General features: G+C 36.1%; 6 protein-coding genes across 6 annotated transcripts in view; 3 read left to right on the top strand and 3 right to left on the bottom strand.

Annotated features, from left to right (window-relative positions):
* The window catches only part of LOC133334920 (mucin-2-like), a 15262-nt gene extending 1516 nt beyond the window's left edge, over window positions 1-13746 (top strand). Inside the window, exons 1-7 of the mRNA XM_061543234.1 lie at window positions 1-842; window positions 1809-1932; window positions 1991-2223; window positions 2442-3331; window positions 8237-10574; window positions 11541-12822; window positions 12895-13746. The exon at window positions 1-842 is cut by the window's left edge and continues 1516 nt beyond it. Coding sequence (XP_061399218.1) covers window positions 1-842; window positions 1809-1932; window positions 1991-2223; window positions 2442-3331; window positions 8237-10574; window positions 11541-12822; window positions 12895-13742 — 6557 coding nt within the window. The 3' untranslated portion in view covers window positions 13743-13746. The remainder of the gene's footprint in view (window positions 843-1808; window positions 1933-1990; window positions 2224-2441; window positions 3332-8236; window positions 10575-11540; window positions 12823-12894) is intronic.
* A 5796-nt stretch (window positions 13747-19542) lies between these two features.
* On the bottom strand, window positions 19543-44845 carry LOC133334913 (probable ATP-dependent RNA helicase spindle-E). The gene is made up of 18 exons (XM_061543227.1): window positions 44684-44845; window positions 44356-44619; window positions 30382-30531; window positions 30073-30312; window positions 29880-29996; window positions 29601-29821; window positions 29388-29542; window positions 29160-29326; window positions 24774-25104; window positions 24430-24566; window positions 23782-24365; window positions 23474-23624; window positions 23154-23378; window positions 22738-23079; window positions 20202-20771; window positions 20019-20140; window positions 19742-19960; window positions 19543-19681 (listed from the first exon to the last, which is right to left on the bottom strand). The coding sequence occupies exons 1-18, from the start codon at window positions 44843-44845 to the stop codon at window positions 19543-19545; spliced, it is 4296 nt and encodes a 1431-aa protein (XP_061399211.1).
* Window positions 40953-41648, top strand: LOC133334918 (chromobox protein homolog 3). Its single transcript, XM_061543232.1, has one exon. The coding sequence runs from the start codon at window positions 40964-40966 to the stop codon at window positions 41642-41644; it is 681 nt and encodes a 226-aa protein (XP_061399216.1). The 5' UTR covers window positions 40953-40963; the 3' UTR covers window positions 41645-41648.
* Window positions 42541-43509, bottom strand: LOC133334917 (mitochondrial GTPase 1). Its single transcript, XM_061543231.1, has one exon. It carries the CDS (start codon window positions 43478-43480, stop codon window positions 42542-42544), a length of 939 nt encoding a protein of 312 aa, XP_061399215.1. The 5' UTR covers window positions 43481-43509; the 3' UTR covers window position 42541.
* Window positions 44846-48877: 4032 nt separating the features above from the next.
* LOC133334919 (cyclin-dependent kinase 8) lies at window positions 48878-50382 on the top strand. The gene has a single exon (XM_061543233.1). The coding sequence runs from the start codon at window positions 48880-48882 to the stop codon at window positions 50380-50382; it is 1503 nt and encodes a 500-aa protein (XP_061399217.1). The 5' UTR covers window positions 48878-48879.
* Window positions 50383-59289: 8907 nt separating this feature from the next.
* Window positions 59290-60112, bottom strand: LOC133334914 (protein CREG1). The gene is made up of 3 exons (XM_061543228.1): window positions 59627-60112; window positions 59482-59563; window positions 59290-59402 (listed from the first exon to the last, which is right to left on the bottom strand). The coding sequence occupies exons 1-3, from the start codon at window positions 60110-60112 to the stop codon at window positions 59290-59292; spliced, it is 681 nt and encodes a 226-aa protein (XP_061399212.1).
* Window positions 60113-60948: the final 836 nt, after the last annotated feature.

Genomic DNA, 60948 nt, shown 5'->3' on the forward strand with positions numbered 1-60948 from the left:
ATATAATGCAATATCGTCCCGCACCAGGAGCCATAAATAATGTGGTCATTTCGCCTGGACAAAATTCTGCCTCCTTTGTTTTGGGTAGTCAACAGCAAGTGGGCGCCAATTCATTTGGCAGCGTTGAAAAGGAACCACTATTCTCCAAGGAACATCCCGTCCAATATGGTACCGTTATCAATGAGGACATTAGCACCTTGAATCGCCAGCCACCTCCCAGCCCACCAACACCTTATCAGGAAATGCCCAAACCCGTTCCCACTTCGAATTTCCATCAAAATGGTAACTATGGCACGGATGCAGTGAGACCTGATATTCCCAGACCTTCGGGTAATAATGTGTACCAAGAAGCCCCACCAGCTGCTCCCTCACCATATCAACAGTTGCCATTGATTGGTTCAAATATTCGAAATAAAAATCCCGCTCAAAAACCCCAGCCACCTCAACAGCAACAACAACAATCTCCAGTAGCCATGCAAGGAGCCGGCGTTGGATCTGTCCAATCGGTTGACCCTCAAGAGAATGCTGATCCCAATTCGATCACCTTGGGTTCAAATCAAAATACCAAAGAATTATTAGTATCCACAAATATTCGTTTCCCCGCCAATGAAGAACAATCGGCTGAGGTACCCTCGCTACCCGTTTCGAATGGACCACCAGCTGGACCCCAAGTTAATGGTCACGCCCAACCCTTGAGTCTGCAACAAATACAAAATAGCAATACTGTTGTTTTCCCCAAATCCGAAGAGACCGTTAGTGGTACGGTGGTAAGTGCTGATCCCGCAGCTGTACAAATTCAAAAACATGAAGTTCTAACTATGAGTCAACATCAACAGAAATTGGTAAGATCTTTTAAAATTTTCAGGAGGTTTAAAGGAGGGTGTACGGTGTACATGGATATTTTTAAAGAAGTAAAATAGTCGGATAGTTCGTTCAGGTCGAACTTTTTAAACCCTGAACAATGAAGTGCATATTTTAAATACCAAAAATTCTTAGAGGCCGTTAGGGATCTTCATTGTAAATTCTCTATTAGAAGGATTTTGATCCTTAGAAAAAACGAAGTACCAGATTCAAAAGACTTACGTTGGAAAATTCCGCTAGGTCCTTCATACAACATTTGTTATTTAATTCGCCAAGAACCCGAAATGCCAAATTACAGCCACTCTCTCCTTGCAGAATTTTATTGTCATGGCCAGGGCAGCGGTCATATGCTGTTTCTATGCGCTCGTAAAATATGTCTTTGGTCAGCTCATCTTGGTCTTCCGTCGGAGCATGATGACCGCTTTTATACGGATTATAGGAATCCGCTCATCTACTGATCATCTGATTTACTTACGCCTGACCCTTTCTATCACATTTCCTGTAAAGCAATAATATCGGCTTTATACGTCTTGAGTACATCGGCCAAAACTAAAACTGCGCCTGTTCTACACAACGTACGCACATTATAAGAGCAGATCGTGGTCCTTTATAAGTGTGCAGGGGTCGTAAAAATTAGGGGACGGACGCCTTAACCTTTTATGGGTAAACTCGCGGCACATATCAGCTCACTATTTCAACGGTTGATGCAAGTAGGTACCCCAAGTTACACCACAGGGAGGTCAGTGTCCGCAATTGAGATAAAATATGGACCAAAATACATGTAAAAGCCAATCAGAGCCGTTGCTTGGTATTTATCATCCCCTTCGTCGCCCCCGAAACTTAAATGCCTCAACGAAAATCCCACTATATAAAAATATCCATATACACCGATAAAAATTTGATCTTCCATATTATTTGTCAATAATAAATGTCCTTTCTCTTCACAGAATTTCCCGACATCGAATGAACCCAATACTCCCGCCACCCACATGGTACCGCCTCCACGATTCCCACCACCACTACCCAACAGCATTAACGAACATGAATTGCAAAAACCAAACCGCCCCCATGGTGCATGGCTTGAGACCAGCTGAATCGTTGAATGTGGAGAGACATGTTATGTCGCCAGTTTTGGAAAAATTGCCCGCTTTCGAAGAAGAGGATTTGGTTATCAACGATCCACCACAGCCCATTGCTCCCAGCAAAGAGTCGTCTCTGGTCAATGATGCTAAATTGGAACCTGTCGTCACCCTACAAATGCTGCAATCCCAAAAGAAGGCTGTCTCTTTGCCAAATGACGATACCGGTGCCGGTGAAATTCAGGTACCCAGTTTAGATGAAGCGGAAGAGGAAATTAACCAAGTGAACTGAATAATCGCAATGGCCTAAGGTACCTTGGCAGGTGATAAGAAATCCGGTGATTGCACCCAAAATCATTAATGGAGCCTAGATACCTTCCCATATCCGATTGAAAAACCTGATCCCTCTTACAGTGAACTGAATAAGCGGCGGTACAGTGAATCATTAATGAATGGTACACACCCACTGAACCCACACCCCACATCAAACAAATGCAACAGGAACAGCATCACTATCAAATGCAACAACAACAGCAATACCAGCAGCAGATGCAACAACAACAAAAACTTCAGGAACAGCAAATGTATTCGAATGTGAATTTGGCCACACCGGTCATTAAGGAAATTCGTCAATTCGATGATGAGGCTGCCGATAGGGGACATGATGTCGACTTGCGGGGTCAGAATTATGAAAAGAATTTCATGGCACCCTTCTATCCCAGCGTTAGTTTGGACTCAGTGACCAGTACACCATCGAATGGTTGGAATATTTTACAATCGACCACCAAGGAACCTTTGTACAGCAAAAATAACATCGATCGTTCGGATGTGAACTCAGGTGATTCCAATAACAATAAGGAAGAAGGACAGGAGGATGAGGCCGCTGAGAGCACTACTTTGAAATCTTTTGAAATGGATAAATTCCAACCGGAGTTACAGGGAGGTTTCAAGCCCATCTATCCACCTGGTTACAAATTGGCCAATGAAGATGAGGAGCAGGAACAATTGCAGAAACATGAAAGCAATAATATGCCCTTGGCATTGGCCAGTCGCATGGAATTGCCACTGCATTTACAGCAAGCCGTTCCGTCGTCCTCCTCCTCTTCGACCTCTTCGACCTCATCAACCACCTCCACCACAACTGTTAAACCTTTGTTAGATGAAAATAAAGAAGTCGACAGTAGTAGTACCAGTACCACCAAGGCCCCCGAAACCACCACCAAACGTATTAAATCGAAATTCGAAACCAGTTTGGCAGCATTGCTGTTCGGTGACGATGACACCGATGACGAAGTGAATGCCCAAGCCGAGGTGCCACGAGAAGAACCGCAGGCCCGCAAAGAACCAACCAAAGCCATGATGAGTGGACCAAGAAGTATACCACGCATGGGGCCACGTAGTTTGAAAATTTAAATTACTAATAAGAAAAAACCCACGGAATAAAAAAACTGAAATTAATTAAAGAATTTTCTAGGCATTATTCACAAATTCTAATCTTATTATTATTTTGTAGCTATAATTTATTATTATTTATTAAATAGGTATTTAAAAAAAGAACAATATATTTATAATATTTAATATTTAAATACCTTGCTTTAGGAAAAGAAAAAAACAAACATACAACAAAAAACACAAAATATTTCAATACCGTAAACTTCTCAACATATACGTACATTTCTATCCGTTACATACAGATATTCATATTATACACTCTCATAGTAAGGACCATGTTTTTACCTTCACCCACCACCAATTGCCCAAAGTTACAACTCTTGCAAGTCTAATTTGAAATTTGTTATATCAAATGATCACCTCGGTTTCTTATTAGACTTGCGATTTGTTGAACTTAATTTAATCTCAGAGATAACTATCACTATCTTCTCGATTTCTATGTCTATCATATTCATTTTAATAATCAAATTGATTCATATAAAATATTATTTGTTATTTATAGCAGCAAAATATAAATAATTTGTATAATTATGTTTAATAAAATAAAGGAAACATTTTTTAAATAATATATAGTTTTCAGAAAAAATAATTATTTTTAAAACATTTTTTCTAATATTACTTTATAAAATGTATTTATTATTTTGCGAATCAATAATCCATTACGAGTATATTTTTAAATAAAATTGAATAAAATTAAAAACAGTGCTTTTTTATTTAATGTTCACATTCTTCACAAGGTTGATATATTAGTCGATATTATTCCTGCTAATTTGGATACTGGTGAAATTCAAGTACCCAGTTTAGATGAGGCGGAAAAGGAAATAATCAGGCTGCGGAATCTAATAATCGTAATGGTCTTTATGTGGTCTACCCCTTGACAGGTGATAACGTTTCGGATGATTTGAAAAATAAATTACCCGCCGTGGCACATGTTGAACCGCCAACGGGTAGTGAATTTCAAAATGCAACCTTCTCCGTATCCGCAATGAACCACAGGAATAAAAAACCTGTTTCTTTGGAAAATTTCGCGAATTAATAATCCATTACCATTATATTTTTATACCCTGTACCACAGTGTGGTATTATATTATTGGTATTATATCTTTGTTCATAAGTTTGTAATATTGGAATATGCATAAAATCGCTTTCTAAGTCGATTTATGCATGTCCTTCCGTCCGTCTGTCTGCCCATGTTAAATTGTAAGCAAACTACAGGTTGCATTTATATGAAATTTTACATAGGTCACTTATTTGGTCCGAGGACGAATCCTATTGAAATTGGGAAAAATCGGTTCAGATTGAGATATAGCTCCCATATATATTTTTGTACGATTTAATGTAAATGGTGCAACAAAGTCCCTATATATATTTCGATTTTCGCGAAATTTGGCATGGCGTACTAAATTAGGATGATGTGTGTTAAGTTTCGTGAAAATCGGTTCAGATTTAGATATAGCCCCCACATATATTTTCTTCCGATTTAATGTAAATGGTGTACCAAAGTCCCTATATATCATTCGATTTGGACGAAATTTGGCATAGCGTACTGAGTAAAGTCTAGAATGATGTGAGTTAAGTTTTCTGAAAATCGGTTCAGATTTAGATATAGCTCGCATATATAATTTCGTCCGATTTAATGTAAATGGTGTACCAAAGTCCATATATATTTTTCGATTTGATGATAGATGATAGATGCCAAGCAACGGCTCTGATTGGCTTTAACATGGTGAAGCCCAGGCTTATCTTGGTGCCTCTTTCATCTCTATTGTGGACACTGACCTTGACGCGGTGTCACCTAGGTTAGCTACTTTCAATAAATAATCCGTATAAAAGTGAAGTTATTTTACATCAGTCTTATTTGCGCCCATGCTCTAACCGAAGACAAAGATGAACAGACCAAAGACATTTTTTACGAGCGCCTTGAAACTGCATATGACCGCTGGTCTAGCCATGACAATTCTGCTAGGAGATATTAATGCAAAAATCGTAAGAAAAAATATTTTTGGACCTACCGTCAGAAAAACCGCCGACAACGAGATGCTTGAATATGGTGCTGCTAACTACCATCAGCACCATATTCAAGCATCTCGATTTACACAAGGACACCTCGATTTCTCCCGATCAAACAACGAGAAATCAAATTGATCATGTTTTGATAGACGAAAGGTATTCATCCAGTGTTTTAGACGTTCGATCGATACTTGGAGCGAATATCGATTCGGACCATTACCTTGTGGTAGTCAAGGTTCGCACTCGTCTTAATGTAGCAGCAAAGGTGCACAACACGAAAATTCGACGTCGAAATGCTGCAAACACAACAGATAGCAGAAGCCCACTCCTCTCAAATTACCCAACTGCTTTGCGAAAGCACTCCTTGTACCGATAATAATATAGAAGCATAATGGTAAAGAATTGCCCACTCCCTACAAAGTGCAGCAAAAGCAATACCAAAAACCACCATCAAGAAGCCCATGGTACAATCAGGAGTGTCGTAATGCTACTGATCTGAAAAATGCAGAATGCGTAGAGGGCGATGGAGAAGTATCAGAAGAAAAAGAGAGGAGAAACGTATTAAAAAAAAACAAGAAAGAACAAGAAAAACATGAGCGGGAACAAATCGAGATGCACAGGAGTCAGAATGAAGTCCCGAAATTTTACCAACGATTAAAACACCAAACCGAAGGCTTTGGTTCAGGCACATCCTCCTGTAGAGAGAGAGAGATGAAGATGGAAACCTGGTAACAGATACGGAAAGCGTGTTGAGGATCTGGAAGGAGCATTTTGAAAAGCTTCTGGTATCAAATAGTGGCAATGAAGAAGATACCCCAGAACCAATAAGAGATGACTATAAAGTGTATACCACCTAGCCAAGATGAGGTCAAAATGACAATAAATCGGCTGAAGACCTGCCAAATCCACCATTGATCAGATTTTCACTCTGCGCCAAATCCTAGAAAAGACCCACGTAAACCACATCGACACATTCCACCTATTCGTCGACTATAAATCCGCATTCGACAGCCATATCCGTTCAGATGTGTTTAAAGTCATGCCTGCGTTTGGGATTCCTGTGAAGTTTTCAAAACATTTCAACTCGAAGAGAAGATTAATTGAATTTACATTTCTACTACAACATGCAGGAGGGTATGATGTAATTTTAATAATTGTATTTTTGTGGGTCGATATGAGGAAGAAGAAGTAGAAAAAATATTTAAAGCAATGGTCAGATGTTATATATTTTGACTTCCTATATTTGAAAGCGCAGTGGAAGCTCAAAAAATAATAATATTATTTAAAAATCCACCCCCATCCACCTCTCAAGATATTTTTTTTAAAAAAATCGACGCCCAAACTGGGACCTCTAAACATATTCTTTAATAAAAATACACGCCTAAACTGGGACTTCTAAACATATTCTTTAAAAAATCCACACCTAAACTGGGACCTCTCAACATATTCTTTAAAAATCCACGCTTAAACTGGGACCTCTTAAAATACTCTTTCAAAAATCCACGCCTTTGGTAGTCCTTGAAAAAAATGTTCTTTCAAGAATCCACGTCTAAACTGGACCTCTTAAAATACTCTTTCAAAAATCCACGCCTTTGGTAGTCCTTGAAAAAAATGTTCTTTAAAAAATCCACGTCTCTGATAGTCCTTGAAAAAATGTTCTTTAAAAATCCACGTCTCTGATAGTCCTTGAAAAAATATACTTAAAAAACCACGCCTTAACTAGGACCTCATAAAATATTTTTTTTTAAAACTCTACGCCTTAACCAAGACCTCTTAAAATGTTCTTTAAAAATCCACGTCTCTGATAGTCCTTGAAAAAATATCCTTTAAAAACTCCAGGCCTTAACCACGACCTCTTAAAATATTCTTAAAAAATCCACGCCTAAACTGGGACCTCTTAAAATATTTAAAAAACCATCTAAAATCTCAACATATTGTTAACAAAAATCCACGCCTTAACTATGACCTCTTAAAATATTCTTTAAAAACTCCACGCCTTAACTAGGACCTCTTAAAATATTCTTTTAAAACACCACGCCTTAACTAGGACCTCTTAAAATATGCTTTAAAACCTTCACGCCTTAACTAGGACCTCTTAAAATATTCTTTATAAACTTCACGCCTTAACTAGGACCTCTAAAACTATTTGTAAAATATACATGACCAAAACAGGGCCCTCAAAAAATTTTCTCTAAAAAAACACGACTTAACAGAGACCTCTAAAAATATGTTTTAAAAAGTTTGGCCGGGTAAGTAATGTCGGTATGTCTTATTATATCTAACGAAATACAAAATTAAAGACTCAGGTTGAAAAAGGACCAGAATATCGAAACTGGGCGGGACCTTTTATTGAGGCTATTCAAAAAATGTAACTTAACTATTCATAGAAAACTTCTTCAATCCATAAAATACCTCTTCTTTCCATGGAAGATCTCTTCTATCCATAGAAGACCTCTTCTAATATCCGTAGAAGACCTCTTGTATCTGTAACAATAATTCTACCAATAAAACGTATCTTATATACATAGAGGATCTCTTCCATACCTATAAGACTTCTTCTATCCGTATAATATCTCTGCTATCCCTAGAAGACCTCTTCCATCATCGAAAATATTTTCTATTAATAGAAGACCTCTTTTATTAATGAAATGCCTTTTATATTTATAGAAGACCTGCTCCTACTTCAGGAAGTCTTTTTTTATCGATATAATCTCTTCTTTATATTACATTTTACATTTATATATTTTGATCTGCATTTCTAACCTCTAAAAATTGCCTGTCTGTCATTCCAGATAATTCCCCACCAACAACATCATGATTAAATTTAAAATAAGGCTTCTAATAGCCTTTGTCGCCATATGCGTTGGCTGCAGCGCCGCTGTACTCTCATCAGCCCAACTGCCCGTCGAAGCACGAGGTGGCGATGGTGATAGTTTCGAAGAAGATGATGACCCCGTTATTTCGACCAGCTATGTACTGCCAAATCAAATTTTCAATGATGGAAAACCCTATTACGCTGCCAAAGATCCCATTTCCGGTCAATTAGATTTCAATGTTAAAAAGCCAGCTGGTATTGAGACTTCAGCAAATGAAGTCGTTGATCCGAATGAGAAGACAGTCATAACTTCTTCATCGCCGAATATTCATGATTTTCTTAATCTCCCGGTTAAATATTCATCATCGAAATTTGTCTATCCTCTGGTTTCAAGTTCTTATGCGAATTTGAAATATCAGGGAAGTAATAAAAATTATATCACCAATAAGAAGCCGACGCAAGTGGTGCAGGCGACGCTGGCACCAAATTATCATACGGCCAATTATTTTACATTGCCCACAACTAAATTGACACCGGTGCCACCAACACAGCCCAGCAGTTCGACAAGTAGTAGTACAACAACGACAACAACAAGTACTACAAGTACCACTAAGAAGCCCACCACAACTTCTACGTCGACTTCAACATCAACAACCTCTACTTCGACCAGTACCACAACTTCCACAACATCGACATCTACATCGACCACCACCACCACAAAAGCTCCAGTTCCAACCCAAACCACATTGGCCACATCATCTGCCAAATATACCACATCGAGTAAGCGACCAACCACAACAACTACCCCGGTACCCAAGACCACCACAACCCGTAAGAAGTTTGTGCCCACCAAGAAATATAGCCCTTCGACGACAGGATCTACAAGCACCACCGCCATGCGTTTCCCCGATCAACAGCAATTCAATGTGACAACGAAACCCACCAAACCAACAACAACTGCCGTGCTCACCACACGCCATCCCACACCATCTGCTGCCATTTTCCCCACTGAAGCCACAGAAAGCAAGGACTGGTATCCCGCTCCACCCAGCACAAGTACCACCGGCCAACCTGTTGTTTTCACCGAAGATCCTACATCACCACCCGCATTCAGTCCTCTGCCTACTAGCACCCGCATACCCGAACTCGATCCCGCTGATGTTTATCACACTTTGGATCAAAAGAATGTGGAAAATAAATTCGAACAAAAACCTAGCATGACTTTGGCCGATATTTTCAATAGCTTGGCTGAGGAAGAATCCGCCGTGGCTGCCGTAAGCAATCCTTCGCATCAGGGACTGGATGCCCAAGGCAATTTAATGGAACCCTTAGACCCTTCGAAACCATCACCATTTGCCATGCAACAAAATTCGGCACGTAGACCTCAGGCTCCACCCACAAAGCCAACCTTCAGTGCCACCAGTAACGCCCCATCCTCGCTCAATGGTCAGGTGATTTCCGGCAATCAAGAGAACTTCAACAACGAATATGTTTCGTATCAAGTTCAACAACCCAATATAATGCAATATCGTCCCGCACCAGGAGCCATAAATAATGTGGTCATTTCGCCTGGACAAAATTCTGCCTCCTTTGTTTTGGGTAGTCAACAGCAAGTGGGCGCCAATTCATTTGGCAGCGTTGAAAAGGAACCACTATTCTCCAAGGAACATCCCGTCCAATATGGTACCGTTATCAATGAGGACATTAGCACCTTGAATCGCCAGCCACCTCCCAGCCCACCAACACCTTATCAGGAAATGCCCAAACCCGTTCCCACTTCGAATTTCCATCAAAATGGTAACTATGGCACGGATGCAGTGAGACCTGATATTCCCAGACCTTCGGGTAATAATGTGTACCAAGAAGCCCCACCAGCTGCTCCCTCACCATATCAACAGTTGCCATTGATTGGTTCAAATATTCGAAATAAAAATCCCGCTCAAAAACCCCAGCCACCTCAACAGCAACAACAACAATCTCCAGTAGCCATGCAAGGAGCCGGCGTTGGATCTGTCCAATCGGTTGACCCTCAAGAGAATGCTGATCCCAATTCGATCACCTTGGGTTCAAATCAAAATACCAAAGAATTATTAGTATCCACAAATATTCGTTTCCCCGCCAATGAAGAACAATCGGCTGAGGTACCCTCGCTACCCGTTTCGAATGGACCACCAGCTGGACCCCAAGTTAATGGTCACGCCCAACCCTTGAGTCTGCAACAAATACAAAATAGCAATACTGTTGTTTTCCCCAAATCCGAAGAGACCGTTAGTGGTACGGTGGTAAGTGCTGATCCCGCAGCTGTACAAATTCAAAAACATGAAGTTCTAACTATGAGTCAACATCAACAGAAATTGGTAAGATCTTTTAAAATTTTCAGGAGGTTTAAAGGAGGGTGTACGGTGTACATGGATATTTTTAAAGAAGTAAAATAGTCGGATAGTTCGTTCAGGTCGAACTTTTTAAACCCTGAACAATGAAGTGCATATTTTAAATACCAAAAATTCTTAGAGGCCGTTAGGGATCTTCATTGTAAATTCTCTATTAGAAGGATTTTGATCCTTAGAAAAAACGAAGTACCAGATTCAAAAGACTTACGTTGGAAAATTCCGCTAGGTCCTTCATACAACATTTGTTATTTAATTCGCCAAGAACCCGAAATGCCAAATTACAGCCACTCTCTCCTTGCAGAATTTTATTGTCATGGCCAGGGCAGCGGTCATATGCTGTTTCTATGCGCTCGTAAAATATGTCTTTGGTCAGCTCATCTTGGTCTTCCGTCGGAGCATGATGACCGCTTTTATACGGATTATAGGAATCCGCTCATCTACTGATCATCTGATTTACTTACGCCTGACCCTTTCTATCACATTTCCTGTAAAGCAATAATATCGGCTTTATACGTCTTGAGTACATCGGCCAAAACTAAAACTGCGCCTGTTCTACACAACGTACGCACATTATAAGAGCAGATCGTGGTCCTTTATAAGTGTGCAGGGGTCGTAAAAATTAGGGGACGGACGCCTTAACCTTTTATGGGTAAACTCGCGGCACATATCAGCTCACTATTTCAACGGTTGATGCAAGTAGGTACCCCAAGTTACACCACAGGGAGGTCAGTGTCCGCAATTGAGATAAAATATGGACCAAAATACATGTAAAAGCCAATCAGAGCCGTTGCTTGGTATTTATCATCCCCTTCGTCGCCCCCGAAACTTAAATGCCTCAACGAAAATCCCACTATATAAAAATATCCATATACACCGATAAAAATTTGATCTTCCATATTATTTGTCAATAATAAATGTCCTTTCTCTTCACAGAATTTCCCGACATCGAATGAACCCAATACTCCCGCCACCCACATGGTACCGCCTCCACGATTCCCACCACCACTACCCAACAGCATTAACGAACATGAATTGCAAAAACCAAACCGCCCCCATGGTGGTCCACAATATCCCTTCAATGAATATACCCGAAAACCCATACCCGGTATTACTCGCCCCAACCCCGACCGTCATTTACCAAATATTTTACCACAATTCCGACCAAGCTCGAAGGTATCCACTGGCCATCCCCAACAGACTAATTTCAATCAGGAACCCGGAAATATTTTAGTAGGTGGACCTCAACCTCCTCACCTGAAGCGGGGTCCCAATGTAGGAAATCCACAATTTTCACATCGCCGCCAGCCTTTGGGTGGTCAACCTAACCGTTATCCCTTGAATCGTAATGTGGATTATCCCTCAGTTGGACCACCACCACCCCAATTAGCTCCGCATGAAATTGCCAACAGACGTATTTATCGTGTCTCACCTTACGGCGGACAAGGTATGCAATATTTGGAACGTCCTGGTGCATACCCACCACTACGTAGACCCCATATGCCACCACATGGCTTGAGACCAGCTGAATCGTTGAATGTGGAGAGACATGTTATGTCGCCAGTTTTGGAAAAATTGCCCGCTTTCGAAGAAGAGGATTTGGTTATCAACGATCCACCACAGCCCATTGCTCCCAGCAAAGAGTCGTCTCTGGTCAATGATGCTAAATTGGAACCTGTCGTCACCCTACAAATGCTGCAATCCCAAAAGAAGGCTGTCTCTTTGCCAAATGACGATACCGGTGCCGGTGAAATTCAGGTACCCAGTTTAGATGAAGCGGAAGAGGAAATTAACCAAGCTGCCGAATCGAATAATCGCAATGGCCTGTATGTGGTCTACCCCTTGGCAGGTGATAAGAAATCCGGTGATAAAGTTTCGGATGATTTGAAAAATAAACTGCCCGCCGTGGTTCATGTAGAACCTCCCACAGGTAGTGAATACCAAAATACACCCTTCTCCGTGGTCCGTGATGAACCGCAGGAACCAATTCTGAAAAATAAGAAACCCGTTTCCCTGCAACAACAACAAAAGGCTCAAGCTGCCAAAGATACCTTCCCATATCCGATTGAAAAACCTGATCCCTCTTACAGTGAACTGAATAAGCCGGCTAAGGTACCCGGTGTACTGATTGCACCCAAAATCATTAATGGAGCCTATGGTACGGGTACTGTGGCACCCATTGCCATTGCCTACACACCCACTGAACCCACACCCCACATCAAACAAATGCAACAGGAACAGCATCACTATCAAATGCAACAACAACAGCAATACCAGCAGCAGATGCAACAACAACAAAAACTTCAGGAACAGCAAATGTATTCGAATGTGAATTTGGCCACACCGGTCATTAAGGAAATTCGTCAATTCGATGATGAGGCTGCCGATAGGGGACATGATGTCGACTTGCGGGGTCAGAATTATGAAAAGAATTTCATGGCACCCTTCTATCCCAGCGTTAGTTTGGACTCAGTGACCAGTACACCATCGAATGGTTGGAATATTTTACAATCGACCACCAAGGAACCTTTGTACAGCAAAAATAACATCGATCGTTCGGATGTGAACTCAGGTGATTCCAATAACAATAAGGAAGAAGGACAGGAGGATGAGGCCGCTGAGAGCACTACTTTGAAATCTTTTGAAATGGATAAATTCCAACCGGAGTTACAGGGAGGTTTCAAGCCCATCTATCCACCTGGTTACAAATTGGCCAATGAAGATGAGGAGCAGGAACAATTGCAGAAACATGAAAGCAATAATATGCCCTTGGCATTGGCCAGTCGCATGGAATTGCCACTGCATTTACAGCAAGCCGTTCCGTCGTCCTCCTCCTCTTCGACCTCATCAACCACCTCCACCACAACTGTTAAACCTTTGTTAGATGAAAATAAAGAAGTCGACAGTAGTAGTACCAGTACCACCAAGGCCCCCGAAACCACCACCAAACGTATTAAATCGAAATTCGAAACCAGTTTGGCAGCATTGCTGTTCGGTGACGATGACACCGATGACGAAGTGAATGCCCAAGCCGAGGTGCCACGAGAAGAACCGCAGGCCCGCAAAGAACCAACCAAAGCCATGATGAGTGGACCAAGAAGTATACCACGCATGGGGCCACGTAGTTTGAAAATTTAAATTACTAATAAGAAAAAACCCACGGAATAAAAAAACTGAAATTAATTAAAGAATTTTCTAGGCATTATTCACAAATTCTAATCTTATTATTATTTTGTAGCTATAATTTATTATTATTTATTAAATAGGTATTTAAAAAAAGAACAATATATTTATAATATTTAATATTTAAATACCTTGCTTTAGGAAAAGAAAAAAACAAACATACAACAAAAAACACAAAATATTTCAATACCGTAAACTTCTCAACATATACGTACATTTCTATCCGTTACATACAGATATTCATATTATACACTCTCATAGTAAGGACCATGTTTTTACCTTCACCCACCACCAATTGCCCAAAGTTACAACTCTTGCAAGTCTAATTTGAAATTTGTTATATCAAATGATCACCTCGGTTTCTTATTAGACTTGCGATTTGTTGAACTTAATTTAATCTCAGAGATAACTATCACTATCTTCTCGATTTCTATGTCTATCATATTCATTTTAATAATCAAATTGATTCATATAAAATATTATTTGTTATTTATAGCAGCAAAATATAAATAATTTGTATAATTATGTTTAATAAAATAAAGGAAACATTTTTTAAATAATATATAGTTTTCAGAAAAAATAATTATTTTTAAAACATTTTTTCTAATATTACTTTATAAAATGTATTTATTATTTTGCGAATCAATAATCCATTACGAGTATATTTTTAAATAAAATTGAATAAAATTAAAAACAGTGCTTTTTTATTTAATGTTCACATTCTTCACAAGGTTGATATATTAGTCGATATTATTCCTGCTAATTTGGATACTGGTGAAATTCAAGTACCCAGTTTAGATGAGGCGGAAAAGGAAATAATCAGGCTGCGGAATCTAATAATCGTAATGGTCTTTATGTGGTCTACCCCTTGACAGGTGATAACGTTTCGGATGATTTGAAAAATAAATTACCCGCCGTGGCACATGTTGAACCGCCAACGGGTAGTGAATTTCAAAATGCAACCTTCTCCGTATCCGCAATGAACCACAGGAATAAAAAACCTGTTTCTTTGGAAAATTTCGCGAATTAATAATCCATTACCATTATATTTTTATACCCTGTACCACAGTGTGGTATTATATTATTGGTATTATATCTTTGTTCATAAGTTTGTAATATTGGAATATGCATAAAATCGCTTTCTAAGTCGATTTATGCATGTCCTTCCGTCCGTCTGTCTGCCCATGTTAAATTGTAAGCAAACTACAGGTTGCATTTATATGAAATTTGACATAGGTCACTTATTTGGTCCGAGGACGAATCCTATTGAAATTGGGAAAAATCGGTTCAGATTGAGATATAGCTCCCATATATATTTTTGTACGATTTAATGTAAATGGTGCAACAAAGTCCCTATATATATTTCGATTTTCACGAAATTTGGCATGGCGTACTAAATTAGGATGATGTGTGTTAAGTTTCGTGAAAATCGGTTCAGATTTAGATATAGCTCCCACATATATTTTCTTCCGATTTAATGTAAATGGTGTACCAAAGTCCCTATATATCATTCGATTTGGACGAAATTTGGCATAGCGTACTGAGTAAAGTCTAGAATGATGTGAGTTAAGTTTTCTGAAAATCGGTTCAGATTTAGATATAGCTCCCATATATAATTTCGTCCGATTTAATGTAAATGGTGTACCAAAGTCCATATATATTTTTCGATTTGATGATAGATGATAGATGCCAAGCAACGGCTCTGATTGGCTTTAACATGGTGAAGCCCAGGCTTATCTTGGTGCCTCTTTCATCTCTATTGTGGACACTGACCTTGACGCGGTGTCACCTAGGTTAGCTACTTTCAATAAATAATCCGTATAAAAGTGAAGTTATTTTACATCAGTCTTATTTGCGCCCATGCTCTAACCGAAGACAAAGATGAACAGACCAAAGACATTTTTTACGAGCGCCTTGAAACTGCATATGACCGCTGGTCTAGCCATGACAATTCTGCTAGGAGATATTAATGCAAAAATCGTAAGAAAAAATATTTTTGGACCTACCGTCAGAAAAACCGCCGACAACGAGATGCTTGAATATGGTGCTGCTAACTACCATCAGCACCATATTCAAGCATCTCGATTTACACAAGGACACCTCGATTTCTCCCGATCAAACAACGAGAAATCAAATTGATCATGTTTTGATAGACGAAAGGTATTCATCCAGTGTTTTAGACGTTCGATCGATACTTGGAGCGAATATCGATTCGGACCATTACCTTGTGGTAGTCAAGGTTCGCACTCGTCTTAATGTAGCAGCAAAGGTGCACAACACGAAAATTCGACGTCGAAATGCTGCAAACACAACAGATAGCAGAAGCCCACTCCTCTCAAATTACCCAACTGCTTTGCGAAAGCACTCCTTGTACCGATAATAATATAGAAGCATAATGGTAAAGAATTGCCCACTCCCTACAAAGTGCAGCAAAAGCAATACCAAAAACCACCATCAAGAAGCCCATGGTACAATCAGGAGTGTCGTAATGCTACTGATCTGAAAAATGCAGAATGCGTAGAGGGCGATGGAGAAGTATCAGAAGAGAAAGAGAGGAGAAACGTATTAAAAAAAAAACAAGAAAGAACAAGAAAAACATGAGCGGGAACAAATCGAGATGCACAGGAGTCAGAATGAAGTCCCGAAATTTTACCAACGATTAAAACACCAAACCGAAGGCTTTGGTTCAGGCACATCCTCCTGTAGAGAGAGAGAGATGAAGATGGAAACCTGGTAACAGATACGGAAAGCGTGTTGAGGATCTGGAAGGAGCATTTTGAAAAGCTTCTGGTATCAAATAGTGGCAATGAAGAAGATACTCCAGAACCAATAAGAGATGACTATAAAGTGTATACCACCTAGCCAAGATGAGGTCAAAATGACAATAAATCGGCTGAAGACCTGCCAAATCCACCATTGATCAGATTTTCACTCTGCGCCAAATCCTAGAAAAGACCCACGTAAACCACATCGACACATTCCACCTATTCGTCGACTATAAATCCGCATTCGACAGCCATATCCGTTCAGATGTGTTTAAAGTCATGCCTGCGTTTGGGATTCCTGCAAAATTAATACGGCTATGAAGGATAACTTTAACTGGCACAAAGTCGGAAAGGACCTATCGGAAAAGCTCATACGAGTTGCAAATGTGAACAGAAATGGAACTCTGTACACCAAACAACACATGTTACTCGCCTAAGCCGATGACATCGATATAATGGGTCGAACATTGCGAGCGGTAACAGCCATCTTTGAACGAAATGGGAAGGAGTCTCCCAAAGTTGAACCGACAGCAAATGCCAAGAAGACCAAGCTGTAGAACTTGAAAACTACAGCTTCGAGGTAATGAATGATTTTATATACCTCGGTACCTCCGGAGGAGAATAGTGTTGGCCAACATATGCTACTATAATCTGAGTAAGCAACTTCAAAAGCAAGGCCATTTATCGCCAGACCAAACTCACATTCTACAAGACGCTGGTATTACCCGTGCATGGGTACTTGCGCGAGAAGATGAGACAGTTCTTGGAGTGTTTGAAAGGTATATTAAAGGACAAGTGATGGTTCACGCAGAAGGGAAAGGCCACGAATCCGATGGAAAGATCAAGTAGAAGACAACGTCTCGGAACATGGTCTTTCAAATTGGATGAGATACGCACAAGACTGACGCGCTTGCAAATCTTTTTTATGCTCGGCTTATGGAACAATCGTTCTGTCAAAAGCCAGCTTAATAAGTAAGTATAACACGTAAAACTAAAGGACTATATATCACCAGTCCAGTCCGGTCTGGTTTTCTATACAGACGGATCCAAGATGGAAGAAGGTACGGGGGCTGGCGTCTACTGTGAAAGGCTAAGCCTTGAGCTTACCTACGAACTGGATAGCAACTGTAGTGTTTTCCAAGCTGAAATCTTCGCGATTTAGAAGGCAGCGGAATTGATAAAAAAACCAAGATGCAGAGATCGTTGAACCGGTGACTATAGTCAAGCGGCTCTTAGAGCCATCAAATCCTGTTACATCAAATCTGAGGCCGTCCTCATGTGTAGAACAGTTTTGGAAGATCTTACTTACAGCTACCTAGTGTGTTGCGTACCAGGACACCGTGACATCATGGGTAATGACAGAGCAGACGAATTAGGTAGACGAGGATCCCAATCTACAGATCTATCAATTGATGGCTCAATCAAACCACCCATATGTTATCTTTATCGAAACATTTGAGGCGTTCTTCGACGAAAGAGCCTATGAACATTGGCACAACGAACCTAGATGCAATGTGTCAAGTTCGATTTATCTCATCCTTACCTTCTCACACTTGCTCGTAAGCTTCTCATTTTCTCTCTTCTATCCTCTCATCTACTCATGCGTACAAAAAGTACTACATGGTACTATATTTGGTACAAATTTAATTCGGAGGTACAAATCAAGCAGGAACCCTGAAATTTGAAATTAACATTACCATCGGAATTTAGGATTGGGATATGTACGTAGTTTTGGAAAATTTTTACTTAAGTGTACGAAAAGTACTAAATCGTACCATAATTGGTACAATTTGGGTGAACCCCAACAATGAAATTTGGAGTCACGATCATTGTAGGGGTCAGGATTCAGTTTAACAAATTAATACTTACGGGTACTAAATGGTACTATATTTGGTACAATTTGAATGTTAGGTGAACCAATAGAGCTAGAATCATGAATTTTGGAGTCAGGATCACTGTTGGGGTGTAAGATTGAAATATGTAGGAAGTTTTAGAATTTGTACTAATGTGTACTAAATTTGGTACAATTTAAATTGAGGGTGAACTGATAGAGTTTGAATCCTGAAACTTTGATTTAAGATCACTGTGGGAGTGTTGATTTGGGTTAAGTAGGAAGTTAGGAAGTTTTCGTACTACTGTGTACTAAATTTGGTACAATTTGAATTGTGGATATCGGTTCATCCATTGGAATCCTAAAACTTGGAATTAGGATGACTGTGGGGGTGTTGGTTTGGGTTAAGAAGGTTTTGGAAATTCATACTACTGTGTACTAAATTTGGTGAAATGTTAATTGTGGGTGAACCAATAGAGTTGGAATCCTGAAATTTGAATTTGGAATCACTGTGGGAGTGTAGGATGGTGATATGCAGGAAGTCAGATGGTTGAGGAGGGTACTTATGGAAATAGTGTGTGCTAAATGGAAAATTTGGATTTGGGTGAACCTTTAGAGCTCGAATCATAAAATTTGGTACTGAATAATGGTACTCAAATATAATTTATGGCCGATATTAATGTGTGGATTGTTTTTTCAGACATATGCAGATTTCTGTGAAAATAAAATAATATGTTAATATATGTTTAAATATTTCCTACATTCGCTAACGAAGTTGCGGACGTATGCTAGTAATTAATAAATTGTTCATGATGATAATTTTAATGCTCCTTCACGATTTTGGAAAACCCTATATCTTACTCTAATGTAAATTCTAATATTACATTTTAAAATAAAAGTGAATGTGTACCCACCTTTGGTATTCGTGTCTTTGCTTACCCAATGGTTATGGTTAGCATTGGGTAGATTCTTAAAAATATAGGTCTGGGGGGAACATATTAAAATAATTGCTTTAACGAAGTGGAAAATACAATTTGCTACCAAACAGCTACCGTTTTTATGTTTTTAAGTTCGATAAATAATATTTATATTCAAAATTATATTCTTCTCTAAATAATATTCATTTTTTGCTTTATTTCGAAGTTTGTCAATTAGCTTATTAATTTGTTATGGGACTGAAATGAATGTGCTGCTCACGATCACGATGCATTTGTGATAACAAATGTATGCGTAATTGTACAATATTGTCCAAGGGTACACTGCACAGGCGACAGGAGGTGGGTTCGATTGTACCATCACTAAAAAAAATAAATATTTAAAATATTTTAACTGTGAAATCATCAATTTGAAATACTTACAATTGCCTCAAACGATGTAGTTCCTGGCAATGCATAGTTAAGGTATGAATGTGTTCAAATTTCTCATCATATAGACGTAAATAAGAGTGAGTGGGGAAAATAGAACGATTTGGTGTCTCGGAGGTGGGGGTAATAATTTCATTAGCATCAAATGTCTCCCATTTATTGTCATTGACATCAATGTGTAATTCAATATATTTACGCTGCTTACTTAAGAGTCTATAATGAAGAAGATTTTAATTAGGAATGATTTACAAAAGAGTTCAAAGCTGTAAACCTTAAAATGAGATTTCTAATAGTTGTTGAGATTCCTTGCATTTCTTTGGGATGTTTACCAAGTTCAACTTGTTCGGGTTCTATGTAAAGTATCTTATCCATCATTGATCGTATTTGATTTATCTAAAAGCAAAAAACGAGAAGGTATTAAAAATAATTTCTTCGACATTTGATTACCACTTACCAATTCAATATCATCCGGTAGTATGTCAACATCTAAATTAAGAACAATATCATGCTCAGCATATAAGGGTTCATAGGTATTTTCATCATGACCCAAACCGGCCAATAGAGCAACATATTTCGTACGCATTTTATTACATTTAATTTGCATTGCGGGACAAAATAACATTGTCATTAGGGCGCCAAAACCATGAATATTTGGCATTCGGGTTGTACTTCTGGCTAGTAGGGAATCTCCCTTCGACGTTTCATTAATATCTGAGGCCACAATTAAACGTTCATACATATCGAACGGATCACTATCGATATTATCATAATTTACCGATTCACGATCTATTTGTACCGATTTCCATGTACCAATACGTATAGCTGAATAAATATTTATTTCAAGTGGACTAAATGGTCCACGGAGACGTATAACATTTCGACATAGCTCTCTTGGTGGTGGTTCAGTGTCCATATCAATCTCTGGACGTATGGAACGTAAATATTCTTCATTCTGACGTGAGTGGTCATTTTCGAGGAAACGATTGGCCACCGATTGTTTACGCATACGCAAATCATGATCAGACTGTAAAAAAGACATGAAAAATATATATATATATGAATGGAAAATAAAATCCATGCAGAAAGTACGAACTATTTTTAAATATATTTTTCAAATTTCGCACTCGAATTAACAAGTATTTTGCATGCACCTCGGACCTTTTAAAATGTTTTAGACTTACAGATCGGACCGAAAATAAAAAAACTTGTTTAATTTGCCCGTGCAGAACATTTTCCCAATGTACCTATATTGGGAATTTTGTGTGAATGACCCGAAATGCCAAAACACGGACATTTATGTTGTAAAGTAAACCTAGGGAATCAAAATACGTAAAAGGGAGCGGGACGTTTTTTCCCAATTAATGACAAATGTAACCATATCGGTTAAAAAAGCATTAATTTGTTTGAAAATTGGGCAGTATATTGGTGTTACAGAGCTATGTAATATTTCCGATCCGAGGAGCGAATATCGATTCGGACCATTACCTTGTGGCAGCCAAGGTTCACACCCGGCTTAATGTACCAGCAAAGGTGCGATCTAACACAACACGGAAACTCGTCGTCGAAAAGCTGAAAACACCACAGACAGCCAAAGACTACTCCGCTCAACTTACCCACCTGCTTGACGAAAGCACTCCTTGTCCCGATAATAATATAGAAGCACAATGGCAAAGAATTGCCCACTACCCACAAATTGCAGCAAAAGCAACACTTGGGTACCAAAAACCATCAAGGAACCCATGATACGATCAGGAGTGTCGTAATGTCTGTGATGTGAAAAACACAGCGTATAGGGCAATCCTGCAGACACTACATCAGAACAACGAGAGCGTGAGCAAATCGAGATGTACAGGAGTCAGAATACAGTCCGGAAATTTTACCAACGAATAAAACGCCAAACCGAAGGTAGGCACATCCTCCTGTAGAGATGAAGAAGGAAACCTGGTGACAGATACAGACAGCGTCCTGAAGATCTGGAAGGATCATTTTGAAAATATTCTGGTATCAGATAGAAGTGGTGAAAAGGATACTTCAGAACCAATGATAGATGACGGTATAGAGTGTATACCATCTAACTAATATGAGGACAGAGTAGCAATTAATCGGCTGAAGAACAATAAAGCAGCAGGTGCTGATGGATTACAAGCGGAACTATTTGAGACCGGTGGTCAGATACTGGTCAGGAGCATGCACCAGCTGATACAACAGTACAATTTGGCTAGAGGAATGCATGCCTAGTGACTTGAACCTTAGCATCCTGTGTCCCGTGTACAAACAAAAAATGAGACCATACGATCCTTCCCATCGCAAATAAAGTGTTATCCAGCGTGCTGTGTGAACGAATGAAGCCAATAGTCAATGATATTATTGGACCAATGTGGCTTCAGACCTGGCAAATCCACCATAGACCAGATTTTCACACTGCGCCAAATTCTTGAAAAAGACCCACGAAAAACACATCGACACATTTCACCTATTCGTCGATAATAATGCCGCCGTTCAGAGGTTTATAAAGTCATGACTGCATTTGGCATTCCTGCAAAATTAAAACGGCTATGCAGGATAACTTTAAGAGACACAAGGTTAGCAGTCAAAGTCGGAAAGGCCGCTCAGAGCCCTTGAATAGCAAACGAGGATTCAGACAAGGTGGCATTTTCTCGTGCGATCTTTTTAAAGTCCTGCTGGAAAAGTTCATACGGAGGAGAATATTTTTGGCCAACAGGTGCTACTAATGATTAAAAATTGCGGGTCCATAGATCTTTTTCTAAAAATAAAAATTAAAAAAAAGTTTGGTACATAAATCTACGGACAATAAAATCACACGTATAGTTCGATCGTAAAAATATTCATTTAACCCCCCTCGCTTAAAGTTCGTTTTGCAAATATGTCTTGCAAATCCGCATTGTAGTGTCTGGTGGAACATTTTTCGATTCCCCTAACAATCACATATTATTTTTTATAACTCCAAGTTGCTAGCGTTTTAACCTTACCTTTGACATAAAACTTTCATCAGCACTGCGAGCCAAACCCTTTTCCACCAGAATATGATTAATTGTACTGCCATCTTTTTTCAGGAGCACGTTTGAAATGCCATCGACAACGGAGAATATTTCAATTTCTATAATTCCTGAATCAGCATGGGATTGCATATATTCCATTGCTTCATCGGTCCATTTGCCACTGGATGATTTTAATGTTGACGGTTCTACCAAAGCCAAGCGACACTCAAATAAACGTGGTGGTATATCGGCTAAATATTTACACGTCTCCGACAAGTAGCGTAAATCTTTAAAATCAACCATTGATACATTACCATAATCGATGAAGAAAACCTGAAAATGATAAAATAAATTTAATTTGTTTATAAAAAAAATTATATTCCCTAATGATAATATTATTTCTTTACCTTAACCTCCACTTGGTGCCTATTTTGAATGATAACTTTTAACACCTTAGCCCGATGATATTTACCCTCAAACGGTGCGGCCAATATCATGCCCTTTGCCACAGCCCCGGGATGGGGAAATCGACAATTTTCATGTTTATTGGCCTCATCGAGCATATCTTGTATTTCATTGATTCTTTCAGTTTCCGATAAGGGTTGGAAATAGAATTTACTACATGTTTCAATCTATAAGATTGAACAAATATTAAATAGATTTTTAATTAAAATTCGTATTTGTGGTTATTGTTTTTCAATAGATTTTGTTAATAGTAGTAGCTTACATGAGTTATGAGACCGCTAATATTTCTTTGGAATACCGATGGCAATACTACCAGTTCAGCATTGACCAATAGACGTTTTGTTGGTCGCCAAGCACCATCATACATAGAACCCAAACCATGATCTTCAGCGTATTTAACACCGGCACGAGGTCTGGAAATTGAATTTGAAGAATTTTTTAAAAATACAGTCCTTTTGAAAATGATGTTATGTTCGTGCAGGCCGAACATGTTATACTCTCCAAGGAAATTAATACATCCCCACATTATATGGTGGAGAGTATAATAACATAAAATGAGACCAAACTTACTCCATAACATCAATGGCATTGGGTAAATTTAAAGAACGCATTTTTATCGCCTTATAAACTTCGGCACACACAGACCCTGGAGTTTTTATCTTATCACTGCTATCATCTGCATCGGGATCATCTTTAAATATAACCAATACACGTTCACAATTTGCCTGAAAACTAACTTCAATATTCTTCGGATTGATATCGGCCGGTTTGAATAATTCCTTAATCGATCGGGCATACAATTGGCCAATGTGGCGTGTATCGAAATTTGTAAAATATACCGTACGTTTTGGATTTTGTCCGCATAATATATGGAAGTCAGCACGTTCTTTATCGGGATGTTGTAGCTTGGTGTAGACAAAATAATTTGGATAAAATGCTCCGGCAATAATGATTTTCAATATAATGGATTTTTCCCAATCGCCATCGTTATGTTGCCGATTATTTCGTGGAATTTTTATGCCAAGCGGCTTTAAACGTTGTTTCAATTCCTCAACAAGTAAATGCATTTCACGTATCGAACGTAAGTTGATATATTTACGATTTGCCCAGGCATGTTGTCCCTCATCATCTTCAGGGTCGAATGTAAGCCATTCCTATGGAAGATGGATGAGAATGTATTTAACTAACGTGACTTAAAATAAAACGGGGAATATTTACTTTGTAAGCATATACTATTGCAATTAGATCCGAACCCGAACCATCTGCCCATTTTAGTTTTTGTATGTAGGCTTTAAGTTCACCAATATGTCTATATTGTCCAGACTTAAAAATTGAACGAACACTTAGGCCAGCAGCTGAAAAGGATTTTGGATTTGTAATTTATTTTCTTTATATCTATTTTAAAATGTAATTTTATGTTTGATAATATAAATAAGGATTTCCTCGCACCACATCGAAGGAGGATATTAACAGGAACCTCGAAAATTATTTTTTTTAAGTATTAACTGGTTGAATGCATTTATCTGAAATATTTAAATACATATTTGAAAATGTTGTCTTACCCATTATGATTGACTCCTCCAAACAATTAAACATATAGCCAAATACAATAAGTCGTGATAGTCGAACATCTAATGGTAAATGAGCCATAAGACGTCCGATAAACGTCAGATCACCATCATCCGCAACATATTCGCCATCCATATATTTATATAAAGCACCAATTTCCTTCAGAGTTACGATGGTATTTTTAATGTCATTTAAATTCGGAGGATTCATGGCCAAGCTGAGAACGGTTGGTGGTGAACCCATATTTAGTAATTTTGCTTTTAGACACACCGTCTCCAAGGGACAACGCAACATTTCCGGTACACTAAATTCTTCCAAATAGTTCTAAGTTAAAAAAGGGAAACGAAGAACATTTAATTAATTAAGAGGATAACCAGAATACTGACACATCTCCTAGTGGGTATGATGCAAAATCGAATTAACCCATTTCGCAAAATCGAGTCCTAAACAATTTTAAAAATCTAATTACAATGGAATTTCTTTCCCCATAACATAAGAGTTACGGATAGACAAATGTCCGATGTCCGAGAATAGATGGTAAACTCCATCAGCATCTGCTACTTGATTGTTCTTCAGCCGATTAATTGCCACTCTGACCTCATCTTGGCTAGGTGGTACACACTCTATACCATCATCTCTTATTGGTTCTGAGGTATCTTCTTCACCGTTACTATTTTCAACTCAGTAGCATTACAACACTCCTCCTGATTGTATCATGGATTTCATAAAGCTGGTCTTTTGTACCCAAGTGTTACTTTTGCTGCAGTTTGTAGGGAGTGGGAAATTCTTTGTCATTGTGCTTCTATATTATTATCGGGAAAAGGAGTGCTTTCGTCAAGCAGGTGGATAAGTTGATCGGTGTAGGCTTCGGCTATCTGTTGTGTTTGCAGCTCTTCGACGTCAAGATTCCGAGTTATATTAGATTGCACTTTTGACACTACATTAAGACAGATGCGAACCTTGACTGCCTCAAGGTAATGGTCCGAATCGATATTCACTTCTCGGATCGAACGTCTAGAACACTGGATGAATGCATTCCGTCTATCACAACATGATCAATTTGATTTCTGCTGCTAACTACCATGATTTTTGCTACCACGAAGTCAATCAACCTCATGCTGTTGTCTGATGTTTCTTTATGGATGCTGAATTTTCCGACGACGGGCCAAAAATAGTTTCCCGTCCGATTTTTGCATTAAATTCTCCTATCAGAATTTTAATGTCATGGCCAGGGCATCGGTCATATACTGTTTCTAGGCGCTCGTAAAATATGTCTTTGGTCTGCTCATCTTTGTCTTCGGTCGGAGCATGAGTGCAAATAAGACTTATGTAGAAGAACTGCGCTTTTATACGGATTATTGCAATTCGCTCATCTACTGGAGTGAGACGAGGTCTTTTATTCTCCTATTAACCATAAATCCGCAGCTATAATACAAGGCGTAATAATCAGATTTACTTACACCAATCCCTTTTTATCTTGTTAGGCAATTATATCGGCTTTGTACTTCTTGAGTACATTTGCCAAAGCGAAAACTGTGCATGCTCTGTACAACGTGCGCATATTCCAAGTGCAGATTCGCAGATCGTGGTCTTTTATACGTTTGCGGGGGTTGTCAATATTGACGTCTCAACCCATTTTCATCTAGTTCTTATGGCTGAACTCGCGGCACATATCAGCTCACTATTTCAATGGTTGATGGAAATAGTTACCTCAAGTGACACCACGGGAGTCCAGTGTCCACAATTGAGATGAAAGACCAAGATAAGACCATGCCATGTTAGAGCCAATCAGAGCCGTTGATTGGTATCTATTATCTGAGTCATCCCTTAAGGCCTTATATAATTATTTATTTGGGGAACCAATTCTGCCTCGGTTATCATAGATACTCGCCCAAAACCCGATGACTGTCCAAGACTATTTTTGTCTATTACTTTTTTATTCCTATCCTTCGCTAGTTCATTTATCAGAAAAACTGTGAATTCTTTCAATACATACATAATATCTCTCGATTACGTGATGACAATAGACCACAGTGATCTTCTGATTATTAATGACATACATTATAAACATAAATAAATATCCGATAATTAAAAAACAAGAATCTGTTTTAAAAAGTACTGTTTCTAGAATGAAGACAAATGTCGAACCTTGACAAATTTGAATTTAATTCGCATATGCAAGTTCGCATCAGGGCGAAATAAATCCAAGTTATCAACATACGACCTTTGTAAAGCCACATTGCCCAATATGCCTGATGAGTAGACCTCGGATTTTTGCATATTTTTTATGCTTTATCCGATTGGACTCAAATTTTGTATTTAGGCGTTTCATGCTTTAATTGATCGATATTTGGGGTCATGTCAAAAATATGCAAAAAATATGCAAAAAATATGCAAAATATATGCAAAAAATATGCAAAATATATGCAAAAAATATGCAAAATATGCAAAATATGCAAAAAATATGCAAAATATGCAAAATATGCAAAAAATATGCAAAATATGCAAAATATGCAAAAAATATGCACGGTATGCTAGGTCGATATGCGATAAATATATGCAAAAAATATACAAAATATGCATTGTCGATATGCAAAATATGCAAAAATATGCAAAATATGCAAAAATATGCAAAATATGCAAAAATATGCAAAATATGCAAAAATATGCAAAATATATGCAAAATATGCAAAATATATGCAAAATATGCAAAATATGAAAAAATATGCAAAATATGCAAAAATATGCAAAATATATGCAAAAATATGCAAAATATGCAAACATATGCAAAATATGCAAAATATGCAAAAATATGCAAAATATGCAAAATATATGCAAAATATGCAAAAATATGCAAAATATGCAAAATATGCAAAATATGCAAACATATGCAAAAATATGCAAAATATATGCAAAATATGCAAAATATATGCAAAATATGCAAAAATATGCAAAATATATGCAAAATATGCAAAATATGCAAAAATATGCAAAATATGCAAAAATATGCAAAATATGCAAAAATATGCAAAATATGCAAAATATATGCAAAATATGCAAAATATATGCACGGTATGCTAGGTCGCAATATTAAAGATAGAACTTTGAAATTTTGCACATATATTATTATTACTCCTAGGATGTTTGGTATTGGAAATGGGATATATCGGTCCACGTTTTAGTATATCGCCATATAACGGTTATATATGTTTGCATGTTTTATACATATTTTTAGCAAATTTTTCATAATGCCCCAAAAATCTAACAGTTGAACCATGAAACGCATACATACAGAATTAGATTTCTATAGGTTAAAAATAAAGAAAGCACACAAATTCGAAAACTACCCTGAATTTTTTTTTTTTTTTTTTTTTTTGATTAAAATGATTGCATATGTGAAATATGTTGCTCATATTTGCACATATTTTGCATATTTTTGCCTATATTTTTCATATTTTTTGCATATTTCTCGCATATCGACCTAGCATACCGTGCATATTTTTTTGTATATTTTGCATATGTTTGCATATTTTGCATATGTTTGCATATTTTGCATATTTTTGCATATATTTTGCATATTTTTGCATATTTTGCATATTTTTGCATATTTTGCATATTTTTTGCATATTTTGCATATTTTTGCATATTTTGCATATGTTTGCATATTTTGCATATTTTTGCATATTTTGCATATGTTTGCATATTTTGCATATGTTTGCATATTTTGCATATGTTTGCATATTTTGCATATATTTTGCATATTTTTGCATATTTTGCATATTTTGCATATTTTTTGCATATTTTGCATTTTTTGCATATATTTTGCATATTTTGCATATTTTTTGCATATTTTTTGCATATTTTGCATATATTTTGCATATTTTGCATATTTTTTGCATATTTTTTGCATATTTTGCATATTTTTTGCATATCTCGTGCATATGCAAAATATGCAAATATGCAAAAAATTAGAAAATATGAACCCTTCAAATAATTCTAAATCCTTTGAAACGAATTTGTGTCCAATCAGAATTTCGATATCTTCATTATTAAAAAATATGCAAATATGCAAAATCCGAGGTCTACTGATGAGCCCTTTAAACAACGGCGAAGCGTTGCATAATGGTGGGTACGTAGGTTCTTCTGCAAAACATAGATCATTAAGCTCGAATCGAAAGAATATAAATAACTCAATTAAAATTTAATTCAAATGATCACTGGCCTTACAAGGCAAAATTCAAATAACAAAATAAACCCCCATTTGTTATTGGGAAGTTCGATTATATCTTAAAAATTGTTTATACTATTAGTCCAAAAAAATATGAAGATATGGTCTCAGGAAATACGTAATATATAATGTTCAGCTATAAGTGTATTACCTGATAAAATGTTCGTGGAACCAAACGATATACCCTGCCATTCATTACACGTCCAGCCCGACCAGCACGCTGTCGACAATTGGCTTTAGAAGCCCAATTTAATTGTAAAGTGGTAAAATTTGTGGCACTATCGGTGACCAAAATCTTTGTTAGACAAAAATCAATAACTGCAACAAAATGAATAAAAATAAAATTTAAAGTTTATTATTAAATAAAACATCATCCCACCATATTTAACATCAGGAACTGTTATGGAACTTTCAGCAATATTAGTGGCCAAAATTACTTTACGATAACCCGGCGGTGGTCGGTGAAATACTCGAACTTGTTCCTCGGGTGAGACCACAGAATGTAAACGTATACAGCATAGTTTTACTTTATCTCTATAGAAATGAAATCAACATATTAATAATTTTTAATAAATAAATTGTATATAATTACCTTTCCGCCTGACATAGTAATTGAATTTTTCTTAACATTTGCTCAATTTCATTTATACCGGGTAGAAATATTAAAATTGATGTTTTACTTGTCCTATCATTGATATCCGGATTTAGAGATGCTTCTTGTTTTTCAATATTATCAATTATGACAATCAACTTTAAGGCCAAATGCAACATTTCCGTTGATATACCAGGTTCTGCCAAAGCCACTTGGACTTTCTAAAAGAAATTAAATTTATATACATAAAAATATAACCTAAATTGAATTTGTACTTACATGATTATTTAAATCATCCAAATCGTTCAAATAAAATTCCTTCACTTGGAACAGGCGTCGCAAATCGGCCCGCACTACAGGGGCTGGATTGTTTCGTATTTTAAAATAATTGGAGAACTAAATGAAAGTTATTTATTTTTTGATATATTCTCCGTTACACGGTAATGGTAAATTAATTTTAAAGACCCCCTACCTCCGATGTATCCATTGTGGCCGACATTAATATAACTTTAACATGTCGTGAATTTGTCAACAAAAGCCTTCTCAAAACAATCAGTAAAAAATCCATTTCTTGATCACGTTCGTGGACCTCATCGACAATAATATGTGTGTAGGGGTTGAGGGTCTTCTCTCCTATTAGCTTTTGTAATAGAACACCCGTTGTACAATATAGCAAGCGTGTATAATCGCTAACGTTGGAATGAAGACCAACCTTTAATAAAGAATTTTAAAAAATCGTGAAAATTTCAACAATATTGAATATTAGTATTATATAATAAACCTTATAGCCAACCACTGTTCCTTCCTGCCAGTTGCGTTCATTACACACCCGCTTGGCTATCGATATTGCTGCTATACGCCTTGGTTGAGTACACACAATTTTACAATATTGCCGACGTCGATAGGCATCGTCCAGTATGTATTGGGGTACCTTTAATTCATATAATATTATATTTTTGATAATTGTCGGAATTTTGAATGGAAATTATTTTTACATTCAATAGAAACTATTAATTGATATAGTGTAGAAGATCAATATGGTGTAAAAGACTATCCAGTGGATTGTTAATTTGAACCACCTTCGTACACGACTAGGAGTTATTTAACTTCCGAATGCACATGAGATTCATCTTGACCTATAGGCGTGGATTTTTAAATAATATTTTTTCACCAACCATCTGACCTATAGGCGTGGATTTTTAAATAATATTTTTTCACCAACCATCTGACCTATAGGCGTGGATTTTTAAATAATATTTTTTCACCAACCATCTGACCTATAGGCGTGGATTTTTAAATAATATTTTTTCACCAATCATCTGACCTATAGGCGTGGATTTTTAAATAATATTTTTTCACCAATCATCTGACCTATAGGCGTGGATTTTTAAATAATATTTTTTCACCAACCATCTGACCTATAGGCGTGGATTTTTAAATCCTATTTTTTCACCAACCATCTGACCTATAGGCGTGGATTTTTAAATCCTATTTTTTCACCAACCATCTGACCTATAGGCGTGGATTTTTAAATCCTATTTTTTCACCAACCATCTGACCTATAGGCGTGGATTTTTAAATAATATTTTTTCACCAACCATCTGACCTATAGGCGTGGATTTTTAAATCCTATTTTTTCACCAACCATCTGACCTATAGGCGTGGATTTTTAAATAATATTTTTTCACCAACCATCTGACCTATAGGCGTGGATTTTTAAATCCTATTTTTTCACCAACCATCTGACCTATAGGCGTGGATTTTTAAATAATATTTTTTCACCAACCATCTGACCTATAGGCGTGGATTTTTAAATCCTATTTTTTCACCAACCATCTGACCTATAGGCGTGGATTTTTAAATCCTATTTTTTCACCAACCATCTGACCTATAGGCGTGGATTTTTAAATCCTATTTTTTCACCAACCATCTGACCTATAGGCGTGGATTTTTAAATCCTATTTTTTCACCAACCATCTGACCTATAGGCGTGGATTTTTAAATCCTATTTTTTCACCAACCATCTGACCTATAGGCGTGGATTTTTAAATCCTATTTTTTCACCAACCATCTGACCTATAGGCGTGGATTTTTAAATCCTATTTTTTCACCAACCATCTGACCTATAGGCGTGGATTTTTAAATCCTATTTTTTCACCAACCATCTGACCTATAGGCGTGGATTTTTAAATCCTATTTTTTCACCAACCATCTGACCTATAGGCGTGGATTTTTAAATCCTATTTTTTCACCAACCATCTGACCTATAGGCGTGGATTTTTAAATCCTATTTTTTCACCAACCATCTGACCTATAGGCGTGGATTTTTAAATCCTATTTTTTCACCAACCATCTGACCTATAGGCGTGGATTTTTAAATCCTATTTTTTCACCAACCATCTGACCTATAGGCGTGGATTTTTAAATCCTATTTTTTCACCAACCATCTGACCTATAGGCGTGGATTTTTAAATCCTATTTTTTCACCAACCATCTGACCTATAGGCGTGGATTTTTAAATCCTATTTTTTCACCAACCATCTGACCTATAGGCGTGGATTTTTAAATCCTATTTTTTCACCAACCATCTGACCTATAGGCGTGGATTTTTAAATCCTATTTTCTCACCAACCATCTGTCCTATAGGCGTGGATTTTTAAATCCTATTTTTTCACCAACCATCTGTCCTATAGGCGTGGATTTTTAAATCCTATTTTTTCACCAACCATCTGACCTATAGGCGTGGATTTTTAAATCCTATTTTTTCACCAACCATCTGACCTATAGGCGTGGATTTTTAAATCCTATTTTTTCACCAACCATCTGACCTATAGGCGTGGATTTTTAAATCCTATTTTTTCACCAACCATCTGACCTATAGGCGTGGATTTTTAATTTTTAAATAATATTTTTTAAATAATAATTTTGGAGAGACCATCTGACCTATAGGCGTGGATTTTTAAATAATATTTTTGGAGAGACCATCTGACCTATGGGCGCGGATTTTTAAATAATATTTTTGGAGAGACCATCTGACCTATGGGCGTGGATTTTTAAACACTATTTTTGGAGAGACCATCTGACCTATGGGCGTGGATTTTTAAACACTATTTTTGGAGAGACCATTTGACCTATAGGCATAACCGCCTCCAAAAGGTTCGAATCCTCTTTTAAAATGTTCAGAATCATAAACGAATTATCTAACCTGATTTTTTTTAATGTTCATGTCCATTTTGATGTATATTAATAATAATTTGCATATATGAATTTCGAAATAATCAGATTTTCCACACGCAAACTTTCTATGTGTAACATCGAACAAAAAAGAAAACATTTCTAAATTCTTATTATCGATAACGCGGCCATCGATAGATTATCATCTCAAATGTAAACAATAATAAACTCAGAATTTGAAAATAAACAAAAAAAAAAATATCCCGCAATGGAAGCGGCACTTTACAAAGATTGTCACGATCTAATAGAAGAATTCATTAACAATGATTCCGTCGAATTTTCCAGCTTTTGTTCCGTGTGGAAAAAACAAATGTTCCAACATATCTATGCTGTGCAAACATCTGTATTGGAAGTTATACAAACAACGAAGACCATCTTTCACATGGCCTAAATCCTATTTTTTCACCAAGCATCTGACCTATAGGCGTGGATTTTTAAATAATATTTTTTCACCAACCATCTGACCTATAGGCGTGGATTTTTAAATCCTATTTTTTCACCAACCATCTGACCTATAGGCGTGGATTTTTAAATCCTATTTTTTCACCAACCATCTGACCTATAGGCGTGGATTTTTAAATCCTATTTTTTCACCAACCATCTGACCTATAGGCGTGGATTTTTAAATCCTATTTTTTAACCAACCATCTGACCTATAGGCGTGGATTTTTAAATCCTATTTTTTCACCAACCATCTGACCTATAGGCGTGGATTTTTAAATCCTATTTTTTCACCAACCATCTGACCTATAGGCGTGGATTTTTAAATCCTATTTTTTCACCAACCATCTGACCTATAGGCGTGGATTTTTAAATCCTATTTTTTCACCAACCATCTGACCTATAGGCGTGGATTTTTAAATCCTATTTTTTCACCAACCATCTCTGATTTTTAAATCCTATTTTTTCACCAACCATCTGACCTATAGGCGTGGATTTTTAAATCCTATTTTTTCACCAACCATCTGACCTATAGGCGTGGATTTTTAAATCCTATTTTTTCACCAACCATCTGACCTATAGGCGTGGATTTTTAAATCCTATTTTTTAAATCCTATTTTTTCACCAACCATCTGACCTATAGGCGTGGATTTTTAAATCCTATTTTTTCACCAACCATCTGACCTATAGGCGTGGATTTTTAAATCCTATTTTTTCACCAACCATCTGACCTATAGGCGTGGATTTTTAAATCCTATTTTTTCACCAACCATCTGACCTATAGGCGTGGATTTTTAAATCCTATTTTTTCACCAACCATCTGACCTATAGGCGTGGATTTTTAAATCCTATTTTTTCACCAACCATCTGACCTATAGGCGTGGATTTTTAATTTTTAAATAATATTTTTTAAATAATAATTTTGGAGAGACCATCTGACCTATAGGCGTGGATTTTTAAATAATATTTTTGGAGAGACCATCTGACCTATGGGCGCGGATTTTTAAATAATATTTTTGGAGAGACCATCTGACCTATGGGCGTGGATTTTTAAACACTATTTTTGGAGAGACCATCTGACCTATGGGCGTGGATTTTTAAACACTATTTTTGGAGAGACCATTTGACCTATAGGCATAACCGCCTCCAAAAGGTTCGAATCCTCTTTTAAAATGTTCAGAATCATAAACGAATTATCTAACCTGATTTTTTTTAATGTTCATGTCCATTTTGATGTATATTAATAATAATTTGCATATATGAATTTCGAAATAATCAGATTTTCCACACGCAAACTTTCTATGTGTAACATCGAACAAAAAAGAAAACATTTCTAAATTCTTATTATCGATAACGCGGCCATCGATAGATTATCATCTCAAATGTAAACAATAATAAACTCAGAATTTGAAAATAAACAAAAAAAAAATATCCCGCAATGGAAGCGGCACTTTACAAAGTTGTCACGATCTAATAGAAGAATTCATTAACAATGATTCCGTCGAATTTTCCAGCTTTTGTTCCGTGTGGAAAAAACAAATGTTTATCTATGCTGTGCAAACATCTGTATTGGAAGTTATACAAACAACGAAGACCATCTTTCACATGGCCTAAATCCTATTTTTTCACCAAGCATCTGACCTATAGGCGTGGATTTTTAAATAATATTTTTTCACCAACCATCTGACCTATAGGCGTGGATTTTTAAATCCTATTTTTTCACCAACCATCTGACCTATAGGCGTGGATTTTTAAATCCTATTTTTTCACCAACCATCTGACCTATAGGCGTGGATTTTTAAATCCTATTTTTTCACCAACCATCTGACCTATAGGCGTGGATTTTTAAATCCTATTTTTTCACCAACCATCTGACCTATAGGCGTGGATTTTTAAATCCTATTTTTTCACCAACCATCTGACCTATAGGCGTGGATTTTTAAATCCTATTTTTTCACCAACCATCTGACCTATAGGCGTGGATTTTTAAATCCTATTTTTTCACCAACCATCTGACCTATAGGCGTGGATTTTTAAATCCTATTTTTTTGACCTATAGGCGTGGATTTTTAACGATCCTATTTTTTCACCAACCATCTGACCTATAGGCGTGGATTTTTAAATCCTATTTTTTCACCAACCATCTGACCTATAGGCGTGGATTTTTAAATCCTATTTTTTCACCAACCATCTGACCTATAGGCGTGGATTTTTAATTTTTAAATAATATTTTTTAAATAATAATTTTGGAGAGACCATCTGACCTATAGGCGTGGATTTTTAAATAATATTTTTGGAGAGACCATCTGACCTATGGGCGCGGATTTTTAAATAATATTTTTGGAGAGACCATCTGACCTATGGGCGTGGATTTTTAAACACTATTTTTGGAGAGACCATCTGACCTATGGGCGTGGATTTTTAAACACTATTTTTGGAGAGACCATTTGACCTATAGGCATAACCGCCTCCAAAAGGTTCGAATCCTCTTTTAAAATGTTCAGAATCATAAACGAATTATCTAACCTGATTTTTTTTTAATGTTCATGTCCATTTTGATGTATATTAATAATAATTTGCATATATGAATTTCGAAATAATCAGATTTTCCACACGCAAACTTTCTATGTGTAACATCGAACAAAAAAGAAAACATTTCTAAATTCTTATTATCGATAACGCGGCCATCGATAGATTATCATCTCAAATGTAAACAATAATAAACTCAGAATTTGAAAATAAACAAAAAAAAAATATCCCGCAATGGAAGCGGCACTTTACAAAGATTGTCACGATCTAATAGAAGAATTCATTAACAATGATTCCGTCGAATTTTCCAGCTTTTGTTCCGTGTGGAAAAAACAAATGTTCCAACATATCTATGCTGTGCAAACATCTGTATTGGAAGTTATACAAACAACGAAGACCATCTTTCACATGGCCTAAATCCTATTTTTTCACCAAGCATCTGACCTATAGGCGTGGATTTTTAAATAATATTTTTTCACCAACCATCTGACCTATAGGCGTGGATTTTTAAATCCTATTTTTTCACCAACCATCTGACCTATAGGCGTGGATTTTTAAATCCTATTTTTTCACCAACCATCTGACCTATAGGCGTGGATTTTTAAATCCTATTTTTTCACCAACCATCTGACCTATAGGCGTGGATTTTTAAATCCTATTTTTTCACCAACCATCTGACCTATAGGTGTGGATTTTTAAATCCTATTTTTTCACCAACCATCTGACCTATAGGCGTGGATTTTTAAATCCTATTTTTTCACCAACCATCTGACCTATAGGCGTGGATTTTTAAATCCTATTTTTTCACCAACCATCTGACCTATAGGCGTGGATTTTTAAATCCTATTTTTTCACCAACCATCTGACCTATAGGCGTGGATTTTTAAATCCTATTTTTTCACCAACCATCTGACCTATAGGCGTGGATTTTTAAATCCTATTTTTTCACCAACCATCTGACCTATAGGCGTGGATTTTTAAATCCTATTTTTTCACCAACCATCTGACCTATAGGCGTGGATTTTTAAATCCTATTTTTTCACCAACCATCTGACCTATAGGCGTGGATTTTTAAATCCTATTTTTTCACCAACCATCTGACCTATAGGCGTGGATTTTTAAATCCTATTTTTTCACCAACCATCTGACCTATAGGCGTGGATTTTTAAATCCTATTTTTTCACCAACCATCTGACCTATAGGCGTGGATTTTTAAATCCTATTTTTTCACCAACCATCTGACCTATAGGCGTGGATTTTTAAATCCTATTTTTTCACCAACCATCTGTCCTATAGGCGTGGATTTTTAAATCCTATTTTTTCACCAACCATCTGACCTATAGGCGTGGATTTTTAAATCCTATTTTTTCACCAACCATCTGTCCTATAGGCGTGGATTTTTAAATCCTATTTTTTCACCAACCATCTGACCTATAGGCGTGGATTTTTAAATCCTATTTTTTCACCAACCATCTGACCTATAGGCGTGGATTTTTAAATCCTATTTTTTCACCAACCATCTGACCTATAGGCGTGGATTTTTAATTTTTAAATAATATTTTTTAAATAATAATTTTGGAGAGACCATCTGACCTATAGGCGTGGATTTTTAAATAATATTTTTGGAGAGACCATCTGACCTATGGGCGCGGATTTTTAAATAATATTTTTGGAGAGACCATCTGACCTATGGGCGTGGATTTTTAAACACTATTTTTGGAGAGACCATCTGACCTATGGGCGTGGATTTTTAAACACTATTTTTGGAGAGACCATTTGACCTATAGGCATAACCGCCTCCAAAAGGTTCGAATCCTCTTTTAAAATGTTCAGAATCATAAACGAATTATCTAACCTGATTTTTTTTTTAATGTTCATGTCCATTTTGATGTATATTAATAATAATTTGCATATATGAATTTCGAAATAATCAGATTTTCCACACGCAAACTTTCTATGTGTAACATCGAACAAAAAAGAAAACATTTCTAAATTCTTATTATCGATAACGCGGCCATCGATAGATTATCATCTCAAATGTAAACAATAATAAACTCAGAATTTGAAAATAAACAAAAAAAAAAAAAAATATCCCGCAATGGAAGCGGCACTTTACAAAGATTGTCACGATCTAATAGAAGAATTCATTAACAATGATTCCGTCGAATTTTCCAGCTTTTGTTCCGTGTGGAAAAAACAAATGTTCCAACATATCTATGCTGTGCAAACATCTGTATTGGAAGTTATACAAACAACGAAGACCATCTTTCACATGGCCAAAAGGTCAATTTGTGCCAAAGATGAATTTGGTAAATATCTATCGAGTACTGAGGGTAATGAACGGCGAAATCTGCTGCGACGAATTGGTGGCATGTACCTAATGTATGCCATCTATTTTAAGCAGCCAACGAAGGAATATGTCAAAATTACTGTCAGCTTGGAGACATGGCGTGATACTGTAACATTCATGGAATCGTTGAGCGGTGACCCAAAAATGGATCATGTCCGTTACGTATTTTGGCGTTTGTACAAAGCCGGGGCATTTCGTTTCACAGCTATGGATTATTGTGTTGGGCCGGAATTGGTTGATTATGATAAAATAACCGTGGAGCAGAACGAAGCAGAAAAACACACCGAAGTTATAAGGGTAACAGCCAAAGATAAATTGCTGTTGGTTCCCGAAATACAAGATGACCTTAAAGAAATGACTGCCCAAGAGGATGAATATAATGCACTGAAAAAGTCAATTGGAAAGTCAAAAACTGCCACATTACCTCCTACTAACATCTTTAAGAATATGAATTATGTTTTCAATAATATTAAAAATATATTGGATGGAACAACTGAAGGGATTTCAGAAACTAACGACAACACCATAAGCAAAAGGCGTAGAGATTTAAAACGTAAAGCTGCCGCTATTGTAAATTCTCATGATGACGATTTGACAAATGAATCGGCATCATCATCCTCTGCAGTCGAAGATGAAGATGATGGCGACTATGAAGAAAATGATGAATTAAATCAATTTCAAAATCCCAATGACACAGATGATGAAATGATTGATGCCCATGATTCTAGTGTTGCTAGTACATCGAAAGTATTACTTGAAGATTCTAAATTGGTAATTAAAAAGGAATCAAAATAATAAAGTTTTGAAAATAACACTGTCTACGTATGGTTTTTCTATAGGAAAGATACCTCGATTAAGGTGGACTTACATATTGTAAATTAATTGGAAAAACTTATTTGGAAAATGTTTTCCATTGTTTATTCCTTTCACTATATGGTAGGGGGTATGTTTAATATATCAACCCGCATGCAACACTCCGAAGCATCGATTTTATTGATGTCCGTTTGTATTTTGAAATCACTCCTAGGGTGTTTTGTATTGAAGATAGTATATCGGTGAATTTCGCATTTTGGTATAACTTACATACAAGGTTAACCCTTTGCGGCATATTTCAACCGCATTTGGTATTGGAGTGTTAAAACAATTTTCCAATTTTTTTTTTCATCATAGTTTGATGTTTTAATACTGCCCTATATATTCCTGGTCTTGAGCGCATCTTCCAAAAAGATATGACTGTAGATTGGCATTCTGAGCTCTAAAAGGCCTAAAAACGTATGCTCAGAAAATTGTAAATAAAGATTCATGTTTTTAAAAAAGCCCCATGTTAAGGTGCCGCCCCATTTTTTGTATTTTTTATGATTATAGCCGACTTTACAGCAATTTGGAAATATATAGCTCCATATTTGGAAATATCACCCGATTTAAAAGTCCAAACGCATGTTAGGCATTTACAAAAAATGTGGTGCTAATTTGGCATTCCGAGTTCTCGAAGTGGGAAAATTATATTTACCTTTGCAGCAAAATGTTTTGACATTGCCCCATTTTAGGTGTTTTCGTGGTAATACTATGAACATTTTTCAACCGAAATGTTGTATTCGACATCCCGAGATCTACTTCGCAGAAAAGTAAAATATTTTTTTATAACAAACAAATAAAAACGTCGTTAAGTTCGGCCGTGCCAAATCTGAAACCAATTGGGGTTTTCAGGGGAAAACCAAATCAAATTACTGACACTCAGATTGAGCTAATACCTTGAACATATTCTGTTCGGTTGAAAAATGTGCCCAACACTCTCAAAATACCGAATATTCGGGAGTACACCATTTGAAGTCCCAAAATACCAAATTACAGACAATTCCGATGAAAACCCTGCCTATCATACAAAAGATACCGAATATTGGGGGCTACCCCAAAACTTTAGTCTATATTAATAATTTCTACTAGGGAGGTTGGCTATACATTGAGAATCCATAATACCAAATTACAACCAACTCCGGTGAAAGGACTTGGCTTTGAAATGAAACCACCAAATATTGGGTGTACCTTTATATGAGTGCAACCCCGAAACTTGTCAGTATTAATAATTTTTAGTAGAGGTTGAATGTACAGAGATAACTCCATATACCAAATTAAAGCAAATTCCGATGTATACCGTGACTGTCACCCCCGAAGTAACGAATATATGGGGGATACTGCAATATGGAAGCTATCCCGAAGCTGGGGTCAACAATATTAAAAAAGCGATTCTTTATACAATAATAACACAAAATACCAAATTACATCTCATACCGTTGACAACTGTGCCCAATGTTCCCAAAATACCTAATATTTGAGGCTATACCAAAACGTGGACCGATAAACCCAATTTGCAATACCAAACGTCTTAGAAATACTAGCAAAGTTTGTGCTAAATTTTAGAGCTCTATCTTAATTATTGCGATATCTATCCTAATTTCAATGTCTGTATAAATCAACATAGAATTTTATTCTGATCAAGAATATCGATACTTTATGGGGTTTTTAGACGATTATTGGGAGGTGTATCAAACGGAATGAATAATTAAGTATACAATCCACCTTGTGGTAGAGGGTATGAAAAGTTGAACTCACTGTGTGACCCGTCTGCCTAAACATGTCATCGATGCTTACATATGAAACCGATAACACAATGCGTAAACAATTATCGATAACATAACTAGCTAAATAAAAAATTACCAAAAGGTACACAAAACATTTCACGGAATAACAACATAAAGAAACAATTCCAATTTAAAGAAATATCAATCAGATAAATAAAACCTGCTCCAACATGGTTAAAAATCAAGCAAAGGAAACCGGATTCGTGGTGGAGAAAATTATGGATAAACGAATAACGCCTGAAGGTAAAGTTGAGTACTTTATTAAATGGCGCGGCTATCCTAACTCGGACAATACTTGGGAGCCGGAGGAAAATTGCGATTGCCCCTCAATAATACAAAAATTCGAGGAGTCGAGGGCCAAGTCCAAAAAACGTGGAGAAAAGAAACCTAAAGTTGAGGAAATACAAAAACTTCGAGGCTATGATCGTGGCCTACCCATTGAACAGATTGTCGGTGCAACAGATGCCAATGGACAAATATCCTATTTGGTTAAATGGCAATTTTGTGAAGAATTTGATTTGGTATCCGGCGAGGAGTTGAAACAAAAAAATCCGGAATTTATTATTGATTTTTATGAGAAGAGGTCTATATATCAGAGAAACATCAACGATCGTCTATTGGGTGTACCAGATGAATTGAGAATCTTAAATGCTGATGGTGGTGGCCATCATATGACGACAAGTGTGTCAAACAATTCGGCAGCTAAATTAAACAGCAATGATGTCCCTATGACGGAGGATTTAAACGAAAGTGGTGGCAGTTTAGATAGCAATGCTGTTTCTTATTCGATTCCGGTACCAGGTGTTGGTAACATTGCCATTGATGTACCAATGTTGGATCAAGATGTATAAATAAAAAAATATGCATTCGCTTGTAATTAAATTTAAGATGTAAGATTTTAAATTCTATTGAAGCATGAAATTCCAAAAATTTTTTGTATTCGCTTTGAGAAATAAATTTATGGCCGGATAATAATTTTTTGGAAATTGTGATTTTTTTAAATCTAGTAATCCAATTTAGGTAGATAGGCTTGCTTACTCGAAAGTAAATAAACTCATTTCCAGGTATTGTAAAGAATTTTTATTCCAACGAAACTAATAATCTGACCAGAGTGACTGCCGAATTCATTCCAACTTTGTGTATATTTTCGACAGAACATTGACATGAATTCTAACGAAAGATATATAAGAACATTGGTTTAACATTTCCTCGTAAATACATACGCTGGTTTCCAAATTTCTTGCTTTGTTACATACACAAATATATATACGATTTTAGACGATATGCAGGCATAATTCAGTGCATTATGCCAACATTCATAAAGCCTACCTTAAATATATAAGCAATAGTGTTCGTCCTTGGGCCAAATAAATGAGCTGTACCAAATTTCATCTATCGGATGATAAATGCGACCTGTACTTTGTTAACATTATAACATGACATGAAATTGAACAGAAAGATATATAAGGAACCATTTGGTTTTCTTTTGCCTGTTACAAACATATGCACAAAGACAAAGTGTGGTGAAGGGTAAAAACAACTAAATAATTAGCAGTTGTACATCCAATAACCTAACCTTATGCCAGATGTTGGAAAGTATTTTAACCATAGTCATACCTAAAATCATTCTGAAACATCTAATGGTTATTCTAAAAAAACATATGCCAAATTTATTTGTTAATAATTTTTTTTGTTTCATAAATCTTTAAACAATAACAACAAATCACAGTAACATGTTTCGCTTCCCCTCACATCTGTCTATCCAAATTGAGTAGACCCAAGGCTTTGGTACGAAATAGCTTTATAAAATGTCTAGCCGAATGTAGTATATCTGGCATTATGATTATTTGGCCATCGGTTCTTTTAATCTTCCTTTGAACACCTAATTTATTGGCACATGCTACCAATACCTCAGATATACTATCACTTGGCTGTTCCAAACCCATCAGGGGTACATATTCAAAACATTCATTTTTATTCAACCAATAGAGTAGATAGTCAGCTATTAAGTCTTCGCCCACCAAATGATCTGGTAAACAACCAACCAATGCCAATTTCATACCCATTTCATCGCTGCTTATTTTGGGTTCCAATATACCAGGTGTATCGATCATATACATTAAGGGATCTTCGCTTATTTTAATTTTCTCCATAACAGAACGAGTGACACCAGCTATAGCCCCGACTTGTGATACGGCTTTCTTCTTTAGGTGGCGATTACGTAGAACATTTATCAGAGAACTTTTTCCCACATTTGGTACACCAATAATCATGACACAATAATCACGCTCACCCTCACGGTTGTAACGTTTTGAATTTCCAATTAAATCGCTGGCCAGTGGTAGTAATTTACGTATACCCGAACATTGTTGATCTTTACAATTTGTAAAGATTACGTGATCAATACGTTCTCTATCCCGCAGAGCATCTCGAATGTAACGCTGTTCCTTTGGTGTGATAAGGTCCTTTTTATTTAGTACAAGTACGTGTGGCTTCACCCCACCAGCAATTGTCTGTTGAAATTCAGGATTCCGACCAGAGAATGGTATTCGAGCATCGTGTACCTCCAATATACAATCAACTGATTTGAGTTTTTGTTGCATTTGTTTCAGTCCTTTGCCCATATGGCCGGGAAACCAACGAATGGCTTGTTTTGTAATTAATTTATAACTTTCGCGAAAACTCATGGTTTTATTTAATAAATGGGGATTTTTATTAAAATTATATAGAAATTATAAGAGATGTGTGTATAAACACCGGTCCGGTCCCTATTGAATAATTGTTATTGTTTTTATTGAAATCATATGTTTCATGTGATACCTTGGTGTGTGTGTGTCCGTTTCGATAAGTGTTATCGAATGGGAGACAAACCGCGATGAGGACACTTGATGCTATGTGGGAACTGATTCCGAAGTTTATGTTTATTCTGCAGGTTTTATTTGGTTGAACATGGACTATGGACACCAACGTAGAACAAGTTTAGGCATACTACACACATATTATTATATAATTCCCAAATTTTTAACATTTTCGTATTTTACGAACATTGCCATTCTAGACAGAGAAGGCCTGTGAGATATCAAATCCACAGAAGAACTGTGGGCCATGATCCATGGTTCATGCTGTGGACGATCTTCTACTTTTAAAAAAATAATGTAAAATTCAACCTATATAAGGAGTTATAGTTATTTTTATAGATCTTAAAAGTTATTATTACCATAAAGGAATTTCTAATCCGAATTACAAATTACATTCCGGGATCTTGGATTATTTTTCGGTACCAAATCTCTCCACTACAAATTATAAATATCGGTCCACTTTCTATTTACGGTATTTTGGGTGGTTTAAGGGCGTTTTTAAACCAAATTTGCTGTTTCATTTGATGTCATTTCTTCACTAAAAATTATAAATATAGGCCCATTTTTTCGGGTAGCCCCCATATAAGACACCTTCAATTTTCGGTATTTTGGGTTTCTTGAGCCCGTTTTTAACCAAATTCGCTGTTTCATTTGAAACCGCAACAAATATAAAATGAAAAGCCAACACTTAACAAATATCCTACCTGTGTAGTTTTTCCACATCCCGTATCACCTTCAATTATTACCACTGGATTTTTACGTATTGTATCCAAAATTTCATCTTTGGCATCATGTATGGGCAACGAAGAATCTCTTTCCAGATTAAATTCAAAATTATCATAGACACCATCGTCAATATTCAAATAGGGATTACTATTGATTTCATTGCCGTAATCATCAGAGAATGTATCACTACTGTGCTCGGGTAATTGGAGTTTTGGTCGTTTCTTTTGATCTTCAGATTCCAACTGAAATAAGGATAGGACAGACATTTTGTTAAAAGTTGAAATTGTTAAAATGATTGGGACTTACTTTTGGTACTTTAATTTTGTAATAACTTTTATCATCGGATTCCCGTTTTATTTTTCTTGATGTCGATGCAACGGGTTCCAGTTTAGGTTTAGGTACCGAAGCTGGGGCACTAACACGTTTAAAATCTTTGGAAATATTAAAGAAATTTTCAATTTCATCCATTTCGACTAGGGAAGGAATGTGTTAACAAAAAATATAAACAAATATTTCATTTTGTTGTCGATTACAGTCCTGGAATCGATAGTTCAATTTTGAGTTGGATGAGATATCGGTTTCCCCAAGGAGGTTTTACACAGAAGAATGTTTTGTATGAAAGAAAACATATCTTTGGACGAGAAGGAGAGGGTGTGAATAGGGAATTATAGTACTGGTCCCATTCTAAAAATCGGCAAACATTTTCAAATTTTTAAATATTTGACATCCATTGAGAACATGAATTTATTGGCAATTGGATTGGAAGACATGTCCAATATCCCCAAATTACGGAATAATAAGGGGTACAGTAATGTGGGACTTTCAGAATATCGAAAATGGTCGGGAACTTTGGATATGTCCAAACAAGTCTTGTAAATTTTCTGCGAAATAGTTTTTCACCCATTAAGAACCCATTGGGTGATGGAAAATGGGTTTTGGAAAATTGTTCAATATATAGTAGATTCTTCAAGGTTCTGGAGCAGAACATTTTTTTTATTATCTTTCATGTGAAACTTTCTATATTTGCACATCCAATGAAACTTGAAAATCTGCGATGGCAATCCTAAAATATGATCCCGTTATATTGAAACTCACATAACGGGTTAATATTGATAAAAAATGCAAATATTGTTATCGATAACATAGATTACTTGTTTGCAGATCAGTCGTTTGATGCGAAATTTGAAGTGTATTTGAATAGAAAATCCCTTTGTTGAATGATAGTGCCCAAAATATATTTAATAAAAAGTCAATTTTTGCAGAAAAAAGTTTAAATAAAATAATAACTCGAAAATGCATCGCTTGCCCCTGCAATTGACAATACCCACAGTGATGTGGCAGCGCAATTTACCCGAGTGTGTTCTATTCGAAAAAACATTAAATGTGAAAAATGTCCAGTAAGTTGGATATTGAAAATTTTACAATTTTTTGGGTTTTGTATTTAAATATTCATATTGTTCTTTGTTTTATAGAGAAACTCAAACATTTATAAACATACTGGATGAAGAGGCGAATTTTAATGAACGACAACGTTATGGAATATCGGAGGATATGTTTTGGAAAGCTAAAAAATGCTTACTGACATCAGATCCAGTCGCCTTTGCTGAGGTAATTTTTTTTACTTCTTGGGAAATGTTTTTGGGTCAACAAATTTGATGATATTTTTGTCACATTCTAGGGAATGTTTATGATAAATTCCATAATTTTGCGTGCTCCCAAAGACAGTGTCGTTTTGGCAAATGCTCTGAAAATACGAGGTCAATTGTTCTACCATGAATGCAGTTTAGAGGTATGTAATATTAGTTATATTTTAAATTGTTTAAACTAACAGTTAGTGGGAAAGCTAAAAAATAGAGTGCGTGTGTATTAAGTGTAATATATATTTGAAATATGAGCCGAAAAACAAATACTAAAATTCTTATAAGAAGCTTGATTGTTTTCGGACATGGTTTTACATAGATTTTATTAAAGGTTCTAGTTATGGTTATAAAGTCATAACTAAACCATTAAGGAAAGTTCAAAAGTCGTACGGGCCAACTATATTATACCCTTCACCACTTTGGGTACGTACAAGAGATGCTAATATATACAATATCATGTACATAGAACAGACATAGCATCTTTTGAGGACCATTGAGATGGAATCGGTCAATTAAATTTTGTGTTTATCGAAAAAAATTTAATTAATTGCATTCGCTATACAAATATTGGAAATTTCGTGCACCATTTACATACACTCCCGCGAATCTATATATGGGAGCTATATCTAATTCTGAACCGATTTTAACAAAACTTCGCATACATCAGTCTGACCCTAATTCAGTACGCTGTGCGTAATTTTGTCTCAATCAGACTAATATTGTGATTTTAATGCATCATTCACATAAAATCGGAAGTATCTATATATGTGGGAGCTTTATCTAACTCCTCACCGATTTCAACAAAACCAATTTTTCCCAATTTCAAAAGGGTTCATCCTTGGGCCAAATAAGTGACTTGTGCCAAATTTCACCCAAATCGGATCATAAATGTTTGCAATTTAACATCAACACATGGACCGACGGACAGACGGACATGCATAAATCAACTCAGAATATGATTCTATGCATATTCTTAAAAGGAACCATGGGTCTATTTACATTTGCCTGTTACAAACATATGTACATAATACCCTGTTGTGAAGGGTATAAACATTTTTGGGATTTCTTCAGATGTTGGATTCTAAAGTTCCGTTAAGACCAACGACGTAGCCAGAGGCCCGGGCCCCTGTGCTTTTGCAAATATTAACAAATAGAAAAGTCGTGAAATTCGACCTGGTTGAACTTATAATATCCTTCACAATGAACTGGACATTTAAAGCATTGGTAATTTATCGGTATCGTGGGATGTGCCATGGTAAATTAATGTATATAATTCTTGGTGGGAACATGTGCCACCCAATAAGAACACATGATATGAACTTACATCCAATTAGGTTTAAAAAACACAAAAAAAATCCGCAAAAAATTACCAATTTTGGTAGGAAGATGTTCCACCGTATCAAAACCAACTTACCAAATTGCAGGCATCTCAGTTGAAAAACGTGTCAAAAATTCCCAAAATACGGAGAATTTGGCGGTACTGTCATAATGGGCTATAACAAGACGAGGACAGATATATCCCGTTTTCAATACCAAACATCCTATGATTAGTAACAATCTATATGCGAATATTCAAAGCTCTATCATGATTTCAACACTATAGAGATTTTGTTACCCTCCACCATAAGGTGGAGTGTATATTATATACAAATGTTGACCCTTTGTGGGAGAGGCACTAGAAACATATTTGGATCAGCAAAGTATTGAGCAAATCGGTCCATGACAAACATATTTTTTTTTTGTATAAATACGATATTTATAATGAGGACATATACCCCTTGATATGACTTTGGACCATATCCGTTTCGGCAATTGAAAGTCAATTTGAAAATCTCCTCCGTTTATCTGTCTATGTGCCTGGACGTTTGATATCCTTTGATATGACAGTTTTATATCACATATTACTTTGGACCATATCCGTTTCGGGCAATTGAAAGATGCACACGATTACTTTCAAATAAGGTAACCGAATTCTTCCAACTTTTGCACATAATATTTCTTTCAAATCTAAATTAAGTTCGAAGATAGGACCCAAAATTTAAAAAATAGACAGAATATATAATCAGTCGGTAAACACCTAAATCTCATACTCATGACCTAAATACGAAGGGGTCGAAAATCAAATTGTTGGCGTTTTAGAAATCCTTGGTGTACTTATTGATGATGAGCTGTCATTTACATCTCTTATCCATAGAGTGGTTTATAGCTGCGACCGTCTCCTTCCTCAGCATATAAAGAAAAAGGGTTCACGCACTGGTACTACCGCAGCTAACATGCATAACATGAGAAAGGAATAGCATTCAATAGTGCTGTTAGATATGTATATTCTGTTGGGAACTTTTCCCATATTTCTCCCTTTAGAGAACATTTTATTGGCTGTCCAACAGTGTCCTCTGCTTGTAACAACATGAATCTCATATCGACTAGTCGCATCGAAAAAGCTATGCGAGTCCTTCAATTATAATTTGTAATTTCATGATAAAAAACTAAGGCGAATCTCTAAACTTAACTTACGCTTAAACATGGCTTGTAGTATATATACGATTCGCTGCTTCCCAATAATTAATATTTACAATATCTGAGTAATTTTTACTGGAACAGTTAATGTACACATTTTATTAATTTCCCGACATTACAATATGTTCTTATATCGACATCCCTAATAACAAATCTCGAACATCTGTTCTGAGAACAACAATTGCATTTTCGAATACAACTCTGTAGTTCAGCGGCAGCTGTTTATTTTTGGCACTTTTGCATACCGGAAAAAAGTAAACAAAAGCCCAAGAAAAAACTTTTGGCATCTTCTCCAAATATTATTTTGTAAAATTATAAAAAAGGAGTCAAGCCTAATTCCGCACAATGGATTACGACTTTAAAATGAAAACTCAAAAGGAACGCACCAAAGTTGAAGATCTCTTCAACTATGAAGGTTGTAAAGTCGGCCGGGGTACTTATGGTCATGTTTACAAAGCCAAATGGAAAGAGACATCGGATGGCAAGGAATACGCCCTTAAGCAAATCGATGGTACCGGTCTGTCGATGTCGGCATGTCGTGAAATCGCCTTGCTACGCGAATTAAAACATCAGAATGTGATCGCATTGATACGAGTATTTTTGTCCCACACGGACCGTAAAGTGTTTTTGCTCATCGACTATGCTGAACATGATCTCTGGCATATTATTAAATTCCATCGAGCAGCCAAGGCTGCTAAGAAGCAAGTGGTCGTACCAAGGGGAATGGTGAAAAGTTTACTGTATCAAATATTCGATGGTATCCATTATTTACACAGTAACTGGGTGTTACATCGTGACTTGAAGCCAGCTAATATTTTGGTTATGGGTGATGGACCGGAAAGGGGTAGAGTAAAAATTGCCGATATGGGTTTTGCGAGACTTTTCAATGCTCCGTTGAAACCTTTGGCCGATCTTGATCCTGTGGTGGTAACATTTTGGTATCGTGCTCCAGAATTATTACTGGGAGCCAGACATTATACCAAGGCCATTGATATTTGGGCTATTGGTTGTATTTTCGCTGAATTGCTGACATCTGAACCCATTTTCCATTGTCGCCAAGAGGATATTAAGACTAGCAATCCCTATCATCACGATCAATTGGATAGAATATTCAATGTTATGGGTTTCCCTCAGGATAAAGACTGGGAGGATATTAAGAAAATGCCTGAACATCACACCCTGACCAAAGACTTTAAACGTTCATCGTATTCCACGTGTTCCTTGGCCAAATATATGGACCGTCATAAAATAAAGCCGGATAGTAAAGCATTTCTTCTACTTCAAAAACTGTTGCTGATGGATCCCAATAAACGCATCACATCAGAAATGGCCATGCAAGATCCATATTTCCTAGAAGAACCATTACCAACCCAAGATGTTTTTGCCGGTTGTCCAATTCCATATCCAAAGCGGGAGTTTTTAACAGATGATGATCAGGAAGATAAATCGGATACAAAACGTCAACAGCAGCAGCAACAGGCTGCAGCACAACAACATCAACAACAACAGCAGCAACAACAGGCCCAGCAACAACAACAGCAATCGCAGCTACAGGCTCAGGCTCAACAACAACAACAAGCTCAACAGCAGCAGCAGCAACAACAACAGCAACATAGTCATGAACCGAATTCGAAGAGGGTACGACTATCTGGTCCTGGTGGTGGTCCACAGCCAAATCAACAGGTGGTGCATCCAGGACAACAACAGCAACAAGATTTCCATCAGCAACAAGTTGCAGCTGCAGCTGCTGCCGCTCAACAACAACAACAGCAGCAGCAACAAGCAGCCGCTGCTGCCCAACAAATGATGTTCAATCAACAGCAACAGAATTTCCAGCAACGTTTCTAAAACTTTTCAATAAATAATTTGAATTTAGGTTGTAGGGTTCTTTTTTGTATTTTATTATTAAAGAAAATCGAATATATTCGAATGCATTTTCAGGCAAAATGGACGGCATATCCATATCAAATCAATTTCTACACATTTAAATCGAAAGTCTTAACAATATTTCTAATCTCTTTGTAATCGAAGGGAAATTTAATACCACCTTTTAAAAATAAATATATAAATATGTCAGGGGATGTTAATTATAATTTGATATGGGATATGTTTCGTCGATTAGTTTATAAGTAAATCTACTATCTATCTACTTTAAAGAAGCAGAAATAAATAAATGAAAATACTTAGTATTCAGTATTCAATAAAAGTGTATTTTAATTTTTTCGAATTTCGAACCAAATTTTGGAAATGAAAAGGTGGGCAAAATATTTGTATATATGGGGAAACAGAAATTATTCTTTAATTATTTTCAGGTCCAATTCCAATTTCTATAAACTCTGTAAAATTGCTATATATTTTCAGTGTGCCACAAAAGACTACGAAATGTTTATGTATATTTGTCAATATGCCAAGGTACCGGACGATGATGTTTGTGAAGTTTTGGGCCACCTAATTATTTGTATGTATATGATGAGCCAATATGCTAAGGCTAAAATCTACACTGAGAAATACAATGAATTTAAAGGTAAAATGAAAATATTTAATTTAAATTAATATTTATTTATATTTAAAATCTATTCACAGCTAAATTAACACGAAAATCTCTACAAAGAAATTGTTTTGGTAAGTAACGAAAGCTCTTTAATTTTTTCCACAGTTAAAATTATATATTTTTTTAATTACAGTACAAATTGAAAAACAACTTGACAATTTCAAAAATGAATTGAAAGAAATATACACTACTTTTCCAAATGGGATTAATCATACTGAAACTATCGAAACGTTTAGGAAATGCAGTGAAAATGGGTAATTATTTTTAATAGCTACAAATATTATATTCAAAGGTCTAATAGACAATTTTCGAGTTGTATTAATGGGATTACGCAAAAGCGACATTTGGTCCATACGAGACAAGCTGTATGGACGACGTCTAAATCAGTCTTTATATAACCCATCTTAAAACTCCTAAAAGTAATCTCTGAAGATGACCACAGTCGGTTCTATAGATGCCCTGAAAATGGACCTATACCAAAATGGACCTCGCACTTTCGCTGCATATTTGGTGGGCCCTACATTAACAAATTGTCAGAACTACAGTCTGATTTTTTTAGAAAAAAAAATTGTAGACCTCAGATCAGATTTTTTCTATAAAAAATATTGACAGACTTCAGGTCTGTAATTTTTTTTTTTAGAAAAAAATTGTCTGACCTTAGATATAATTTTTTTCTATTGGAAAACTAAATTTGTCTGTTTTTTTCTATAAAAAAAAATTTGTCAGACCTCAGGTCTGAGTTTTTTTCTATAGAAAAAAATTTGTCAGACCTCAGGTCTGAGTTTTTTTCTATAGAAAAAAATTTGTCAGACCTCAGGTCTGAGTTTTTTTCTATAGAAAAAAATTTGTCAGACCTCAGGTCTGAGTTTTTTTCTATAGAAAAAAATTTGTCAGACCTCAGGTCTGAGTTTTTTTCTATAGAAAAAAATTTGTCAGACCTCAGGTCTGAGTTTTTTTTCTATAGAAAAAAATTTGTCAGACCTCAGGTCTGAGTTTTTTTTTCTATAGAAAAAAATTTGTCAGACCTCAGGTCAGAGTTTTTTTCTATAGAAAAAATCAGGACCTCAGTTGATGAGGTTTTTTTCTATAGAAAAAAATTCGTCAGACCTCAGGTCTGAGTTTTTATTCTATAGAAAAAAAATTCGTCAGACCTCAGGTCTGAGTTTTTTTCAATTGAAAAAAATTGTCGACCTAAGGTCTGGCATTTTTTTTCTCTATTAAAATATTGTTAGATCTTAGGTCTGATTTTTTTCTATAGTCTTCCCCTCAAAACTCTTAATCTGTATACTAAATTTGTGTAGATGTTGGCTATATAGGTTCTCGACCCCGACACGACACGGATTTTGACTCCACAGACCTTAACAACTAAAATACCCAACTAACCTTTATAACCTATGTTTTATTATTTTACCTATTTCATAGAAATGGTCTCATGATATCGAATAACGATTTCCAGCGTGGTGAAATTATATTCATCGAAAATCCAACGTATCAATCAATTAAAGCTCCATATATACGTTGTGAGCTATGTTACCGAATGTGTAAACAACAAATATATACTTGCTTGGAATGCCACTACAAAACTTATTGCTCCGTCAATTGTATGAGAAAGGATCGGCTCGAACATGAAATTGAATGTTTCGGTTTTATGCAATTAACATTATTGTATTTGGATGCTAGCCAAATATTTCGTATATTTGCCAAAATATCAAAAATATTGGATAAATTAGTTTTCAACACTAAGTCGTATCGTAATTTTCGTACAGCCGTAGATGTTTGGTTTCATTTATTGGATGATTTAAAAGTAACGAAATTTAGTGATGATGAAAATCAAGCACCCATATCAATATTGGCAATGGAACCTCGATATGATCTTTTAAGTGAAATACAATATTCGACATTGGTCACAACGGCATTTCGTTTGGCCATCTTTATTGATGCGAAGACAACCATGATTGAGGACTATTATCGGCGTTTACAAATGTCCGATAAACAAAAATTAATTATTGTTGGCTGTATACTAATGCGCATACATTGTAATCTCCTGTTGAATACTTTTGATTTTGAAATAAATGAATTCGATATGCTGCTACAAGGACTTGCTGCAAACAACACCACCGAACAATTAAAAAATGCCGTGGCGGCGACACAACGTAATGACCAAATCATTAACAAGGATCTTGTTGAATATTATAAAATTGATATTAAGAAGGAGATATGGAAAAAATCGCAACAATATATCAGATCTACAGAAAATACAAATAAATTAACATCCATCATTTGCACGCCGAATAATTCTAAACGCCAATGTCGACGCCTCTATTCGTTGCTAAGCATCTATAAAGATCACATTGCCGAGCTGTACTTTAATCCCGAATTAATAAATAAAATTATCTATGGACAACAGGCCGAGGAGGCATTAACTCCCGTAACTGCCAAACTGTTATGTTCGAGCATAACCCAAATAGACGATATGCAACGTTATTATTTTGTCAAGAAATATACCCGTTTATTTCACAATCATTATACGGATTTCTTTGTGCAGCTGGCGGAGCGGAGCACCTGTGTACATCAGCTAGCAAGTATGTATGCACCGTTACTAAAACAATTTGAATATTCGTGTAGGCCAAATGTGGAAATAATGTAAGTTAGATGAGACATGATTTTGTTATACAACAAAATTTCACTGCCCTCTATTTACAGTATTATGAATAATGGTGTAATTATGGGAAAAGCACTGAAACCCATTAACAAAGGAGAACAACTTTATGTAACCTATACATCAAATATTTCATTTAATTGTCAATCGGATAGACAACGTTTTCTAAAAGAATTTGGTAAAATTCAATGCCATTGTGAGCATTGTAATTCTGAGTCGAATATACAAGATTCTATTGTAAGTTAATACACCCATTTTTATACCCTTCACCACATTGCAAAAAGAAATGAGATAGACCGATGGTTCCTTTTGAGAATATCCATAGAATCACTTTTTGAGTTTAAGTACAAAGTACAGGTCGCATTTATAATCCGATTTGAATGAAATTTGGTACAGCTCATTTGTTTGGCCCAAGGACAAATCCTATTGAAATTGGGGAAAATTGGTTAAGATTTTATGTAATTGGTGCACCAAAGTCCTTATATATCTTTCGACTTGCACGAAATTTGGCACAGCGGACTTAATTGAGTCTAGAATGATGTGTGCTAATTTTCGTGAAAATCGCTTCAGAGTTAGATATAGCTCCCATATATATTTTCGTGCGATTTTGGTTAAATGGTGCCTCAAAGTCCCTATATATCTTTCGACTTGCACGAAATTTGGCATAGCGTACTGAATTAAAACTAGAAATATGTGTCTTAAGTTTTGTGAATATCGGGTCAGATTTAGATATAGCTCCCGTATATATTTTTGCCCGATTTAATGTAAATGGTGCACCAAAGCTCATATAAATTTTCCGATTGCCACGAAATTTTGCAAAACGTACTAAATTAGGTAAAGAATGATGTGTGTTAAGTTTTGGAAAAATCTAAAGATTATATGTCTGTTCTATCTGCCGGATATTGTATATATTAGCGCCTCTTGTATGTACCCATAGTGGTGAAGGGTATTATATAGTCGGCCCGTCCGGCTATATAAGTAAGTAAATAATTTGTATACTTTTTGCTTCTGCAGACTCTTCGTAGCATAATTTATTGTGACAAATGTAAAGGAATTGAATTAACCGCCGATCGAAATGTATGCCCTAAATGTGGCACACACTATCATGGCTTGCTGTCAAAATATCGTACACGATTACGTATTTTAGAAGAACAATTAGATCGTAATTTAAAATCCGATAAACAAAATGATCGTGATATTTACGTTCTGCAGCTGACAATATTTTTACATGCTAAGAAATATTTTGGTCCACAAAATGAATATCGCATCATTGTCGAGTTAAAACATGCTCGTTATTTGGCATGCAAAAGTAAGTAGAAAATTTAATTATTTATAAATCTATATATACAGACAATTCGGACACTTAGATTAGGTTATGGGTGTACGGTTGTTAGAAACAACCGACCACTCGGAGACTATTGTCCATTGTGATCATCCTTTATACCAGAAAAGAGAAAGGGTAGAGAAGAGAGAGTGGAAGAGCATGAAGAAGATAGTAGGAAAAGGAGAGCCTAGATATGGTTATTTTAGCCATTTCAGATTTTTGACAAAACCTAGGTTCTGGTTGGTGTTTCTTTTTTGGACCAGATTGCTTTTGAGATTCTGCAACCAGATTCTCTCGACCATCTGTTTCCAACTACCTCGACGTAGAATAAGCGGATTTTGCCAATGAAATAGCCAATGAGTGGTTGCACAGATCTCTCAATCAGAAGATTTGACATTTGTGAGCCACGGCTATCTCATTCCCTTCAATGTCACTATATCCTGGAACACATCATAAGCTAACTATCTGTCGTGTATCGTTCAGAGCGAACTTGCAATCAAGAACTGCTTTTAAGTGAAAAATTACAGACCTGGCAGAGGTAAGGAGCCACTAGTCCAGGATTCCCTACTAGGAAACTCTCCTTTCTTTCATTAAAGTCTCTATGAGAGGGAACATAGTCACATTAGTACCATTTCTTCTCAAGAAGCCTTGAATGCGATCCTGAATCTCCAACCACATTCTGTTTAAATTCCAGGCGGTCAGATGTGCTCTGAAGCTCCGAGAAACGGATGCCTGAAAATCGCTAAACTATGGTCACGTTAGTATCCTCAACATAACGCCAGGTTGTGACTTCTTGGAGAGGAGTACTCACATCAGCGACTGTACTCCCTCTCATAGAAAATTTAATGAAGGGAACAAGATAACCGACGAGCTAGCTCGAGGGGGCTCACAATCGTCCAATCTTCCTATTGAGAGATCGTTGCAACAACCCATTGGCTATGTCATTAGAAAAATCTGCTTATTCTACGGCGAGGTAGTCGGTAACAGATGGTCAAGAGAACCTGCTTACAGAATGTCAAAATCTATCTGGCCTGAATTCTCTCGCAAAAGAGCGTCTTCGCTGCTGGTACACAATAAGAGAGAGATCAAAATCATTGTGGGGATCATAACAGGTCACTGCAGGATTAGATCTTTCACTTCAAAATTGGACACCAACGGAGTGGATTACTGCCGTATATCTGAGGACGAAGAAGAGCTAGAAACAATTGAAAATATCCTCTGCAGAAGCCGGTTTTCTCTGTATGGTTGAGGAGAAGGCCTCTCCGATTTAATGATTGAATTTGCGAAACTGAATGAGCCTTTGTGTCACATATGACTATACCACTATACCTTCCTCATAAAAATATCTACATTTTTCCTTTTTTTCTCCCTTGCAGATTTCATAACTCAATCGTATGAATTAATAATGGAAATTCGAACAAATATTCTACACAGTTATGACGAACATTATATTTGGTTTACATTTTATAGCGATATATTGACAACAATTAAAATTTCTATTTGCTATAATATTGATGAAAGGTAAGGGCTTTTGTTTTAATTTTCATAATATTATTATTAAACATATTTACATACACACTCACATATATACATACAGATTGTGTGCGATTGCTGCTAAAACCCTAATGCAGTTATGTGATTTTGCCATCTACATTGTAAAAGGTCAAATTGACGTATTAGAATTCTATGAAATTTTTGATCGAAAATGTACAATTGTCTTGAATGATTTAAAAAATTTGCTCATGTGGAAAGAGAAGCTTGCATGTAAGCATATTGAACCATTTGTGGCGTCGCTGAAAAAATCACACCATCAAATATCCTCCACAGCAATGTATGATAAATAGAAAAGTGCACAAATTATATATTCAATTTAAGCATATTCGAATTTATATGTTAATCTCCGGTATTGGATGAAGTGATTGAATTTGTTATGTTTTTTGTTAGTTTATTTATATTTTTTAATACCGGTGTGGTATTTTTTATTTTCTTTTGTAACAAAGCTTGTGTTAAATTCTTAAGTTAAACTTTTTCATCTTTATCTTTATTTTATATATGAAATATAAAAGAATATTTAGTTTTAAATGATTTCTCAATGAAATTCCCTTGCATTATAATTTCACAGTGAAACCTTTTTTGATATATTAAAATGCATCTCTACACAAATATTAGAAGATAGAATTATTTCAATTTATTTTTGTCCATATTTTTAAGTCAACTTATGAATCGTTTTTTTATGTTTAGAGGTAAACAATTTATTCAGTTTTGGTACCTGTTTAGTTGTATCTTGAATGTTTGATTTAAGTTTTTAATAAAAAAATAATAATTTTGCAACCATAATTATTATTTTAATTTCTAAATTTTAAAACATTGCTGGGCGCACACATATAACCAGCAAAGAGATTCGTGCTTATTTTTGTTCGCCTTCCCCAGAATGTATTATTATATCCAAATGAAAGATTTGACTGTAATAAGAAAGTCATTGAAAATTCCTTGAATTTCCGTAGGGGAAGATAGGCTCTGATTAGCTTTAACATGACAAAGCCCAGGCTTAGGTTAGGGATGTACGGTTGTTAGTAGTAATCGTCCACTCGGAGACTATTGTCCATTGTGATCATCCTTTATACCGGAAAATAAAATGCGAAAAGAAGAGACAGTGGAAGAGAGGAGAAAATAGTAGGAGAAGGAGAGTCTAGAGATGGTTATTTTAGTCATGTCAGATTTTTGACAAAGCCTAGGATCTGGTTGGGGTCTATTTTAGCGGGGTTTTACACTTGTGGTAATTGGGATTGGTGTTGAGAGTTTTTCTCTCTTGAGAGAGTAATTAGAGTTGCGCTATTTTTAATTTTGTAACAAGCGTACTTTTTGTTCACAATAGGTACGAATTGACATAAACGCACCAAAACAAGTAGTAGATTTTGTTATTATTCTTGAATACATTTACGCTTAAATTATAACATATATTATTTATGAAAATAACTGGTATAAATATTGGCCAATATTTATCGATAATTATGATTAATTATCATTTGAAGTAGAATTTTAGGTACCTTTTCGTACTTTTTTGTTCCTACCTGTGGCAATGTTTTCCAACTCTATTCCCAATTTACCAATGAGAGAGAGTGAACTCTCAACAGCAATCCCAATCACCAACAGTGTAAAACCCCTCTTAGAGAAGAAATTATTAAAAATTATCAGAGGATATGTTCAATTGTTTCTAGCTCTTCTTCGTCCTCACATAAACGACAGTAATCCTCTCCGCTGGACTGCCATTTCGAAGTGAGAGATCTAATACTGCAGTGACCTGTTATGATCCCCACAATGATTTTGTCTCTCTCTCTGTCTTATTATGTGGCAAAATCAAAGAAGTTGTTCGGCGAGCGAATTAGGCCAGATAGCTTTTGAGATTCTGCAACCAGGTTCTCTCGACCATCTGTTACCAACTACTACGCCGTAGAAAAAGCGGATTTTGAAAATGACATAACCAATGGGTGGTTGCACAGATCTCTCAATCGGAAGATTGTGAGCCCCTCGAGCAAGCTCGTCGGCTATCTCGTTCCCTTCTGTGTTACTATGACGTGGATCCCAACATAAATTAACTATCTGTCGTATATCATGCAGAGCGGACTTGCAATCAAATATGCAGTTTATTACCATTGAAGAAAAAATATTGTAGTCTGTATGGAAAAAAGTCCGTTACTACAAGAAAAATCGGATCTGAAGAGGAATGCCCTGGTGTGATGCCAAATGTCCGAACATTGACACGGTTGAATTTAGATGCAATTTCGCAACAATATTCGACATAAATACAACTTATCAAGTGACGACATTTTTAAGCCACATTGCCCATATGCCTGATGAACCGCTTAACCAAAGGCGAAACGCGTCGCATATTGGTGGGAATGTAGTATCTCTCTGGCTTTCCTTTTCATTGCCACTTCGATCATGTCGAAAGAAAAATTAATAAAAAAAAAACATTTACATGAATGAACCTTCGTCGTAAAAAGGCATAAAACTTAAAAATTCAGAAAGTTATTTTTATTTTTTTACATACAGTGGCGTATGTATAAGTCTTCTTCGAGCTGTAAACATTTTCTTTATTATTGTTATTTACAAAATTAATAAAAAGTGATCACAAGTTGTTGCTTTTTTATAAAAAAATTCTGATTAAAAATCATGTTGTAAAATGCCTATTATTTACATATTCTTATTTTGATTGTGTAATTACTCCAATTTAATATTGTAATAATCATCGGGTTTGACATTATGAGGACCACCATAGAAATCCAATACGTAAATATTTTCAATTTCCAATTCACATAAATAGAATTCGTGGGCTGTAATATTTTAAACAAGAAAACAACAACATTTATAAATCAACTCAAATTGATTATCAAATTTCGAAAAACTGCTTACCTTTTATCCAATTTTTAGCTGCTGGATGACGTTCAACAAATGACACCAGTGCTGGGTCATAGTCTCGGCTATTTTTGTCCAACTGCAAGCAAAACAAAAATTTATGAAATTTATTTAATTTTTATGTACGAATGCCTGCCCATACCTTTTTAATTTGTCCACTTATCATCACCCGGGCACATGTCGGCTCCATAGGATCAATTGATGGTACATGATAACCACTTGGTTGTGAACAGTGTAGTCTTTGCTCATCGGTAAATAGGAATGTTGATCTATTATTCACTTGCCTATCAATACCAGTAAAATCCAAATCAGTTAATAGAAATTGTATGCGTCCCGTTGACTTTTGATGTACATCGTTATCATTAATCGAAATGATATTAACCATGGGAAAACCTTTTATTGCTGGATCTTGTGATATTGTAGCAACCGAAGCCCAATTTGTTTGATGAACCAGTTTTCGAGCAATTTCGGCGTGATTTAATTCGTTTGGTTTCGACCGGATGCCTTTCACGGATAAACCCTTTTTATATTCGGCAATAATACGAGCATCCTCCAATGCTGAATAACCCCGGGAAAGGTTAATATATAATGCCATAAAAATGGCAATACTTAGCCATTTGTTATTCATTTTGAATGAAATGCCGCTCTCTTCCTGAGTGTTGGGTGTTGTGTTGCTTTTCCAAATTGCCCTGAATATATTCTTTGCTGAAAAGAAATAAACTTTTATTTATATTTTTGTACAAATAATATTCTTTGTAACTGATATAATGCAATTAAGTGTAGATATGTATGTATGTGTATGTCACAACAAAGGAGATAAGACAAAAATAATGATAAGATAATTATTTCGGCATTAATTATAATTTCAGTTGATTACACCATGCATAAGAATGCAACAAAGAGCCGAGCCTATGGAGTATTTTTAGGAATAAACCAACCTGCCTTTTGATTTTTGTATTATCTGATGCAGATTTATCAAAGAATGTTAATTTGAATAAGAATATCCATATTACAACAAAGGTATTAACACATAAAATGATAATATAATTATAATTGCAGTTAATTAGTTACACCATGCATAAAAATGGAAGAAAAGCCCATGGTGTAATAAAAAAAATTCTTTGAGTAAAACCCTTTTTGACCTATTTTGTATACCCTTCACCACACTGTGGTACAGGGTTTTATGTCTTTGTGCATATTTTTGTATCTGACAAAAGGAAACGAGAATATGCATGGAATCACTTTCGGGTTCGATTTATGCATGTGCGTCCGCCCGTCTGTCTGTCCATGTGAAATTGTAAACAAAGCACACGTCGCATTTATGATCCGAATTGGATAAAATTTGGCACAGCTCATTTATTTGTCTCAAGGACGAACCCTATAGAAAATGGGAAAAATCGGTTCAGATTTAGATATAGCTGTCATATATATTTTCGTCCGATTTATTGTAAATGGTCCCTATAT

This window comes from Musca vetustissima, unplaced genomic scaffold (assembly GCF_032173495.1).
Source record: "Musca vetustissima isolate MV318-11 ecotype Yass unplaced genomic scaffold, APGP_CSIRO_Mvet_v1 utg15884, whole genome shotgun sequence".
NCBI classification, from domain to species: Eukaryota; Metazoa; Arthropoda; class Insecta; order Diptera; family Muscidae; genus Musca; species Musca vetustissima.

Coding starts and splice junctions, on each gene's coding strand:
- LOC133334918 (XM_061543232.1), top strand. CDS start 40,964: ATGGTTAAAAATCAAGCAAAGGAAACCGGATTCGTGGTGGAGAAAATT.
- LOC133334917 (XM_061543231.1), bottom strand. CDS start 43,480: ATGAGTTTTCGCGAAAGTTATAAATTAATTACAAAACAAGCCATTCGT.
- LOC133334913 (XM_061543227.1), bottom strand. CDS start 44,845: ATGGATGAAATTGAAAATTTCTTTAATATTTCCAAAGATTTTAAACGT. Junction 24,567..24,773: donor GGAGGAGTCAATCATAATGG/GTAAGACAACAT, acceptor AATCCTTTTCAG/CTGCTGGCCTAAGTGTTCGT. Junction 19,961..20,018: donor ATTAGAAATCTCATTTTAAG/GTTTACAGCTTT, acceptor TCTTCATTATAG/ACTCTTAAGTAAGCAGCGTA.
- LOC133334919 (XM_061543233.1), top strand. CDS start 48,880: ATGGATTACGACTTTAAAATGAAAACTCAAAAGGAACGCACCAAAGTT.
- LOC133334914 (XM_061543228.1), bottom strand. CDS start 60,112: ATGAATAACAAATGGCTAAGTATTGCCATTTTTATGGCATTATATATT. Junction 59,564..59,626: donor TAAGTGGACAAATTAAAAAG/GTATGGGCAGGC, acceptor TTTTGCTTGCAG/TTGGACAAAAATAGCCGAGA. Junction 59,403..59,481: donor AGCTAAAAATTGGATAAAAG/GTAAGCAGTTTT, acceptor AAAATATTACAG/CCCACGAATTCTATTTATGT.